Source organism: Musca domestica, unplaced genomic scaffold (assembly GCF_030504385.1).
Source record: "Musca domestica strain aabys unplaced genomic scaffold, Musca_domestica.polishedcontigs.V.1.1 28, whole genome shotgun sequence".
Classification (NCBI taxonomy): Eukaryota; Metazoa; Arthropoda; class Insecta; order Diptera; family Muscidae; genus Musca; species Musca domestica.
In genome coordinates, this window is record NW_026712293.1 from 216,877 (window position 1) to 288,965 (window position 72,089).

Genomic DNA, 72,089 nt, shown 5'->3' on the forward strand with positions numbered 1-72,089 from the left:
GCAAAGTCACTATCTGTATTACATTTTAACTTTACATTACCACGCTTTGCGACACTTTACAACACTATCATATAATGTCAACTTTAGTTCTTGACATCTACCATTTTCTCTTTAATCGCCTTACTTTGTCATATTCTCCTTCCTTTCTCTCTAAAACCTGCGAAAGCAAAATCACGTTTTTTATAAGATCGCCGGTAATATTGTATCCCGTACTGAATTAAAGATTTATATTGTTAAGCAATCGGATAAAATAATCTAAAGCACAAGTGTACGTATAAAAATATAATTTCTGTAATGTAAAAACTGAATTAATGAAATAAAATTACAGATTTTAGCTGTATTTAATAAGCTGCAAAATACGCTTTTATTTGCAACTATCCGACGCCTTAACACTAAATAAAACCATTTAATAAAAGTATCCGTATTCAAACATGTTACACTTCAAAGGATAATGCCGTTAAACTTGTTTAAAAACCATAAAGTGAGTAAGCCCGTTGTATAGGGGCCATATCAAAACGAGTTCCTATATAAACAACTTTATATTACAACGTTGTTATTTATTGGCGGTCTTAAATGCCAAATTTGAAAAAGAAATCGTGGATAAATGCGCCCAGGATTATCAAAATACCGAATATCGGTGGGAATGTGACTTTTGACAAACGAAAACGATAATTGGATCCGAATGATCTGTAGGAATATCATATATCGACATCGCCAAATGACATCCATTAATGCAGCGTAGAAGTATTTTTAAATTAAAGCTACTTTCTTTTTCGATAACATGAAGCGCGAAAAGAGATTTCTAAAGACTGTGGACGAGTAACCGAGGGTTATCATATTCGTCCTTTAAGGCATTCCACCCTAGGCCGAAACTGCGGTTGGTCAGGAGGAATCTCGAGACGATTTCTGGAGCATATCGCTTAAACGGGAATTATTTACATAGACCGCGCTAAATAAATACCTAAACGTTGGCCAATTTTGAAAATTATCATCGAAAACGCCTATATCACAAGGAGGCAAAGTTAGGTTATGAATACTGTCTACTAGAGGAGGATCAGCAAAACTCTTAACGAGATTAGTATTCGTAATAGCCGATACTGGGGAAATAGCTTGAACACCGACTTCAAGAGCAGTATGAGTGGAAGAGTTTAAGTGTATTAAATCAACACTGTAGGAATATCACGTGGATGTTGTGATAAAGATGCTAACGAGTTCAACGAGGACTTTTTCGACCGACTAACCTCAGACAGCCTGTTTTTTAAACTACTTAAGCAAACCATATATTTTCCCTAGCTTCCTCATAATTTTTAATAAACGGAATAAAAATCCGCCTTGGTAACTGCACCCGACGTTGTGCAAATAATTATGTATGATAACAATGCAGAATAAAAGAAATGAATGTTTAAATTTATTGGTAAATTTTATTTATCTCACACGAACATGAGATCACAACACAAATGTGACAAAACGAATAAAAAAGAGTGCGTCAAATTCACTTTACGTTTCATTTTTTATTCTTGCAAATTATTTTTCTTTTGCACTTGCACTGTTAGTTGTTGTTGTCCACGACAACTTGACCACAAAACCACCACAGTTGTGTTATTGTAATATTTCTTTTATTTGTTTTCGCGGGCTCACAACAAGAAAAATAAATAGAAATAAAACAAGATATTTTTAGTTTCTTGCAAGTTAAACAAATGTATTCTTTATTGATATTCAAATTAATAGGTAACACATTCCAAGTAAATGAAGACAGTTTTTACTTAAACATACAAATTTTGTTGAGTTGCCGAAGTTTTTTTGAACTTTTGCCCACAACGTGTACAATTCTGCACTTCGAAACTCTAGTTCGTATTCATCTAATTCATGCTCGTGCAGTAAATTGAATTGTGCATTGAATTGTATCAAAACGTTCGAAAACCGTATAAATCAATAAATTTTACCGCTAAATTTCGAAACAAACACGAGATAAAACTCTTAAGCTTGAGGCATATTTAATCGAACTTATTCCAACAAATAGTAATAATTATTATAGGATGAAAGTTTCTCAAAAACTTCTCTCTTATTTACATGGAGTGTTAACTATTGGAATTTCCATGGACAAGAAAATAGTAAGTAACTTCCTCGTCGTTTGCGCGTCAACTGCCTAAATACGAACATTAAGTCGATAATTTGTAAACAGTTGACGTACCCCACGTGTTTACTTCAGTCTAGTCTGTGCATACGTTTATAATTACCACGACTGTATCCATTTTATTATTTTTCAGTTTTTAGTACATTTATCTTAAACATTGCAATGTAAGTTTAACATAAAACCGTTTAACTAAAAACGTTTTTTCCCTTTTTTTATTTTCTAAGTTTTAGTTTTTATTTGTTAACCTGGCCTCATATTGATCTGGTGTTCTTGATGCTTATCGTTCCCGTCGTTTCTGTAATCCACTATTTCTATCACCTTCACTTTCTTTAGCTCATTTTGCTTTATTCTTTTCTTTCGCTTTTTGAAACCTTCGCTTACGCTGTGTTGAGGTTTCTGTTTTATTTATTTTTTTTATATTTTTTACCATTTTGTAATGGGCATTTAGACGGTCGATCCACCAGAGGTCCAATAAATGGGCTAAGCTATGCACAACAAGATGCGGCTGAGACTTGAGGGGAAAACGATAACTACATAAAATTTTTATCCACACTAATGTCATACAGTTCTCGACGCGTTTTAACCATTCACCTGTATTTGGGTGGTGTACCTTTAACGACGTATCATTTCATCATTTTTAGCCACCCTAACGCCACACAGTCCTCAAAACGATACAAAATTTTGACTTGGGTGGTGGATTAATCAGATACCTAAATTACACATACAATTTCTAAATTTAAATCTTATTATTACACTGCATTTACCGGCTGCTGCAATCTTAAATATTGAGGTTTTATTGTGCACTGTATCCTTCTTGTCAAGCCCTTTAATTTGATACCCATATTAGTGGGATTGATAAAAAAAAATTATCAGCCATTTGGTAGCGGCGGCTCTCTTAGATTCCAATGTTTCATAGTATTTTGTATTCTATTTATTGAGACCTTCCATTTGATACCCATGTTGATGGCATTGATAAAAACTAAGTTATCCACCATATTGTAGAGGATTTTAATTTAAAATCATATAGTACATTGTATTCTACTAGTTTAGCACTTTCATTTGACACCAGTAAGACTTACGTTATCTTCCGTCTTGGATTTCAATTTTTTATAGTATATTGTGTGCTTTTGTTTAACCCTTTCATTTAATACCCATATAAATGGGATTAATAAAACATAAATTATCCGCCATTTTGTAGCGGCGGCCAATTTGAAATTATAATGACAATGAATAAACACAATTGTATAGTCACGAAAATCCAAAATGTATAAAAAATTTTAGAGTAATCAGTTGACAGGAAGAGGGTGAAATTTGAGTTCCTAAATTTGAAACAAGACAAAATAATAAAATAACGAACGGGGTCAGCAAAATAAAACCGTTTAATAAAAGTATAATTTCTTTAATCCTTCTTACTAGCATTACGAAAATGATATACCTCGATCAACTTCGTTGATTCGTAAGGTAATTAGAAAATGCAAACTATTTAGGGGAAAAATATATATTCCACAAATTATGGCTTCTCTATCTACAGAGAGAACTGTCAAGACCATTCGCCACTACAGGCATAGATTCTGTTAGTCCTTTCGATTTAAAATCCTTCGCAGGGCGTTGTTGTAAAATTACAAAGGGCTACGTATGTGTATCCGTTTGCTTTTCTGCGAAAGCAATACATCTTGAAGCTACCACAGATTTATATCCAATGAATGATTATTCGGAAATTCATTCAGGTCATTTTTTTGTTTTTGATAGGGTCTCCGATTCTAGCTCCTCCTTATAATATTTGTATCCCTGGTTCACTTGCAATTTGGTGCAAAAATTTTTATTTTTTCGCATTGTTATTTAGTTCTTTTCCTATTTTATTAACTATTCTGGGAATTTTGATTTCCTTGAACTTTGAAAACTGTTGCTCATTTGTTTCATCTTTGATCTTTTGAGCTTTTTATATAAATTATACCATCAATATTTCTTTAACAGTTTCTGATTTCTTCATCAGAGCCACTGATGCTCTTCGAAGCCAACTTCATTTCCATTCTGGATGAAGATTTAGGAGTTTCTCCTTTAGAAATTCAAGGAGTTGAAGCAAAGGAGCTTTGGGGTAAAGTTAAAGATTTTTTCGAAAAGTGTTCAAACGACATTTGGTCCTCTAAGCAGATGAATTAACATCGGTTGAGATTAAGTACGATGTCGCATTTAAAGCGTATGTAAACGTGTTATCGGTTATAAATACGAAAGTTGATCAGCAGATTTATATCCAATGAATGATTATTCCGAAATTCATTCAGGTATTTTTTTTTTTTTTTTTTTTTTTTTTTTTTTTTTTTTTTTGATAGGGTCTCCGATTTTATCTCCTCCTCATAATAATATTTGTATCCCTGTTTCACTTGCAATTTGGTGCAAAAATTTTTATTTTTTTCGCATTCTTATTTAGTTTTTTTCCTATTTTATTAACTTTTCTGGGAATTTTGATTTTCTTGAACTTTGAAAACCATTGCTCATTTGTTTCATTTGAGTTTTTATCTCCGATAATTAACTTGTTTTTCCATTTTTTGAGCATTTTATATAAATTATACCATCAATATGTCTTTAACTGTTCCTGATTTCTTCATCAGAGCCACTGATGCTCTTGTAAAATTTGAAGCCAACTTCACTTCCATTCTGGATGAAGATTTAGATATTTATTCTTTAGAAATTCAAGGAGCTGAAGCAAAGGAGCTTTGGGGTAAATTTAAGGATTTTTTCGAAAAGTGTTCAAACGTCATTTGGTCCTCTGATACTTCCTAAGCAGATGAGTTAACATCGGTTGAGAGTAACTACGATGTCGCATTTAAAGTGTATGTAAACGTGTTATCGGTTAATAGGAAAGTTGATCAGCTTCGGACTTCGCCGAAAGCTCAAACTTCTCCTAAGGCTGCTACTCCATCAATCACTCCACGTGCAAATTTGTCGCAATTTGAGGAAACTCTATATGTTTCAGGTGTATCGCATCAATCAGTAAATCTCCCAGAAGTTTCCACTGGTTCGAAGAATGATAGTTTCCTACATATAATCAACTTTCCTCCATGTGCCATTGATGTTTTCGATGGTGATATTCTTACTTGGCCAACATTCAGAGATTTCTTTTCTATGGTCTACATTAATAATTCTCGCCTTAGGGATATAGAGAAATGGTGTCATATTCCGAAGAAAACTAGTGCTGATGCCCGAGAAATTCTAAAGATATTATCGTTAGAAGACACCTATGATAATGTTCGTATTCTGGTTAAAAAGCAACATAAGGCTCTTTTTTATCTTCCAGTGTTCGATATCGAAATTAGCGCAGGTTTTTAAGGTTTGCAAGAGGTATTAATGTTTGTGTCCCTTCTATGTCAATTTATGATGTTGCTACTGACAATTGGGGGCCAATATTGCTATTTCTTTGTTTACAAAGGTTTCCCAAAACTACAGTTACGCTATGGCAACAAGGTATTAAAGATAATTCAGCCCTGTCTTCCTGGCACTCGCCTGCCAAAAATATATAAAGGGAATAGATTCGCCTAAAAATCAGAGCAAAAGAAAGTTAGGACCAATTTTACGAATGCTGCTCCGCCTAAGGCTTCACAGTCTTCCACTCTTAGATTCTGCGTATTCTGTCCTAGGCAAATCCATCATTTACGTGTATGCTCAGAATTTAGAAAGCGCACTTCAGCTGACCGCTATTAACTTGCAAAGCGGCACAAACTTTGTATTAATTGCCTATCTCTATGTCATGATGTTAGGAACTGCACCAGTTCCCACAGTTGCCCAAAATGCCATAAACTACATGATACCCTACCTCACCATGATACGGCACTAAAAAAATAGTTCTACGACTCCGTCACAGGCTTGTCCTCAAACAAATTGTATTACCCCCAACAATATACTTCTAATCCAAATATGCCTTCGACTTCTTCGGGTCAAACATCGGATGCATTAAATAGGCAGGTATTCCATACATCACAAAATAAATCGGTCCTACTCTACACATCTATGGTAAATATTATTCATCGTGGTGTCACGTTTGCAGCACATGCTCTTATAGATCCTGCTTCCGAAGCATCATTTGTGCGGAGTGAACAAGCATTTCCGATCATGTCGCAAAAGTCATGTTCTGTAGGATCTCCCGCACACAGTACATTCCGCGTGGAAACAGCACTAGTTGTAACAACTATATTGATTTCCATCTGCAGGGAACTTGCTTCTGAATTGCCAAATCTACGTTTGGCAGATAAAAATTTGTTTGACTATCGTTCAGTAGAAATATGAATAGGGGCAGATTATATATAAAATATATATATTTAAATAAAGGCTTCATTTTAACGGATCACTTCGAGAATAGCATAAAAAAGAGAGTATGTAGTTAGTTGATTTTTCAGTGAGATCAGTGCAAAAGTGTAGTGAAAATAGATCTGTATTACAAAATAAAATACATTTCAAAATGGCAAATCTTGACATAATTATTGAAAAGCAAGGTATTGACTTATTTTTAGTGAAGTAATTTGTGGATTTAGTAGTTGTGTATAATATAGAAGATGTAAGTGTTTCGAGTTGCCTTCAAGATTAATTTTGACAATGAAGTTGGATTTTAGTTAAAGTTTTAATTGTTTTCCCCCCTGAATCCTCCAATGTGACTTTTTTCACGCTATTAGTAATGGTCCTAAAATTCTAAAAGTACTAATTTAAATCTCAGATTTTGTCACAACAACTGAAATGCCTTCGCATTTTTTTCAGTTATATGGTACTAGAGAAATGGAACATGTTTTTGTCGTTATATGTTGTTTGTCAATGCCTTGACTCAGACGTCATCACTTAAATGATATATGTGTATTACAGACAAATAAAAAAGACATAACAGGTCAAACTTAGAAGTAAAAGATCCAATTGAAATTTCGAGATGAAATGGTCTTAATTGTATATAATCCAAAAATAGGAGGCAGTGGATCCTCAAAAGACTGGAATACAAAATGCGAGCTTATATAAAGTGATAAGAGGTGTTTAATATTAATATTAATGTCGAAAAATTTAAGGCCTCTGCGCTGAAAACTGCTAAAGAGTTAACAAATAGATAACCATAGTACTATCTTCCACCCACAGCTCATACGATCTTAATACATGCACCCGACATTATAAAATATGCATGGTGTCGATTGGAGAATTAGAAACAAAGATATAAAAAATCTCGACTAAATCATATCCGAAAAATTATCATGTTTCAATAAATACAGATCTTATTAAACGTTCTCTTCTGAGCTCTGACAATTTTATAATGGGACAGTGAATGCTAACAAGTAATAAGAAATCTATATAATTAAAACCTGCACTTGATTTACTTGAATTATGAATATCCATTAATAACTTTCATTTTTATACCATAAAGGTACCATAGGCAAAGACTCATATTGATATCTGCACTGAAAGTATTTTTGGCCGCTGTCCCGTAGACTAGTTGGTCAATTTGGCCAATTTACACTTTTAGTTCTTCTCACTTCGCGGCGTCTCTACCTTTTCGCAGAGTGGAAAATATTTGTATGATGGCCGCCACTCTTCCCTATAATCTCGTCCCCATGTCCGACGAGGAGAGAGAAAAAATTTTGGTGTTATACATAAAACTATATTACGTATACACTGAGAAATATTTTCAATACACTTAGAAAAATTAAATTTTTGCTTTTTGTTGTTGCAAAATGGTCTAGCTTTATCCCTTTATTGTTGTTTTTATAAAAACAACGTTGGCTTTTTTCTCACTTTTTAGTCAAATTTTGAGTAGTTTTCGCTACATTTTGGCAAACAATCTGTGCTGTATTTACGATACATCACACAAGTAGACAGCTTTGTTTATTTATGGAAAGAATTTTGTTCTTTTATAATATTTGTTTCCCTGTTTCACTTGCAATTTGGTGCAAACATTTTTATTTTTTCGCATTCTTATTTAGTTTTTTTTCCAATTTTATTAACTTTTTGGGAGTTTTGATTTCCTTGAACTTTGAAAACCATTGCTCATTTGTTTCATTTGAGTTTTTATCTCCGATAATTAACTTGTTTTTCGATTTTTTGAGCTTTTTATATAAATTATACCATCAATATGTCTTAAACTGTTCCTGATATCTTCATCAGAGCCACTGATGCTCTTGTAAAATTCGAAGCCAACATCACTTCCATTCTGGATGAAGATTTAGAAGTTTATTAAATTCAAGAAGCTGAAGCAAATTAGCTTTGGGGTTAAATTAAATTTTTTTTCGAAAAGTGTTCAAACGACATTTGGTCCTCTGATACTTCCTAAGCAGATGAAATAACATCGGTTGAGTGTAAGTACGATGTCGCATTTAAAGTATATGTAAACGTGTTAGGGTTATAAATTGGAAAGTTGATCAGCTTCGGACTTCGCCGAAAGCGCAAACTTCTCCTAAGGCTGCTACTCCATCAATCACTCCACGTGCAAATTTGTCGCAATTTGAGGAAACTCTATATGTTTCAGGTGTATCTCATCAATCAGTAAATCTCCCAGAAGTTTCCACTGGTTCGATGAATGATAGTTTCTTACATAGCAACAACGTTCCTCCATGTGATATTGATGTTTTCGTTGGTGATATTCTTACTTGGCCAACATTCAGAGATTTCTTTTCCGCGGTCTACATTAATAATTCTCGCCTTAGTGATATAGAGAAATGGTGTCATATTCCGAAGAAAATTAGTGGTGATGCCCGAGAAATTCTGAAGATATTCCCACTTACTCATAAAAAAATTTATCTTAGCCCGGAAATCGTTAAAAGATACCTTTGATAATGTTCGTATTCTGGTTAAAAACAACATAAGGCTCTTTTTTATCTTCCAGTGCTCGATATAGAAACTAGCACAGGTGTATAAGGTTTGCAAGAGCTATTAATGGTTGTGTCCCTTCTATGTCAATTTATGATGTTGCTTCTGACAATTGGGGCCCAATATTGTTATTTCTTTGTCTACAAAGGTTTCCCAAAACTACAGTTACGCTATGGCAACAAGGTATTAAAGATGATTCAGCCCTGCCTAAAGTATATAAAGGGAATAGATTCCACTAAAAAATCAGAGCAAAAGAAAGTTAGGACCAATTTTACGAATGCTGCTCCGCCTAAGCCTTCACAGTCTACCACTTTTAAATTCTGTGTATTCTGTCCTAGACAAATCCATCATTTACGTGTATGCTCAGAACTTAGAAAGCGCACTTCAGCTGACCGCTATTAAATTGCAAAGCGGCACACACTTTGTATTAATTGTCTATCTCTATGTCATGATGTTAGGAACTGCACCAGTTCCCACAGTTGCTCAAAATGCCATAAACGACATGATACCCTACTTCACCATGATACAGCACTAAATAATAGTTCTACGACTCCGTCACAGACTTCTCCTCAAACAAATTGTATTACCCCCCCCAACACTATACTTCTAATCCAAATATGCCTTCGACTTCTTCGGGTCAAACATCGGATGCATTAAGTAGGCAGCTATTCCATACATCACAAAATAAATCGGTCCTACTCTACACATCTATGGTAAATATTATTCATCATGGTGTCACGTTTGCAGCACATGCTCTTATAGATCCTGCTTCCGAAGCATCATTTGTGCGGAGTAAACCAAGGATTTCCGATCATGTCGCAAAAGTCATGTTCTTTTTGTGTAGGATCTCCCGCTCACAGTACATTCTGAGTGGAAACAGCACTAGTTGTAACAACCATCTGCAGGGAACTTGCTTCTGATATGCCAAATCTACGTTTGGCACATAAAAATTTGTTTGACTATCGTTCAGTAGAAATATGAATAGGGGCAGATTATATATAAAATATAAAAATATATATACTTAAATAATGGCTTCATTTTAACGGATCACTTCGAGAATAGCATAAAAAAGAGAAAATGTAGTTAGTTGATTTTTCAGTGAGATCAGTGCAAAAGTGGAGTGAAAATAGATCTGTATTACAAAATTAAATACATTTCAAAATGGCAAATCTTGACATAATTATTGAAAAGCAAGGTATTGACTTATTTTTAGTGAAGTAATTTGTGGATTTAGTAGTTGTGTATAATATAGAAGATGCGAGTGTTTCGAGTTGCCTTTAAGATTAATTTTGGACAATGAAATTGGATTTCAGTTAAAGTTTTAATTGTTTTCCCCCCTGAATCCTCCAATGTGATTTTTTTCACGCTATTAGTAATGGTCCTAAAATTCTAAAAATGCTAATTTAAATCTCATCTAGAGATTTAATTGTATATAATCCAAAAGTAGGAGGCAGTGGATCCTCAAAAGACGGGAATACAAAATGCGAGTTTATCTACGGTGATAAGAGGTGTTCAATATTAATATTAATGTCGAAAAATTTAAAGCCTTTGCACTGGTTAAAGTGTTAACAAATAGATAACCATAGTACTATCTTCCACCCACAGCTCATACAATTTTAATACATGCACCCGACATTATAAAATATGCATGGTATCGATTGGAGAATTAGAAACAAAGATATAAAAAATCTCGACTAAATCATATCCGAAAAAATTATCATGTTTCAACAAATACAGATCTTATTAAACGTCCTCTTCTTAGCTCTGACACTTTTATAATGGGACAGTGAACGTTAACAAAAAATAAGAAATCTGTATTATTAAAACCTTCACTTGATTTACTTGAATTATAAATATCCATTAATAACTTTCATTTTTATACCATAAAGGTACCATAGGCAAAGACTCATATTGATATCTGCACTGAAAGTATTTTTGGCCGCTGTCTAATAGACTAGTTGGTCAATTTAGCCAATTTACATTTTTAGTTCTTCTCACTTCGCGGCGTCTCTATCTTTTCACAGAGTGGAAAATATTTGTATGATGGCCGCCACTCTTCCCTATCATCTCGTCCCATGTCCGACGAGGAGAGAGAAGAAATTTCGGCAAAAACTATCACAGGAGTTTTACAATCCCCACCTGGAAGTAACCTCACATAGACAAGTTCCTATTGATGAAAAATCGACAGCTAACACTCCCATGCAGTAGATTCCATCTGCGCTCTCGTCCTAAAATATAAAGGAGACAAACTAGGCCGGGAGTACTGGACCTGTCCCTCTTTCTGAGAATATCAAAGATTCAGGACCCAGAGGTCCAATAAAGGGGCTAAGCTATGCAAAACAAGATGCGCCTGAGTATTCAGGGGAAAACGCTAACGACATATCATTTTTATCCACCCTAATGTCATACTGTTCTCGACGCTTTTTAACCATTCACCTTTACTTGGGATGTGTACCGCTAACGATGAATCATTTTTAGCCACCCTAACACCCCATAGTCCTCAACACGAAACAAAATCTTGACTTGGGTGGTGGATTAGTCAGATACCTAAATTACATTCCAATTTTGCATAGTAAATTGTATTTTACTTATGGAGACCTTTCATTTTATACCCATGTTGATGGGATTGATAAAAATATGTTATCAACCATTTTGTAGAGGCAGCCATCTAGGATTTTACTTTTTATGTGGTACATTGTATTCTACTGGTTGAGCACTTTCAATTGATGCCCATCATAAATTAAAATAACCTACGGTCTTCTTACAATACGCGTCTCGTTGTTGTTGTTTTTCGTCTTAATCGTGTCAAACCCAATCGGCTGTGCAAAAGGTGGTTGTGGTGGTTTTTATTCAAAGAGAATTACAAATCAAACTAGTGAGAACAGTGAAACAGTGCCTAATAATTAATTAAGTGATTGTTAATATATATTTTTTCATTACAAAAAGCCTAGAGAGTGATCTTAAACCAAATCAAATAAAAAGCCGTAGCATAAAAAAATTAAAAACAACAACAAACACACACTCCATCGTCGAACCACACAGCGGCATTAACAACAGTGTCAATTGTTGTTGTTGGATGGTCTTCTCACTGTTCCCACTCACCACCAGTTAAATACACGAATAGGTTTACCATCGCGTTGGATAAAAATCAAATCAAATTTTTGGTCGGAAATTTTTTTGTCACGATTTTCGATAAAATATTATAATAATATAAACGCGAATAACAAATTGTTGGAAAATCGTCGGGCAACCTACAGACGATCCTCGTTAGTAGTGAATATAAAATTTTATATATTTTTTTGAATATCTTTTAATTTAAATCTACAATTTGGATTTTATTCCAATTTTTATATAATTTTTTAAATACTTTGAAAAAATCTTGGTCGTGTGTACCCTACAGTCCGTGCACTCTACATCCGGTAATTTAAAAAATTACTTATTTTTATTATTTTTTTCTTATACTTTTGATGTTTTTGGGGAAATATTTCTTCTCTCCGGAAAAGTTTCAATATTTTTGAACACATTGGTGTTATACATAAAACTTTGTATATTACGTATACACTAAGAAATATTTTCAATACACTTAGAAGAATTGCATTTTTGGGTTTTTCTCACTTCTTAATCAAATTTCGAGTAGTTTTCGCTACATTTTGATATTAATATTTTTGGACATATTGGTGTTATGCATAAAACTTTGTATATTACATACACACTGAGAAATGTTTTCAATAGACATAGAAAAATTGCATTTTTGCTTTTTTCTCACTTTTTAATCAAATTTTGAGTAGTTTTCGCTACATTTTGACAAAAAATCTGTGCTGTATTTACGATACATCACACAGGTATGTTTATTTATGGAAAGTATTTTGTTCTTTTATAATATTTGTATCCCTGTTTCACTTGCAATTTGGGCAAAATTTTTTATTTTTTTCGCATTCTTATTTAGTTTTTTTCCTATTTTATTATCTTTTTGGAAGTTTTGATTTCCTTGAACTTTGAAAACAGTTGCTCATTTGTTTCATTTGAGTTTTTATCTCCGATAAATAACTTGTTTTTTGATTTTTTGAGCTTTTTATATAAATTATACCATCAATATGTCTTAAACTGTTCCTGATTTCTTCATCAGATCCACTAATGCTCTTGTAAAATTCGAAGCCAACTTCACTTCCATTCTGGATGAAGATTTAGAAGTTTATTAAATTCAAGAAGCTGAAGCAAATTAGCTTTGGGGTTAAATTAAAAATTTTTTCGAAAAGTGTTCAAACGACATTTGGTCCTCTGATAGTTCCTAAGCAGATGAAATAACATCGGTTGAGAGTAAGTACGATGTCGCATTTAAAGTATATGTAAACGTGTTATGGGTTATAAATAGGAAAGTTGATCAGCTTCGGACTTCGCCGAAAGCGCAAACTTCTCCTAAGGCTGCTACTCCAACAAACACTCCACGTGCAAATTTGTCGCAATTTGAGGAAACTCTATATGTTTCAGCTGTATCTCATCAATCAGTAAATCTCCCAGAAGTTTCCACTGGTTCGATGAATGATAGTTTCCTACATAGCATTTTTTGAGCATTTTATATAAATTATACCATCAATATGTCTTTAACTGTTCCTGATTTCTTCATCAGAGTCACTGATGCTCTTGTAAAATTCGAAGCCAACTTCACTTCCATTCTGGATGAAGATTTAGAAGTTTATTAAATTCAAGAAGCTGAAGCAAATTAGCCTTGGGGTTAAATTAAAAATTTTTTCGAAAAGTGTTCAAACGACATTTGGTCCTCTGATACTTCCTAAGCAGATGAATTAACATCGGTGGAGAGTAAGTACGATGTCGCATTTAAAGCGTATGTAAACGAGTTATCGGTTATAAATAGGAATGTTGATCAGCTTCGGACTTCGCCGAAGGCTCAAACTTCTCCTAGGGCAGCTACTCCATCAATCACTCCACGTGCAAATGTGTCGCAATCTGAGGAAACTCTTTAAGTTTCAGGTGTATCGCATCAATCAGTAAATCTCCCAGAAGTTTCCACTGGTTTGATGAATGATAGTTTCCTACATAGCATAAACGTTCCTGCATGAGATATTGATGTTTTCGATGGTGATATTCTTACTTGACCAACATTCAGAGATTTCTTTTCCGCGGTCTACATTAATAATTCTCGCCTTAGTGATATAGAGAAATGGTGTCATATTCCGAAGAAAACTAGTGGTGATGCCCGAGAAATTCTGAAGATATTCCCACTTACTCATAAAAAAATGTATCTTAGCCCGGAAATCGTTAAAAGATACCTTTGATAATGTTCGTATTCTGGTTAAAAACAACATAAGGCTCTTTTTTATCTTCCAGTGCTCGATATAGAAACTAGCACAGGTGTATAAGGTTTGCAAGAGGTATTAATGGTTGTGTCCCTTCTATGTCAATTTATGATGTTGCTTCTGACAATTGGGGCCCAATATTGTTATTTCTTTGTCTACAAAGGTTTCCCAAAACTACAGTTACGCTATGGCAACAAGGTATTAAAGATGATTCAGCCCTGCCTAAAGTATATAAAGGGAATAGATTCGCCTAAAAATCAGAGCAAAAGAAAGTTAGGACCAATTTTACGAATGCTGCTCCGCCTAAGGCTTCACAGTCTACCACTGTTAGATTCTGTGTATTCTGTCCTAGGCAAATCCATCATTTACGTGTATGCTCAGAATTTAGAAAGCGCACTTCAGCTGACCGCTATTAACTTACAAAGCGGCACAAACTTTGTATTAATTGTCTATCTCTATGTCATGATGTTAGGAACTGCACCAGTTCCCACAGTTGCCCAAAATGCCATAAACGACATGATACCCTACTTCACCATGATACGTCACTAAAAAATAGTTCTACGACTCCGTCACAGACTTCTCGTCAAACAAATTGTATTACCCCCAAAACACTATACTTCTAATCCAAATATTCCTTCGACTTCTTCGGGTCGAACATCGGATGCATTAAGTAGGCAGGTATTCCATACATCACAAAATAAATCGGTCCAACTGTACACATCTATGGTCAATATTATTCATCATGATGTCACGTTTGCAGCACATGCTCTTTAGATCCTGCTTCCGAAGCATTATTTGTGCGGAGTAAACCAAGGATTTCCGATCATGTCACAAAAGTCATGTTCTTTTTGTGTAGGATCTCCCGCACACAGTACATTCCGCGTGGAAACAGCACTAGTTTTAACAACTATATTGATTTCCATCTGCAGGGAACTTGCTTCTGATATGCCAAATCTACGTTTGGCACATAAAAATTTGTTTGACTATCGTTCAGTAGAAATATGAATAGGGGCAGATTATATATAAAATATAAAAATATATATACTTAAATAATGGTTTCATTTTAACTGATCACTTCGAGAATAGCATAAAAAAAGAGAATATGTAGTTAGTTGATTTTTCAGTGAGATCAGTGCAAAAGTGGAGTGAAAATAGATCTGTATTAAAAAAATAAATACATTTCAAAATGGCAAATCTTGACATAATTATTGAAAAGCAAGGTATTGACTTATTTTTAGTGAAGTAATTTGTGGATTTAGTAGTTGTGTATAATATAGAAGATGCGAGTGTTTCGAGTTGCCTTTAAGATTAATTTTGGACAATGAAATTGGATTTCAGTTAAAGTTTTAATTGTTTTCCCCCCTGAATCCTCCAATGTGATTTTTTTCACGCTATTAGTAATGGTCCTAAAATTCTAAAAATGCTAATTTAAATCTCATCTAGAGAAATGGAATATGTTTTTGTCGTTATATGTTGTTTGTCAATGCCTTGACTCAGACGTCATCACTTAAATGATATATGTGTATTACAGACAAAAAAAGCAAATTAGGTCAAACTTAGAAGAAAAAAATCCAATTGAAATTTCGTGATAGATGGTCTTAATTGTATATAATCCAAAAGTAGGAGGCAGTGGATCCTCAAAAGACGGGAATTCAAAATGCGAGAGGTGTTCAATATTAATATTTATGTCGAAAAATTTAAAGCCTTTGCGCTGGTTAAAGAGTTAACAAATAGATAACCATAGTACTATCTTCCACCCACAGCTCATACAATTTTAATACATGCACCCGACATTATAAAATATGCATGGTATCGATTGGAGAATTAGAAACAAAGATATAAAAAATCTCGACTAAATCATATCCGAAAAAATTATCATGTTTCAACAAATACAGATCTTATTAAACGTCCTCTTCTGAGCTAGTGGGACAGTGAACGTTAACAAAAAATAAGAAATCTGTATTATTAAAACCTTCACTTGATTTACTTGAATTATAAATATCCATTAATAACTTTCATTTTTATACCATAAAGGTACCATAGGCAAAGACTCATATTGATATCTGCAATGAAAGTATTTTTGGCCGCTGTCTAGTAGACTAGTTGGTCATTTAGCCAATTTACATTTTTAGTTCTTCTCACTTCGCGGCGTCTCTATCTTTTCACAGAGAGGAAAATATTTGTATGATGGCCGCCACTCTTCCCTATCATCTCGTCCCATGTCCGATGAGGAGAGAGAGATGAAATTTCGGCAAAAACTATCACAGGAGTTATACAATCCCCACCTGGAAATAACCTCACACAGACAAGTTTTTATTGATGAAAAATCGATAGCTAACACTCCCATGCAGTAGATTCCGTCAGCGCTCTCTTCCTAAAATTTAAAGGAGACAAACTAGGCCGGGAGTACTGGACCTGTCCCTCTTTCTGAGAATATCAAAGATTCAGGACCCAGAGGCCCAATAAAGGGGCTAAGCTATGCAAAACAAGATGCGCCTGAGTATTCAGGGGAAAACGCTAACGACATATCATTTTTATCCACCCTAATGTCATACTGTTCTCGACGCTTTTTAACCATTCACCTTTACTTGGGATGTGTACCGCTAACGACGAATCATTTTTAGCCACCCTAACACCCCACAGTCCTCAACACGAAACAAAATCTTGACTTGGGTGGTGGATTAGTCAGATACCTAAATTACATTCCAATTTTGCATAGTAAATTGTATTTTACTTATGGAGACCTTTCATTTGATACCCATGTTGATGGGATTGATAAAAATATGTTATCAACCATTTTGTAGAGGCCGCCATTTAGGATTTTACTTTTTATGTGGTACATTGTATTCTACTGGTTGAGCACTTTCAATTGATGCCCATTATAAATTAAAATAACCTATGGTCTTCTTACAATACGCGTCTCGTTGTTGTTGTTTTTCGTCTTAATCGTGTCAAACCCAATCGGCTGTGCAAAAGGTGGTGGTGGTGGTTTTTATTCAAAGAGAATTACAAATCAAACTAGTGAGAACAGTGAAACAGTGCCTAATAATTAATTAAGTGATTGTTAATATATATTTTTTCATTACAAAAAGCCTAGAGAGTGATCTTAAACCAAATCAAATAAAAAGCCGAAGCATAAAAAAATTAAAAACAACAACAAACACACACTCCATCGACGAACCACACAGCGGCATTAACAACAGTGTCAATTGTTGTTGTTGGATGGTCTTCTCACTGTTCCCACTCACCACCAGTTAAATACACGAATAGGGTTACCATCGCGTTGGATAGAAATTGGTACAAATCAAATTTTTGGTCGGAAATTTTTTTGTCACGATTTTCGATAAACGCGAATAACAAATTGTTGGAAATTCGGCGGGCAACCTACAGACGATCCTCGTTAGTAGTGAATATAAAATTTTATATATTTTTTTGAATATCTTTTAATTTAAATCTACAATTTGGATTTTATTCCAATTTTTATATAATTTTTTAAATACTTTGAAAAAATCTTGGTCGTGTGTACCCTACAGTCCGTGCACTCTACATCCGGTAATTTAAAAAATTACTTATTTTTATTATTTTTTTCTTATACTTTTGATGTTTTTGGGGAAATATTTCTTCTCTCCGGAAAAGTTTCAATATTTTTGAACACATTGGTGTTATACATAAAACTTTGTATACTACGTATACACTAAGAAATATTTTCAATACACTTAGAAGAATTGCATTTTTGGGTTTTTCTCACTTCTTAATCAAATTTCGAGTAGTTTTCGCTACATTTTGATATTAATATTTTTGGACATATTGGTGTTATACATAAAACTTTGTATATTACATACACACTGAGAAATGTTTTCAATAGACATAGAAAAATTGCATTTTTTGCTTTTTTCTCACTTTTTAATCAAATTTTGAGTAATTTTCGCTACATTTTGACAAAAAATCTGTGCTGTATTTACGATACATCACACAGATAAATACCTTTGTTTATTTATGGAAAGTATTTTGTTCTTTTATAATATTTGTTTCCCTGTTTCACTTGCAATTTGGTGCAAACATTTTTATTTTTTCGCATTCTTATTTAGTTTTTTTTCCAATTTTATTAACTTTTTGGGAGTTTTGATTTCCTTGAACTTTGAAAACCATTGCTCATTTGTTTCATTTGAGTTTTTATCTCCGATAATTAACGTGTTTCGATTTTTTGAGCTTTTTATATAAATTATACCATCAATATGTCTTAAACTGTTCCTGATATCTTCATCAGAGCCACTGATGCTCTTGTAAAATTCGAAGCCAACATCACTTCCATTCTGAATGAAGATTTAGAAGTTTATTAAATTCAAGAAGCTGAAGCAAATTAGCTTTGGGGTTAAATTAAATTTTTTTTCGAAAAGTGTTCAAACGACATTTGGTCCTCTGATACTTCCTAAGCAGATGAAATAACATCGGTTGAGAGTAAGTACGATGTCGCATTTAAAGTATATGTAAACGTGTTAGGGTTATAAATTGGAAAGTTGATCAGCTTCGGACTTCGCCGAAAGCGCAAACTTCTCCTAAGGCTGCTACTCCATCAATCACTCCACGTGCAAATTTGTCGCAATTTGAGGAAACTCTATATGTTTCAGGTGTATCTCATCAATCAGTAAATCTCCCAGAAGTTTCCACTGGTTCGATGAATGATAGTTTCTTACATAGCAACAACGTTCCTCCATGTGATATTGATGTTTTCGTTGGTGATATTCTTACTTGGCCAACATTCAGAGATTTCTTTTCCGCGGTCTACATTAATAATTCTCGCCTTAGTGATATAGAGAAATGGTGTCATATTCCGAAGAAAATTAGTGGTGATGCCCGAGAAATTCTGAAGATATTCCCACTTACTCATAAAAAAATTTATCTTAGCCCGGAAATCGTTAAAAGATACCTTTGATAATGTTCGTATTCTGGTTAAAAACAACATAAGGCTCTTTTTTATCTTCCAGTGCTCGATATAGAAACTAGCACAGGTGTATAAGGTTTGCAAGAGCTATTAATGGTTGTGTCCCTTCTATGTCAATTTATGATGTTGCTTCTGACAATTGGGGCCCAATATTGTTATTTCTTTGTCTACAAAGGTTTCCCAAAACTACAGTTACGCTATGGCAACAAGGTATTAAAGATGATTCAGCCCTGCCTAAAGTATATAAAGGGAATAGATTCCACTAAAAAATCAGAGCAAAAGAAAGTTAGGACCAATTTTACGAATGCTGCTCCGCCTAAGCCTTCACAGTCTACCACTTTTAAATTCTGTGTATTCTGTCCTAGACAAATCCATCATTTACGTGTATGCTCAGAACTTAGAAAGCGCACTTCAGCTGACCGCTATTAAATTGCAAAGCGGCACACACTTTGTATTAATTGTCTATCTCTATGTCATGATGTTAGGAACTGCACCAGTTCCCACAGTTGCTCAAAATGCCATAAACGACATGATACCCTACTTCACCATGATACAGCACTAAATAATAGTTCTACGACTCCGTCACAGACTTCTCCTCAAACAAATTGTATTACCCCCCCCAACACTATACTTCTAATCCAAATATGCCTTCGACTTCTTCGGGTCAAACATCGGATGCATTAAGTAGGCAGCTATTCCATACATCACAAAATAAATCGGTCCTACTCTACACATCTATGGTAAATATTATTCATCATGGTGTCACGTTTGCAGCACATGCTCTTATAGATCCTGCTTCCGAAGCATCATTTGTGCGGAGTAAACCAAGGATTTCCGATCATGTCGCAAAAGTCATGTTCTTTTTGTGTAGGATCTCCCGCTCACAGTACATTCTGAGTGGAAACAGCACTAGTTGCAACAACCATCTGCAGGGAACTTGCTTCTGATATGCCAAATCTACGTTTGGCACATAAAAATTTGTTTGACTATCGTTCAGTAGAAATATGAATAGGGGCAGATTATATATAAAATATAAAAATATATATACTTAAATAATGGCTTCATTTTAACGGATCACTTCGAGAATAGCATAAAAAAGAGAAAATGTAGTTAGTTGATTTTTCAGTGAGATCAGTGCAAAAGTGGAGTGAAAATAGATCTGTATTACAAAATTAAATACATTTCAAAATGGCAAATCTTGACATAATTATTGAAAAGCAAGGTATTGACTTATTTTTAGTGAAGTAATTTGTGGATTTAGTAGTTGTGTATAATATAGAAGATGCGAGTGTTTCGAGTTGCCTTTAAGATTAATTTTGGACAATGAAATTGGATTTCAGTTAAAGTTTTAATTGTTTTCCCCCCTGAATCCTCCAATGTGATTTTTTTCACGCTATTAGTAATGGTCCTAAAATTCTAAAAATGCTAATTTAAATCTCATCTAGAGATTTAATTGTATATAATCCAAAAGTAGGAGGCAGTGGATCCTCAAAAGACGGGAATACAAAATGCGAGTTTATCTACGGTGATAAGAGGTGTTCAATATTAATATTAATGTCGAAAAATTTAAAGCCTTTGCGCTGGTTAAAGTGTTAACAAATAGATAACCATAGTACTATCTTCCACCCACAGCTCAAAACGCTAACGACGTATCATTTTTATCCACCCTAATGTCATACTGTTCTCGACGCTGTTTAACCATTCACCTTTACTTGGGTGGTGTACCGCTAACAACGAATCATTTTTAGCCACCCCAACGCCCCACAGTCCTCAACACGATAGAAAATCTTGACTTGGGTGGTGGATTAATCAGATACCTAAATTACATTCCAATTTTGCATAGTAAATTGTATTCTACTTAAACTACTTCATTTCATACCCATGTTGATGGGATTGTTAAAACCTAAGTTATCAACCATTTTGTAGAGGCCGCCTTCTAGGATTTTAATTTTTTATGAGGTACATTGTATTCTACTGGTTGAGCACTTTCAATTGATGCCCATTATAAATTAAAATAACCTACGGTCTTCTTACAATACGCGTCTCGTTGTTGTTGTTTTTCGTCTTAATCGTGTCAAACCCAATCGGCTGTGCAAAAGGTGGTTGTGGTGGTTTTTATTCAAAGAGAATTACAAATCAAACTAGTGAGAACAGTGAAACAGTGCCTAATAATTAATTAAGTGATTGTTAATATATATTTTTTCATTACAAAAAGCCTAGAGAGTGATCTTAAACCAAATCAAATAAAAAGCCGTAGCATAAAAAAATTAAAAACAACAACAAACACACACTCCATCGTCGAACCACACAGCGGCATTAACAACAGTGTCAATTGTTGTTGTTGGATGGTCTTCTCACTGTTCCCACTCACCACCAGTTAAATACACGAATAGGTTTACCATCGCGTTGGATAAAAATTGGTACAAATCAAATTTTTGGTCGGAAATTTTTTTGTCACGATTTTCGATAAAATATTATAATAATATAAACGCGAATAACAAATTGTTGGAAAATCGTCGGGCAACCTACAGACGATCCTCGTTAGTAGTGAATATAAAATTTTATATATTTTTTTGAATATCTTTTAATTTAAATCTACAATTTGGATTTTATTCCAATTTTTATATAATTTTTTAAATACTTTGAAAAAATCTTGGTCGTGTGTACCCTGCAGTCCGTGCACTCTACATCCGGTAATTTAAAAAATTACTTATTATTATTATTTTTTTCTTATACTTTTGATGTTTTTGGGGAAATATTTCTTCTCTCCGGAAAAGTTTCAATATTTTTGAACACATTGGTGTTATACATAAAACTTTGTATATTACGTATACACTAAGAAATATTTTCAATACACTTAGAAGAATTGCATTTTTGGGTTTTTCTCACTTCTTAATCAAATTTCGAGTAGTTTTCGCTACATTTTGATATTAATATTTTTGGACATATTGGTGTTATGCATAAAACTTTGTATATTACATACACACTGAGAAATGTTTTCAATAGACATAGAAAAATTGCATTTTTGCTTTTTTCTCACTTTTTAATCAAATTTTGAGTAGTTTTCGCTACATTTTGACAAAAAATCTGTGCTGTATTTACGATACATCACACAGGTATGTTTATTTATGGAAAGTATTTTGTTCTTTTATAATATTTGTATCCCTGTTTCACTTGCAATTTGGGCAAAATTTTTTATTTTTTTCGCATTCTTATTTAGTTTTTTTCCTATTTTATTATCTTTTTGGAAGTTTTGATTTCCTTGAACTTTGAAAACAGTTGCTCATTTGTTTCATTTGAGTTTTTATCTCCGATAAATAACTTGTTTTTTGATTTTTTGAGCTTTTTATATAAATTATACCATCAATATGTCTTAAACTGTTCCTGATTTCTTCATCAGAGCCACTAATGCTCTTGTAAAATTCGAAGCCAACTTCACTTCCATTCTGGATGAAGATTTAGAAGTTTATTAAATTCAAGAAGCTGAAGCAAATTAGCTTTGGGGTTAAATTAAAAATTTTTTCGAAAAGTGTTCAAACGACATTTGGTCCTCTGATAGTTCCTAAGCAGATGAAATAACATCGGTTGAGAGTAAGTACGATGTCGCATTTAAAGTATATGTAAACGTGTTATGGGTTATAAATAGGAAAGTTGATCAGCTTCGGACTTCGCCGAAAGCGCAAACTTCTCCTAAGGCTGCTACTCCAACAAACACTTCACGTGCAAATTTGTCGCAATTTGAGGAAACTCTATATGTTTCAGCTGTATCTCATCAATCAGTAAATCTCCCAGAAGTTTCCACTGGTTCGATGAATGATAGTTTCCTACATAGCATTTTTTGAGCATTTTATATAAATTATACCATCAATATGTCTTTAACTGTTCCTGATTTCTTCATCAGAGTCACTGATGCTCTTGTAAAATTCGAAGCCAACTTCACTTCCATTCTGGATGAAGATTTAGAAGTTTATTAAATTCAAGAAGCTGAAGCAAATTAGCCTTGGGGTTAAATTAAAAATTTTTTCGAAAAGTGTTCAAAGGACATTTGGTCCTCTGATACTTCCTAAGCAGATGAATTAACATCGGTGGAGAGTAAGTACGATGTCGCATTTAAAGCGTATGTAAACGAGTTATCGGTTATAAATAGGAATGTTGATCAGCTTCGGACTTCGCCGAAGGCTCAAACTTCTCCTAGGGCAGCTACTCCATCAATCACTCCACGTGCAAATGTGTCGCAATCTGAGGAAACTCTTTAAGTTTCAGGTGTATCGCATCAATCAGTAAATCTCCCAGAAGTTTCCACTGGTTTGATGAATGATAGTTTCCTACATAGCATAAACGTTCCTGCATGTGATATTGATGTTTTCGATGGTGATATTCTTACTTGACCAACATTCAGAGATTTCTTTTCCGCGGTCTACATTAATAATTCTCGCCTTAGTGATATAGAGAAATGGTGTCATATTCCGAAGAAAACTAGTGGTGATGCCCGAGAAATTCTGAAGATATTCCCACTTACTCATAAAAAAATGTATCTTAGCCCGGAAATCGTTAAAAGATACCTTTGATAATGTTCGTATTCTGGTTAAAAACAACATAAGGCTCTTTTTTATCTTCCAGTGCTCGATATAGAAACTAGCACAGGTGTATAAGGTTTGCAAGAGGTATTAATGGTTGTGTCCCTTCTATGTCAATTTATGATGTTGCTTCTGACAATTGGGGCCCAATATTGTTATTTCTTTGTCTACAAAGGTTTCCCAAAACTACAGTTACGCTATGGCAACAAGGTATTAAAGATGATTCAGCCCTGCCTAAAGTATATAAAGGGAATAGATTCCACTAAAAAATCAGAGCAAAAGAAAGTTAGGACCAATTTTACGAATGCTGCTCCGCCTAAGCCTTCACAGTCTACCACTTTTAAATTCTGTGTATTCTGTCCTAGACAAATCCATCATTTACGTGTATGCTCAGAACTTAGAAAGCGCACTTCAGCTGACCGCTATTAAATTGCAAAGCGGCACACACTTTGTATTAATTGTCTATCTCTATGTCATGATGTTAGGAACTGCACCAGTTCCCACACTTGCTCAAAATGCCATAAACGACATGATACCCTACTTCACCATGATACAGCACTAAATAATAGTTCTACGACTCCGTCACAGACTTCTCCTCAAACAAATTGTATTACCCCCCCAACACTATACTTCTAATCCAAATATGCCTTCGACTTCTTCGGGTCAAACATCGGATGCATTAAGTAGGCAGCTATTCCATACATCACAAAATAAATCGGTCCAACTGTACACAACTATGGTCAATATTATTCATCATGATGTCACTTTGCAGCACATGCTCTTATAGATCCTGCTTCCGAAGCATCATTTGTGCGGAGTAAACCAAGCATTTCGGATCATATCACAAAAGTCATGTTCTTTTTGTGTAGGATCTCCCGCACACAGTACAATCCGCGTGGAAACAGCACTAGTTGTAACAACTATATTGATTTCCATCTGCAAGGAACTTGCTTCTGAATTGCCAAATCTACGTTTGGCAGATAAAAATTTGTTTGACTATCGTTCAGTAGAAATATGAATAGGGCAGATTAATATCCAAAATTACTTCTCCTAGGAATACATTCCAATATTTTAAGTTCTCTAGTTGCCCAAAAAAATGTTTTCGGCTGGATTATTACAGCTCCGGTCCCTACTAGCATAACTCCATCAAGATGCGTAACGACATTTGCTACCAACGTTACATACTTCCCTGAAAATAGGTAAAAAACCAGTAAAAAAACTTCTTCGTTTCTGGGAACTAGAAAAAGTGCGTAAGTGTAATTTCCTTTATCCTTCTTACTAGTATTGCGAAAATTATATACCTCGATTAACTTCGTTGATTCGTAAGGTAATTAGAATATGCAAACTATTTAAGGGAAAAATATATATATTTAAATAATGGTTTCATTTTAACGGATCACTTCGAGAATAGCATAAAAAAGAGAAAATGTGGTTAGTTGATTTTTCAGTGAGATCAGTGCAAAAGTGGAGTGAAAATAGATCTGTATAACAAAATTAAATACATTTCAAAATGGCAAATATTGACATAATTATCGAAAAGCAAGGTATTGACTTATTTTTAGTGAAGTTATTTGGGTATTTATTAATTGTGTATAATATAGAAGATGTTAGTGTTTCGAGTTTCAAGGTATTGACTTATTTTTAGTGAAGTTATTTGGGTATTTATTAATTGTGTATAATATAGAAGATGTAAGTGTTTCGAGTTGCCTTTAAGATTAATTTTGACAATGAAATTGGATTTCAGTTAAAGTTTTAATTGTTTTCCCCCCGAATCCTCTAATGTAATTTTTTTCACGCTATTAGTAATGGTCCTAAAATTCTAAAAGTGCTAATTTAAATCTCAGATTTTGTCACATGTATGCTATGTCCAAAATACTGAAATGCCTTCGCTGCAATTTTATCAGTTATATGGTACTAGAGAAATGGAATATGTTTTTGTCGTTACATGTTGTTTGTCAATATAATCCAAAAGTAGGAGGCAGTAGATCCTCAAAAGACGGGAATTCAAAATGCGAGTTTATAAGCTTATAAGAGGTGTTCAATATTAATATTAATGTCGAAAAATTTAAAGCCTTTGCGCTGGTTAAAGAGTTAACAAATAGATAACCATAATACTATCTTCCACCCACAGCTCATACAATTTTAATGCATGCACCCGACATTATAAATATGCGTGGTATCGATTGGAGAATTAGAAACAAAGATATAAAAAAACTCGACTAAATCATATCCGAAAAAATTATCATATTTCAACAAACACAGATCGTATTAAACGTCCTCTTCTGAGCTCTGATACTTTTATAATGGGACAGTGAACGTTAACAAACAATAAGAAATCTATATTATTAAAACCTTTACTTGATTTACTTGAATTATGAATATCCATTAATAACTTTGATTTTTATACCATAAAGGTACCATAGGCAAAGACTCATATTGATATCTGCACTGAAAGTATTTTTGGCCGCTGACCAGTAGACTAGTTGGTCAATTTGGCCAATTTACATTTTTAGTTCTTCTCACTTCGCGGCGTCTCTATCTTTTCACAGTGTGGAAAATATTTGTATGATGGCCGCCACTCTTCCCTATCCCTATCCCTCGTCCCCATGTCCGATGAGGAGAGAGAGATGAAATTTCGGCAAAAACTATCACAGGAGTTATACAAACCCCACCTGGAAATAACCTCACACAGACAAGTTTCTATTGATGAAAAATCGATAGCTAACACTCCCATGCAGTAGATTCCATCAGCGCTCTCTTCCTAAAATATAAAGCAGACAAACCAGGCCGGAGCACTGGACCTGCCCTCTTTCAGAGAATATCAAAGATTCAGGACCCAGAGGCCCAATAAAGGGGCTAAGCTATGCAAAACAAGATGCGCCTGAGTATTCAGGGGAAAACGCTAACGACGTATCATTTTTATCCACCCTAATGTCATACTGTTCTCGACGCTTTTTAACCATTCACCTTTACTTGGATGGTGTACCGTTAACGACGAATCATTTTTAGCCACCCTAACGCCCCACAGCCCTCAACACGATACAAAATCTTGACTTGGGTGGTGGATTAATCAGATACCTAAATTACATTCCAATTTTGCATAGTAAATTGTATTCTACTTATGGAGACCTTTCATTTGATACCCATGTTGATGGGATTGTTAAAACATAAGTTATCAACCATTTTGTAGAGGCCGCCTTCTAGGATTTTAATTTTTTATGAGGTACATTGTATTCTACTGGTTGAGCACTTTCAATTGATGTCCATTATAAATTAAAATAACCTACGGTCTTCTTACAATACGCGTCTCGTTGTTGTTGTTTTTCGTCTTAATCGTGTCAAACCCAATCGGCTGTGCAAAAGGTGGTTGTGGTGGTTTTTATTCAAAGAGAATTTCAAAACAAACTAGTGAGAACAGTGAAACAGTGCCTAATAATTAATTAAGTGATTGTTAATATATATTTTTTCATTACAAAAAGCCTAGAGAGTGATCTTAAACCAAAACAAATAAAAGGCCAAAGCATAAAAAAAAAAATAAAAACAACAACAAACACACACTCCATCGTCGAACCACACAGCAGCATTAACAACAGTGTCAATTGTTATTGTTGGATGGTTTTCTCACTGTTCCCACTCACCACCAGTTAAATACACGAATAGGGTTGCCATCGCGTTTGATAAAAATTGGTACAAATCACATTTTTGGTCGGAAATTTTTCGTTGGAAAATTGTTGGAAAATCGTCGGGCAACCTACAGACGATCCTCGTTAGTAGTGAAAATAAATTTTTATATATTTTTTGAATATCTTTTAATTTAAATCTACAATTTTGATTTTATTTCAATTTTTATATACTTTGATAATTTTTTAAATACTTTAAACAAATTTTGGTCGTGTGTACCCTACAGTCCGTGCACACTACATCCGGTAATTTAAAAAATTACTTATTATTATTATTTTTTTCTTATACTTTTGATGTTTTTGGGGAAATATTTCTTCTCTCCGGAAAAGTTTCAATATTTTTGGACATATTGGTGTTATACATAAAACTTTGTATATTACGTATACACTGAGAAATATTTTCAATACACTTAGAAAAATTGCATTTTTGCTCTTTTCTCACTTTTTAATCAAATTTTGAGTAGTTTTCGCTACATTTTGATTTCAATATTTTTGGACATACTGGTGTTATACATAAAACTTTGTATATTGCGTATACACTGAGAAATATTTTCAATACACATAGAAAAATTGCTTTTTGCCTTTTCACCCCGTTTTATCAAATTTTGAGTAGTTTTCGCTACATTTTGACAAAAAATCTGTGCTGTATTTACGATACATCACACAAGTAGATACCTTTGTTTATTTATGGAAAGAATTTTGTTCTTTTATTATATTTGTATCCCTGTTTCACTTGCAATTTGGTGCAAAAATTTTTATTTTTTTCGCATTCTTATTTAGTTTTTTTCCTATTTTATTAACTTTTTGGGAGTTTTGATTTCCTTGAACTTTGAAAACAGTTGCTCATTTGTTTCATTTGAGTTTTTATATCCGATAAATAACTTGTTTTTCGATTTTTTGAGCTTTTTATATAAATTATACCATCAATATGTCTTAAACTGTTCCTGATTTCTTCATCAGAGCCACTGATGCTCTTGTAAAATTCGAAGCCAACTTCACTTCCATTCTGGATGAAGATTTATAAGTTTATTAAATGCAAGAAGCTGAAGCAAATTAGCTTTGGGGTTAAATTAAAATTTTTTTCGCAAAGTGTTCAAACGACATTTGGTCCTCTGATACTTCCTAAGCAGATGAAATAACATCGGTTGAGAGTAAGTACGATGTCGCATTTAAAGTATATGTAAACGTGTTATGGGTTATAAATAGGAAAATTGATCAGCTTCGGATGAATCATTTTTGCCACCCTAACACCCCACAGTCCTCAACACGAAACAAAATCTTGACTTGGGTGGTGGATTAGTCAGATACCTAAATTACATTCCAATTTTGCATAGTAAATTGTATTTTACTTATGGAGACCTTTCATTTTATACCCATGTTGATGGGATTGATAAAAATATGTTATCAACCATTTTGTAGAGGCAGCCATCTAGGATTTTACTTTTTATGTGGTACATTGTATTCTACTGGTTGAGCACTTTCAATTGATGCCCATCATAAATTAAAATAACCTACGGTCTTCTTACAATACGCGTCTCGTTGTTGTTGTTTTTCGTCTTAATCGTGTCAAACCCAATCGGCTGTGCAAAAGGTGGTTGTGGTGGTTTTTATTCAAAGAGAATTACAAATCAAACTAGTGAGAACAGTGAAACAGTGCCTAATAATTAATTAAGTGATTGTTAATATATATTTTTTCATTACAAAAAGCCTAGAGAGTGATCTTAAACCAAATCAAATAAAAAGCCGTAGCATAAAAAATTAAAAACAACAACAAACACACACTCCATCGTCGAACCACACAGCGGCATTAACAACAGTGTCAATTGTTGTTGTTGGATGGTCTTCTCACTGTTCCCACTCACCACCAGTTAAATACACGAATAGGTTTACCATCGCGTTGGATAAAAATTGGTACAAATCAAATTTTTGGTCGGAAATTTTTTTTGTCACGATTTTCGATAAAATATTATAATAATATAAACGCGAATAACAAATTGTTGGAAAATCGTCGGGCAACCTACAGACGATCCTCGTTAGTAGTGAATATAAAATTTTATATATGTTTTTGAATATCTTTTAATTTAAATCTACAATTTGGATTTTATTCCAATTTTTATATAATTTTTTAAATACTTTGAAAAAATCTTGGTCGTGTGTACCCTGCAGTCCGTGCACTCTACATCCGGTAATTTAAAAAATTACTTATTATTATTATTTTTTTCTTATACTTTTGATGTTTTTGGGGAAATATTTCTTCTCTCCGGAAAAGTTTCAATATTTTTGAACACATTGGTGTTATACATAAAACTTTGTATATTACGTATACACTAAGAAATATTTTCAATACACTTAGAAGAATTGCATTTTTGCTTTTTTCTCACTTTTTAATCAAATTTCGAGTAGTTTTCGCTACATTTTGATATTAATATTTTTGGACATATTGGTGTTATGCATAAAACTTTGTATATTACATACACACTGAGAAATGTTTTCAATAGACATAGAAAAATTGCATTTTTGCTTTTTTCTCACTTTTTAATCAAATTTTGAGTAGTTTTCGCTACATTTTGACATAAAAACCGGTGCTGTATTTACGATACATCACACAGGTAGATAACTTTGTTTATTTATGGAAAGTATTTTGTTCTTTTATAATATTTGTTTCCCTGTTTCACATGCAATTTGGGCAATTTTTTTTATTTTTTTCGCATTCTTATTTAGTTTTTTTCCTATTTTATTATCTTTTTGGAAGTTTTGATTTCCTTGAACTTTGAAAACAGTTGCTCATTTGTTTCATTTGAGTTTTTATCTCCGATAAATAACTTGTTTTTTGATTTTTTGAGCTTTTTATATAAATTATACCATCAATATGTCTTTAACTGTTCCTGATTTCTTCGTCAGAGCCACTGATGCTCTTGTAAAATTCGAAGCCAACTTCACTTCCATTCTGGATGAAGATTTAGAAGTTTATTAAATTCAAGAAGCTGAAGCAAATTAGCTTTGGGGTTAAATTAAAAATTTTTTCGAAAAGTGTTCAAACGACATTCGGTCCTCTGATACTTCCTAAGCAGATGAAATAACATCGGTTGAGAGTAAGTACGATGTCGCATTTAAAGTATATGTAAACGTGTTATGGGTTATAAATAGGAAAGTTGATCAGCTTCGGACTTCGCCGAAAGCGCAAACTTCTCCTAAGGCTGCTACTCCAACAAACACTCCACGTGCAAATTTGTCGCAATTTGAGGAAACTCTATATGTTTCAGGTGTATCTCCTCAATCAGTAAATCTCCCAGAAGTTTCCACTGGTTCGATGAATGATAGTTTCCTACATAGCATTTTTTGAGCATTTTATATAAATTATACCATCAATATGTCTTTAACTGTTCCTGATTTCTTCATCAGAGTCACTGATGATCTTGTAAAATTCGAAGCCAACTTCACTTCCATTCTGGATGAAGATTTAGAAGTTTATTAAATTCAAGAAGCTGAAGCAAATTAGCTTTGGGGTTAAATTAAAAACTTTTTCGAAAAGTGTTCAAACGACATTTGGTCCTCTGATACTTCCTAAGCAGATGAATTAACATCGGTGGAGAGTAAGTACGATGTCGCATTTAAAGCGTATGTAAACGAGTTATCGGTTATAAATAGGAAAGTTGATCAGCTTCGGACTTCGCCGAAGGCTCAAACTTCTCCTAGGGCAGCTACTCCATCAATCACTCCACGTGCAAATGTGTCGCAATTTGAGGAAACTCTTTAAGTTTCAGGTGTATTGCATCAATCAGTAAATCTCCCAGAAGTTTCCATTGGTTTGATGAATGATAGTTTCCTACATAGCATCAACGTTCCTCCATGTGATATTGATGTTTTCGATGGTGATATTCTTACTTGACCAACATTCAGAGATTTCTTTTCCGCGGTCTACATTAATAATTCTCGCCTTAGTGATATAGAGAAATGGTGTCATATTCCGAAGAAAACTAGTGGTGATGCCCGAGAAATTCTGAAGATATTCCCACTTACTCATAAAAAAATGTATCTTAGCAACAACATAAGGCTCTTTTTTATCTTCCAGTGCTCGATATAGAAACTAGCACAGATGTATAAGGTTTGCAAGAGGTATTAATGGTTGTGTCCCTTCTATGTCAATTTATGATGTTGCTTCTGACAATTGGGGCCCAATATTGTTATTTCTTTGTCTACAAAGGTTTCCCAAAACTACAGTTACGCTATGGCAACAAGGTATTAAAGATGATTCAGCCCTGCCTAAAGTATATAAAGGGAATAGATTCCACTAAAAAATCAGAGCAAAAGAAAGTTAGGACCAATTTTACGAATGCTGCTCCGCCTAAGCCTTCACAGTCTACCACTGTTAAATTCTGTGTATTCTGTCCTAGACAAATCCATCATTTACGTGTATGCTCAGAACTTAGAAAGCGCACTTCAGCTGACCGCTATTAAATTGCAAAGCGGCACACACTTTGTATTAATTGTCTATCTCTATGTCATGATGTTAGGAAATGCACCAGTTTCCACAGTTGCTCAAAATGCCATAAACGACATGATACCCTACTTCACCATGATACAGCACTAAATAATAGTTCTACGACTCCGTCACAGACTTCTCCTCAAACAAATTGTATTACCCCCCCAACACTATACTTCTAATCCAAATATGCCTTCGACTTCTTCGGGTCAAACATCGGATGCATTAAGTAGGCAGCTATTCCATACATCACAAAATAAATCGGTCCAACTGTACACAACTATGGTCAATATTATTCATCATGATGTCACTTTGCAGCACATGCTCTTATAGATCCTGCTTCCGAAGCATCATTTGTGCGGAGTAAACCAAGCATTTCGGATCATATCACAAAAGTCATGTTCTTTTTGTGTAGGATCTCCCGCACACAGTACATTCCGCGTGGAAACAGCACTAGTTGTAACAACTATATTGATTTCCATCTGCAGGGAACTTGCTTGTGAATTGCCAAATCTACGTTTGGCAGTTAAAAATTTGTTTGACTATCGTTCAGTAGAAATGTGAATAGGGCAGATTAATATCCAAAAATACTTCTCCTAGGAATACATTCCAATATTTTAAGTTCCATAGTTGCCCAAAAAAATGTTTTCGGCTGGGTTATTACAGCTCCGGTCCCTACTAGCATAACTGCATCAAGATGCGTAACGACATTTGCTACCAACGTTACATACTTCCCTGAAAATATGTAAAAAAACCAGTAAAAAACTTCTTCGTTTCTGGGAACTAGAAAAAGTGTGTTAGTGTAATTTCCTTTATCCTTCTTACTAGTATTGCGAAAATTATATACCTCGATTAACTTCGTTGATTCGTAAGGTAATTAGAATATGCAAACTATTTAGGGGAAAAATATATATACTTAAATAATGGTTTCATTTTAACGGATCACTTCGAGAATAGCATAAAAAAGAGAAAATGTAGTTAGTTGATTTTTCAGTGAGATCAGTACAAAAGTGGAGTGAAAATGGAGTATTGAAAAATTAAATACATTTCAAAATGGCAAATCTTGACATAATTATCGAAAAGCTAGGTATTGACTTATTTTTAGTGAAGTTATTTGGGTATTTATTAATTGTGTATAATATAGAAGATGTTAGTGTTTCGAGTTGCAAGGTATTGACTTATTTTTAGTGAAGTTATTTGGCTATTTATTAATTGTGTATAATATAGAAGATGTAAGTGTTTCGAGTTGCCTTTAAGATTAATTTTGACAATGAAATTGGATTTCAGTTAAAGTTTTAATTCACAGAGTGGAAAATATATGAATGATGCCGCCACTCTTCCCTATCATCTCGTCCCCATGTCCGATGAGGAGAGAGAGATGAAATTTCGGCAAAAACTATCACAGGAGTTATACAATCCCCACCTGGAAATAACCTCACACAGACAAGTTTCTATTGATGAAAAATCGATAGCTAACACTCCCATGCAGTAGATTCCATCAGCGCTCTCTTCCTAAAATATAAAGCAGACAAACCAGGCCGGAGCACTGGACCTGCCCCTCTTTCAGAGAATATCAAAGATTCAGGACCCAGAGGCCCAATAAAGGGGCTAAGCTATGCAAAACAAGATGCGCCTGAGTATTCAGGGGAAAACGCTAACGACGTATCATTTTTATCCACCCTAATGTCATACTGTTCTCGACGCTGTTGAACCATTCACCTTTACTTGGGTGGTGTACCGCTAACAACGAATCATTTTAGCCACTCTAACGCCCCACAGCCCTCAACACGATACAAAATCTTGACTTGAGTGGTGGATTAATCAGATACCTAAATTACATTCCAATTTTGCATAGTAAATTGTATTCTACTTATGGAGACCTTTCATTTGATACCCATGTTGATGGGATTGTTAAAACATAAGTTATCAACCATTTTGTAGAGGCCGCCTTCTAGGATTTTAATTTTTTATGAGGTACATTGCATTCTACTGGTTGAGCACTTTCAATTGATGCCCATCATAAATTAAAATAACCTACGGTCTTCTTACAATACGCGTCTCGTTGTTGTTGTTTTTCGTCTTAATCGCGTCAAACCCAATCGGCTGTGCAAAAGGTGGTTGTGGTGGTTTTTATTCAAAGAGAATTTCAAAACAAACTAGTGCGAACAGTGAAACAGTGCCTTATAATTAATTAATAATATATATTTTTTCATTACAAAAAGCCTAGAGAGTGATCTTAAACCAAAACAAATAAAAGGCCAAAGCATAAAAAAAATAAAAACAACAACAAACACACACTCCATCGTCGAACCACACAGCAGCATTAACAACAGTGTCAATTGTTATTGTTGGATGGTTTTCTCACTGTTCCCACTCACCACCAGTTAAATACACGAATAGGGTTGCCATCGCGTTTGATAAAAATTGGTACAAATCACATTTTTGGTCCGGTAATTTAAAAAATTACTTATTATTATTATTTTTTCTTATACTTTTGATGTTTTTGGGGAAATATTTCTTCTCTCCGGAAAAGTTTCAATATTTTTGGACATATTGGTGTTATACATAAAACTTTGTATATTACGTATACACTGAGAAATATTTTCAATACTCTTAGAAAAATTGTATTTTTGCTCTTTTCTCACTTTTTAATCAAATTTTGAGTAGTTTTCCCTACATTTTGATTTCAATATTTTTGGACATACTGGTGTTATACATAAAACTTTGTATATTGCGTATACACTGAGAAATATTTTCAATACACATAGAAAAATTGCTTTTTGCCTTTTCTTCCCGTTTTATCAAATTTTGAGTAGTTTTCGCTACATTTTGACAAAAAATCTGTGCTGTATTTACGATACATCACACAAGTAGATACCTTTGTTTATTTATGGAAAGAATTTTGTTCTTTTATTATATTTGTATCCCTGTTTCACTTGCAATTTGGTGCAAAAATTTTTATTTTTTTCGCATTCTTATTTAGTTTTTTTCCTATTTTATTAACTTTTTGGGAGTTTTGATTTCCTTGAACTTTAAAACAGTTGCTCATTTGTTTCATTTGAGTTTTTATCTCCGATAAATAACTTGTTTTTCGATTTTTTGAGCTTTTTATATAAATTATACCATCAATAAGTCTTAAACTGTTCCTGATTTCTTCATCAGAGCCACTGATGCTCTTGTAAAATTCGAAGCCAACTTCACTTACATTCTGGATGAAGATTTAGAAGTTTATTAAATTCAAGAAGCTGAAGCAAATTAGCTTTGGGGTTAAATTAAAAATTTTTTCGAAAAGTGTTCAAACGACATTTGGTCCTCTGATACTTCCTAAGCAGATGAAATAACATCGGTTGAGAGTAAGTACGATGTCGCATTTAAAGTATATGTAAACGTGTTATGGGTTATAAATAGGAAAGTTGATCAGCTTCGGACTTCGCCGAAAGCGCAAACTTCTCCTAAGGCTGCTACTCCAACAAACACTCCACGTGCAAATTTGTCGCAATTTGAGGAAACTCTATATGTTTCAGGTGTATCTCATCAATCAGTAAATCTCCCAGAAGTTTCCACTGGTTCGATGAATGATAGTTTCCTACATAGCATTTTTTGAGCATTTTATATAAATTATACCATCAATATGTCTTTAACTGTTCCTGATTTCTTCATCAGAGCCACTGATGATCTTGTAACATTCGAAGCCAACTTCACTTCCATTCTGGATGAAGATTTAGAAGTTTATTAAATTCAAGAAGCTGAAGCAAATTAGCTTTGGGGTTAAATTAAAAATTTTTTCGAAAAGTGTTCAAACGACATTTGGTCCTCTGATACTTCCTAAGCAGATGAATTAACATCGGTGGAGAGTAAGTACGATGTCGCATTTGAAGCGTATGTAAACGAGTTATGGGTTATAAATAGGAAAGTTGAAAAGCTTCGGACTTCGCCGAAAGCGCAAACTTCTCCTAAGGCTGCTAATCCAACAAACACTCCACGTGCAAATTTGTCGCAATTTGAGGAAACTCTATATGTTTCAGGTGTATCTCATCAATCAGTAAATCTCCCAGAAGTTTCCACTGGTTCGATGAATGATAGTTCCCTACATAGCATTTTTTGAGCATTTTATATAAATTATACCATCAATATGTCTTTAACTGTTCCTGATTTCTTCATCAGAGCCACTGATGCTCTTGTAAAATTCGAAGCCAACTTCACTTCCATTCTGGATGAAGATTTAGAAGTTTATTAAATTCAAGAAGCTGAAGCAAATTAGCTTTGGGGTTAAATTAAAAATTTTTTCGAAAAGTGTTCAAACGACATTTGGTCCTCTGATACTTCCTAAGCAGATGAATTGTATTACCCCCCCCAACACTATACTTCTAATCCAAATATGCCTTCGACTTCTTCGGGTCAAACATCGGATGCATTAAGTAGGTAGCTATTCCATACATCACAAAATAAATCGGTCCAACTGTACACATCTATGGTCAATATTATTCATCATGATGTCACGTTTGCAGCACATGCTCTTATAGATCCTGCTTCCGAAGCATCATTTGTGCGGAGTAAACCAAGCATTTCGGATCATATCACAAAAGTCATGTTCTTTTTGTGTAGGATCTCCCGCACACAGTACATTCCGCGTGGAAACAGCACTAGTTGTAACAACTATATTGATTTCCATCTGCAGGGAACTTGCTTCTGAATTGCCAAATCTACGTTTGGCAGTTAAAAATTTGTTTGACTATCGTTCAGTAGAAATGTGAATAGGGCAGATTAATATCCAAAAATACTTCTCCTAGGAATACATTCCAATATTTTAAGTTCCCTAGTTGCCCAAAAAAATGTTTTCGGCTGGGTTATTACAGCTCCGGTCCCTACTAGCATAACTCCATCAAGGTGCGTAACGACATTTGCTACCAACGTTACATACTTCCCTGAAAATAGGTAAAAAACCAGTAAAAAACTTCTTCGTTTCTGGGAACTAGAAAAAGTGCGTAAGTGTAATTTCCTTTATCCTTCTTACTAGTATTGCGAAAATTATATACCTCGATTAACTTCGTTGATTCCTAAGGTAATTAAAATGTGCAAACTATTTAGGGGAAAAATATATATATATTTAAATAATGGTTTCATTTTAACGGATCACTTCGAGAATAGCATAAAAAAGAGAAAATGTAGTTAGTTGATTTTTCAGTGAGATCAGTGCAAAAGTGGAGTGAAAATAGAGTATTACAAAATTAAATACATTTCAAAATGCAAATCTTGACATAATTATCGAAAAGCAAGGTATTGTCTTATTTTTAGTGAAGTTATTTGGGTATTTATTAATTGTGTATAATATAGAAGATGTTAGTGTTTCGAGTTGCAAGGTATTGACTTATTTTTAGTGAAGTTATTTGGCTATTTATTAATTGTGTATAATATAGAAGATGTAAGTGTTTCGAGTTGCCTTTAAGATTAATTTTGACAATGAAATTGGATTTCAGTTAAAGTTTTAATTCACAGAGTGGAAAATATATGTATGATGGCCGCCACTCTTCCCTATCATCTCGTCCCCATGTCCGATGAGGAGAGAGAGATGAAATTTCGGCAAAAACTATCACAGGAGTTATACAATCCCCACCTGGAAATAACCTCACACAGACAAGTTTCTATTGATGAAAAATCGATAGCTAACACTCCCATGCAGTAGATTCCATCAGCGCTCTCTTCCTAAAATATAAAACAGACAAACCAGGCCGGAGCACTGGACCTGCCCCTCTTTCAGAGAATATCAAAGATTCAGGACCCAGAGGCCCAATAAAGGGGCTAAGCTATGCAAAACAAGATGCGCCTGAGTATTCAGGGGAAAACGCTAACGACGTATCATTTTTATCCACCCTAATGTCATACTGTTCTCGACGCTGTTGAACCATTCACCTTTACTTGGGTGGTGTACCGCTAACAACGAATCATTTTTAGCCACTCTAACGCCCCACAGCCCTCAACACGATAGAAAATCTTGACTTGAGTGGTGGATTAATCAGATACCTAAATTACATTCCAATTTTGCATAGTAAATTGTATTCTACTTATGGAGACCTTTCATTTGATACCCATGTTGATGGGATTGTTAAAACATAAGTTATCAACCATTTTGTAGAGGCCGCCTTCTAGGATATTAATTTTTTTATGAGGTACATTGTATTCTACTGGTTGAGCACTTTCAATTGATGCCCATTATAAATTAAAATAACCTACGGTCTTCTTACAATACGCGTCTCGTTGTTGTTGTTTTTCGTCTTAATCGTGTCAAACCCAATCGGCTGTGCAAAAGGTGGTTGTGGTGGTTTTTATTCAAAGAGAATTTCAAAACAAACTAGTGAGAACAGTGAAACAGTGCCTAATAATTAATTAATAATATATATTTTTTCATTACAAAAAGCCTAGAGAGTGATCTTAAACCAAAACAAATAAAAGACCAAAGCATAAAAAAAATAAAAACAACAACAAACACACACTCCATCGTCGAACCAGACAGCAGCATTAACAACAGTGTCAATTGTTATTGTTGGATGGTTTTCTCACTGTTCCCACTCACCACCAGTTAAATACACGAATAGGGTTGCCATCGCGTTTGATAAAAATTGGTACAAATCACATTTTTGGTCGGAAATTTTTCGTCACGATTTTCGATAAAATATTATAATAATAAAAACGCGAATAACAAATTGTTGGAAAATCGTCGGGCAACCTACAGACGATCCTCGTTAGTAGTGAAAAATAAATTTTTATATATTTTTTGAATATCTTTTAATTTAAATCTACAATTTTGATTTTATTCCAATTTTTATATACTTTGATAATTTTTTAAATACTTTAAAAAAATTTTGGTCGTGTGTACCCTACAGTCCGTGCACACTACATCCGGTAATTTAAAAAATTACTTATTATTATTATTTTTTTCTTATACTTTTGATGTTTTTGGGGAAATATTTCTTCTCTCCGGAAAAGTTTCAATATTTTTGGACATATTGGTGTTATACATAAAACTTTGTATATTACGTATACACTGAGAAATATTTTCAATACACATAGAAAAATTGCTTTTTGCCTTTTTCTCACTTTTTAATCAAATTTTGAGTAGTTTTCGCTACGTTTTGAAAAAAAAATCTGTGCTGTATTTACGATATATCACACAAGTAGATAGCTTTGTTTATTTATGGAAAGAATCTTGTTCTTTTATAATATTTGTGTCCCAGTTTCACTTGCAATTTGGTGCAAAAATTTTTAGTTTTTTCGCATTCTTATTTAGTTTTTCTCCTATTTTATTAATTTTTTGGAAATTTAGATTTCCTTGAAATTTGAAAACTGTTGCTCATTTGTTTCTTATGAGTTTTTATCTCCGATAATTAGCTTGTTTTTCGATTTTTTGAGCTTTTTATATATATTATACCATCAATGTGTCTTAACCTGTTCCTGATTCTTCATCAGAGCCACTGATGCGTTTGTAAAATTCGAAGCCAACTTCACTTCCATTCTGGATGAAGATTTAGAAGTTTATTAAATTCAAGAAGCTGAAGCAAATTAGCTTTGGGGTTAAATTAAAAATTTTTTCGAAAAGTGTTCAAACGACATTTGGTCCTCTGATACTTCCTAAGCAGATGAATTAACATCGGTGGAGAGTAAGTACGATGTCGCATTTGAAGCGTATGTAAACGAGTTATGGGTTATAAATAGGAAAGTTGATAAGCTTCGGACTTCGCCGAAAGCGCAAACTTCTCCTAAGGCTGCTAATCCAACAAACACTCCACGTGCAAATTTGTCGCAATTTGAGGAAACTCTATATGTTTCAGGTGTATCTCATCAATCAGTAAATCTCCCAGAAGTTTCCACTGGTTCGATGAATGATAGTTCCCTACATAGCATTTTTTGAGCATTTTATATAAATTATACCATCAATATGTCCTTAACTGTTCCTGATTTCTTCATCAGAGCCACTGATGCTCTTGTAAAATTCGAAGCCAACTTCACTTCCATTCTGGATGAAGATTTAGAAGTTTATTAAATTCAAGAAGCTGAAGCAAATTAGCTTTGGGGTTAAATTAAAATTTTTTTCGAAAAGTGTTCAAACGACATTTGGTCCTCTGATACTTCCTAAGCAGATGAATTGTATTACCCCCCCCCCAACACTATACTTCTAATCCAAATATGCCTTCGACTTCTTCGGGTCAAACATCGGATGCATTAAGTAGGTAGCTATTCCATACATCACAAAATAAATCGGTCCAACTGTACACATCTATGGTCAATATTATTCATCATGATGTCACGTTTGCAGCACATGCTCTTATAGATCCTGCTTCCGAAGCATCATTTGTGCGGAGTAAACCAAGCATTTCGGATCATATCACAAAAGTCATGTTCTTTTTGTGTAGGAACAGCACTAGTTGTAACAACTATATTGATTTCCATCTGCAGGGAACTTGCTTCTGAATTGCCAAATCTACGTTTGGCAGTTAAAAATTTGTTTGACTATCGTTCAGTAGAAATGTGAATAAGGCAGATTAATATCCAAAAATACTTCTCCCAGGAATACATTCCAATATTTTAAGTTCCCTAGTTGCCCAAAAAAATGTTTTCGGCTGGGTTATTACAGCTCCGGTCCCTATTAGCATAACTCCATCAAGGTGCGTAACGACATTTGCTACCAACGTTACATACTTCCCTGAAAATAGGTAAAAAACCAGTAAAAAACTTCTTCGTTTCTGGGAACTAGAAAAAGTGCGTAAGTGTAATTTCCTTTATCCTTCTTACTAGTATTGCGAAAATTATATACCTCGATTAACTTCGTTGATTCGTAAGGTAATTAAAATGTGCAAACTATTTAGGGGGAAAATATATATATATATTTAAATAATGGTTTCATTTTAACGGATCACTTCGAGAATAGCATAAAAAAGAGAAAATGTAGTTAGTTGATTTTTCAGTGAGATCAGTGCAAAAGTGGAGTGAAAATAGAGTATTACAAAATTAAATACATTTCAAAATGCAAATCTTGACATAATTATCGAAAAGCAAGGTATTGTCTTATTTTTAGTGAAGTTATTTGGGTATTTATTAATTGTGTATAATATAGAAGATGTTAGTGTTTCGAGTTGCAAGGTATTGACTTATTTTTAGTGAAGTTATTTGGCTATTTATTAATTGTGTATAATATAGAAGATGTAAGTGTTTCGAGTTGCCTTTAAGATTAATTTTGACAATGAAATTGGATTTCAGTTAAAGTTTTAATTCACAGAGTGGAAAATATATGTATGATGGCCGCCACTCTTCCCTATCATCTCGTCCCCATGTCCGATGAGGAGAGAGAGATGAAATTTCGGCAAAAACTATCACAGGAGTTATACAATCCCCACCTGGAAATAACCTCACACAGACAAGTTTCTATTGATGAAAAATCGATAGCTAACACTCCCATGCAGTAGATTCCATCAGCGCTCTCTTCCTAAAATATAAAACAGACAAACCAGGCCGGAGCACTGGACCTGCCCCTCTTTCAGAGAATATCAAAGATTCAGGACCCAGAGGCCCAATAAAGGGGCTAAGCTATGCAAAACAAGATGCGCCTGAGTATTCAGGGGAAAACGCTAACGACGTATCATTTTTATCCACCCTAATGTCATACTGTTCTCGACGCTGTTGAACCATTCACCTTTACTTGGGTGGTGTACCGCTAACAACGAATCATTTTTAGCCACTCTAACGCCCCACAGCCCTCAACACGATAGAAAATCTTGACTTGAGTGGTGGATTAATCAGATACCTAAATTACATTCCAATTTTGCATAGTAAATTGTATTCTACTTATGGAGACCTTTCATTTGATACCCATGTTGATGGGATTGTTAAAACATAAGTTATCAACCATTTTGTAGAGGCCGCCTTCTAGGATATTAATTTTTTATGAGGTACATTGTATTCTACTGGTTGAGCACTTTCAATTGATGCCCATTATAAATTAAAATAACCTACGGTCTTCTTACAATACGCGTCTCGTTGTTGTTGTTTTTCGTCTTAATCGTGTCAAACCCAATCGGCTGTGCAAAAGGTGGTTGTGGTGGTTTTTATTCAAAGAGAATTTCAAAACAAACTAGTGAGAACAGTGAAACAGTGCCTAATAATTAATTAATAATATATATTTTTTCATTACAAAAAGCCTAGAGAGTGATCTTAAACCAAAACAAATAAAAGACCAAAGCATAAAAAAAATAAAAACAACAACAAACACACACTCCATCGTCGAACCAGACAGCAGCATTAACAACAGTGTCAATTGTTATTGTTGGATGGTTTTCTCACTGTTCCCACTCACCACCAGTTAAATACACGAATAGGGTTGCCATCGCGTTTGATAAAAATTGGTACAAATCACATTTTTGGTCGGAAATTTTTCGTCACGATTTTCGATAAAATATTATAATAATAAAAACGCGAATAACAAATTGTTGGAAAATCGTCGGGCAACCTACAGACGATCCTCGTTAGTAGTGAAAAATAAATTTTTATATATTTTTTTGAATATCTTTTAATTTAAATCTACAATTTTGATTTTATTCCAATTTTTATATACTTTGATAATTTTTTAAATACTTTAAAAAAATTTTGGTCGTGTGTACCCTACAGTCCGTGCACACTACATCCGGTAATTTAAAAAATTACTTATTATTATTATTTTTTTCTTATACTTTTGATGTTTTTGGGGAAATATTTCTTCTCTCCGGAAAAGTTTCGATATTTTTGGACATATTGGTGTTATACATAAAACTTTGTATATTACGTATACACTGAGAAATATTTTCAATACAAATAGAAAAATTGCTTTTTGCCTTTTTCTCACTTTTTAATCAAATTTTGAGTAGTTTTCGCTACGTTTTGAAAAAAAAATCTGTGCTGTATTTACGATATATCACACAAGTAGATAGCTTTGTTTATTTATGGAAAGAATCTTGTTCTTTTATAATATTTGTGTCCCAGTTTCACTTGCAATTTGGTGCAAAAATTTTTAGTTTTTTCGCATTCTTATTTAGTTTTTCTCCTATTTTATTAATTTTTTGGAAATTTAGATTTCCTTGAAATTTGAAAACTGTTGCTCATTTGTTTCTTATGACTTTTTATCTCCGATAATTAGCTTGTTTTTCGATTTTTTGAGCTTTTTATATATATTATACCATCAATATGTCTTAAACTGTTCCTGATTCTTCATCAGAGCCACTGATGCGTTTGTAAAATTCGAAGCCAACTTCACTTCCATTCTGGATGAAGATTTAGAAGTTTATTAAATTCAAGAAGCTGAAGCAAATTAGCTTTGGGGTTAAATTAAAAATTTTTTCGAAAAGTGTTCAAACGACATTTGGTCCTCTGATACTTCCTAAGCAGATGAATTAACATCGGTGGAGAGTAAGTACGATGTCGCATTTGAAGCGTATGTAAACGAGTTATGGGTTATAAATAGGAAAGTTGATAAGCTTCGGACTTCGCCGAAAGCGCAAACTTCTCCTAAGGCTGCTAATCCAACAAACACTCCACGTGCAAATTTGTCGCAATTTGAGGAAACTCTATATGTTTCAGGTGTATCTCATCAATCAGTAAATCTCCCAGAAGTTTCCACTGGTTCGATGAATGATAGTTCCCTACATAGCATTTTTTGAGCATTTTATATAAATTATACCATCAATATGTCTTTAACTGTTCCTGATTTCTTCATCAGAGCCACTGATGCTCTTGTAAAATTCGAAGCCAACTTCACTTCCATTCTGGATGAAGATTTAGAAGTTTATTAAATTCAAGAAGCTGAAGCAAATTAGCTTTGGGGTTAAATTAAAATTTTTTTCGAAAAGTGTTCAAACGACATTTGGTCCTCTGATACTTCCTAAGCAGATGAATTGTATTACCCCCCCCCCCCCCCCCCCCCAACACTATACTTCTAATCCAAATATGCCTTCGACTTCTTCGGGTCAAACATCGGATGCATTAAGTAGGTAGCTATTCCATACATCACAAAATAAATCGGTCCAACTGTACACATCTATGGTCAATATTATTCATCATGATGTCACGTTTGCAGCACATGCTCTTATAGATCCTGCTTCCGAAGCATCATTTGTGCGGAGTAAACCAAGCATTTCGGATCATATCACAAAAGTCATGTTCTTTTTGTGTAGGAACAGCACTAGTTGTAACAACTATATTGATTTCCATCTGCAGGGAACTTGCTTCTGAATTGCCAAATCTACGTTTGGCAGTTAAAAATTTGTTTGACTATCGTTCAGTAGAAATGTGAATAAGGCAGATTAATATCCAAAAATACTTCTCCCAGGAATACATTCCAATATTTTAAGTTCCCTAGTTGCCCAAAAAAATGTTTTCGGCTGGGTTATTACAGCTCCGGTCCCTACTAGCATAACTCCATCAAGGTGCGTAACGACATTTGCTACCAACGTTACATACTTCCCTGAAAATAGGTAAAAAACCAGTAAAAAACTTCTTCGTTTCTGGGAACTAGAAAAAGTGCGTAAGTGTAATTTCCTTTATCCTTCTTACTAGTATTGCGAAAATTATATACCTCGATTAACTTCGTTGATTCGTAAGGTAATTAAAATGTGCAAACTATTTAGGGGAAAAATATATATATATTTAAATAATGGTTTCATTTTAACGGATCACTTCGAGAATAGCATAAAAAAGAGAAAATGTAGTTAGTTGATTTTTCAGTGAGATCAGTGCAAAAGTGGAGTGAAAATAGAGTATTACAAAATTAAATACATTTCAAAATGCAAATCTTGACATAATTATCGAAAAGCAAGGTATTGTCTTATTTTTAGTGAAGTTATTTGGGTATTTATTAATTGTGTATAATATAGAAGATGTTAGTGTTTCGAGTTGCCTTTAAGATTAATTTTGACAATGAAATTGGATTTCAGTTAAAGTTTTAATTGTTTCCCCCCCCCCGAATCCTCTAATGTGATTTTTTTCACGCTATTAGTAATGGTCCTAAAATTCTAAAAGTGCTAATTTAAATCTCAGATTTTGTCACATGTATGCTATGTCCAAAATACTGAAATGCCTTCGCTGCAATTTTATCAGTTATATGGTACTAGAGAAATGGAATATGTTTTTGTCGTTATATGTTGTTTGTCAATGTCTTGACTCAGACGTCATCACTTAAATGATATAAGTGTATTACAGACAAGAAATAAAAAAAAAAGACAATTTTCATACAATTTTAATACATGCACCCGACATTATAAAATATGCACGGTATCGATTGGAGAATTAGAAACAAAGATATAAAAAATCTCGACTAAATTATATCCGAAAAATCCTCATATTTCAAGAAATACAGATCTTATTAAGCGTCCTCTTCTGAGCTCTGACACTTTTATAATGGGACAGTGAACGTTAACAAAAAATAAGAAGTCTATATTTCTGAAACCTGTACTTGATTTACTTGAATAGCACAGAAATTTATGAATATCCATTAATAACTTATACTATAAAGGTACCATAGCCAAAGACCCATGTTGATATCTGCACTGAAATTATTTTTGACCGCTGTTCCCATACAACCTTGGCCACTGTGCGATGATATTATAGCAATTCATAACGAAAAATTATCTTCCACTACGTGGAAATTAGGGAGTGTAACTCACGGTACCGACGGTCGCGCTAGCCTCGCCTATTGTAAGACGAAATTGAAATTGTAGACTAGTTAGTCAATTTGGACAATTTACATTTTTAGTTCTTCTCACGTCGCTGCGTCTCTATCTGTTCACAGAGTGGAAAATATTTGTATGATGGCCGCCACTCTTCCCTATAACCTCGTCCCCATGTCCGACGAAGAGAGAGAAGAAATTCCGGCAAAAACTATCACAGGAGCTATACAATCCCCACCTGGAAACAACCTCACCTATTGATGAAAAATCGATAGCTAACACTCCCATGCAGTAGATTCCATCAGCGCTCTCTTCCTAAAATATAAAGCAGACAAACCAGGCCGGAGCACTGGACCTGCCCTCTTTCAGAGAATATCAAAGATTCAGGACCCAGAGGCCCAATAAAGGGGCTAAGCTATGCAAAACAAGATGCGCCTGAGTATTCAGGGGAAAACGCTAACGACGTATCATTTTTATCCGCCCTAATGTCATACTGTTCTCGACGCTGTTTAACCATTCACCTTTACTTGGGTGGTGTACCGCTAACAACGAATCATTTTTAGCCACCCCAACGCCCCACAGTCCTCAACACGATAGAAAATCTTGACTTGGGTGGTGGATTAATCAGATACCTAAATTACATTCCAATTTTGCATAGTAAATTGTATTCTACTTATGGAGACCTTTCATTTGATACCCATGTTGATGGGATTGTTAAAACATAAGTTATCAACCATTTTGTAGAGGCCGCCTTCTAGGATATTAATTTTTTATGAGGTACATTGTATTCTACTGGTTGAGCACTTTCAATTGATGCCCATTATAAATTAAAATAACCTACGGTCTTCTTACAATACGCGTCTCGTTGTTGTTGTTTTTCGTCTTAATCGTGTCAAACCCAATCGGCTGTGCAAAAGGTGGTTGTGGTGGTTTTTATTCAAAGAGAATTTCAAAACAAACTAGTGAGAACAGTGAAACAGTGCCTAAAAATTAATTATTAATATATATTTTTTCATTACAAAAAGCCTAGAGAGTGATCTTAAACCAAAACAAATAAAAGGCCAAAGCATAAAAAAATAAAAACAACAACAAACACACACTCCGTCGTCGAACCACACAGCAGCATTAACAACAGTGTCAATTGTTATTGTGTGATGGTTTTCTCACTGTTCCCACTCACCACCAGTTAAATACACGAATAGGGTTGCCATCGCGTTTGATAAAAATTGGTACAAATCACATTTTTGGTCGGAAAATTTTCGTCACGATTTTCGATGAAATATTATAATAATAAAAACGCGAATAACAAATTGTTGGAAAATCGTCGGGCAACCTACAGACGATCCTCGTTAGTAGTGAAAATAAATTTTTATATATTTTTTGAATATCTTTTAATTTAAATCTACAATTTTGATTTTATTCCAATTTTTATATACTTTGATAATTTTTTAAATACTTTAAAAAAATTTTGGTCGTGTGTACCCTACAGTCCGTGCACACTACATCCGGTAATTTAAAAAATTACTTATTATTATTATCTTTTTCTTATACTTTTGATGTTTTTGGGGAAATATTTCTTCTCTCCGGAAAAGTTTAAATATTTTTGGACATATTGGTGTTATACATAAAACTTTGTATATAACGTATACACTGAGAAATATTTTCAATACACTTAGAAAAATTGCATTTTTGCTCTTTTCTCACTTTTTAATCAAATTTTGAGTAGTTATTATTATATTTTAGGACGTATTGGTGTTATACATAAAACTTTGTATATTACGTATACACTGAGAAATATTTTCAATACACATAGAAAAATTGCTTTTTGCCTTTTTCTCACTTTTTAATCAAATTTTGAGTAGTTTTCGCTACATTTTGAAAAAAATCTGTGGTGTATTTACGATACATCACACAAGTAGATAGCTTTGTTTATTTATGGAAAGAATCTTGTTCTTGTTCTTTTATAATATTTTTGTCCCAGTTTCACTTGCAATTTGGTGCAAAAATTTTTTTATATATATTATACCATCAATATGTCTTAAACTGTTCCTGATTCTTCATCAGAGCCACTGATGCTCTTGTAAAATTCGAAGCCAACTTCACTTCCATTCTGGATGAAGATTTAGTAGTTTATTAAATTCAAGAAGCTGAAGCAAATTAGCTTTGGGGTTAAATTAAAAAATTTTTCGAAAAGTGTTCAAACGACATTTGGTCCTCTGATACTTCCTAAGCAGATGAATTAACATCGGTGGAGAGTAAGTACGATGTCGCATTTAAAGCGTATGTAAACGAGTTATGGGTTATAAATAGGAAAGTTGATCAGCTTCGGACTTCGCCGAAAGCGCAAACTTCTCCTAAGGCTGCTAATCCAACAAACACTCCACGTGCAAATTTGTCGCAATTTGAGGAAACTCTATATGTTTCAGGTGTATCTCATCAATCAGTAAATCTCCCAGAAGTTTCCACTGGTTCGATGAATGATAGTTTCCTACATAGCATTTTTTGAGCATTTTGTATAAATTATACCATCAATTTGTCTTTAACTGTTCCTGATTTCTTCATCAGAGCCACTGATGCTCTTGTAAAATTCGAAGCCAACTTCACTTCCATTCTGGATGAAGATTTAGAAGTTTATTAAATTCAAGAAGCTGAAGCAAATTAGCTTTGGGGTTAAATTAAAATTTTTTTCGAAAAGTGTTCAAACGACATTTGGTCCTCTGATACTTCCTAAGCAGATGAATTGTATTACCCCCCCAACACTATACTTCTAATCCAAATATGCCTTCGACTTCTTCGGGTCAAACATCGGATGCATTAAGTAGGTAGCTATTCCATACATCACAAAATAAATCGGTCAACTGTACACAACTATGGTCAATATTATTCATCATGATGTCACTTTGCTGCACATGCTCTTATAGATCCTGCTTCCGAAGCATCACAAAAGTCATGTTCTTTTTTTGTAGGATCTCCCGCACACAGTACATTCCGCGTGGAAACAGCACTAGTTGTAACAACTATATTGATTTCCATCTGCAGGGAACTTGCTTCTGAATTGCCAAATCTACGTTTGGCAGTTAAAAATTTGTTTGACTATCGTTCAGTAGAAATGTGAATAGGGCAGATTAATATCCAAAAATACTTCTCCTAGGAATACATTCCAATATTTTAAGTTCCTTAGTTGCCCAAAAAAATGTTTTCGGCTGGGTTATTACAGCTCCGGTCCCTACTAGCATAACTCCATCAAGGTGCGTAACGACATTTGCTACCAATGTTACATACTTCCCTGAAAATAGGTAAAAAACCAGTAAAAAACTTCTTCGTTTCTGGGAACTAGAAAAAGTGCGTAAGTGTAATTTCCTTTATCCTTCTTACTAGTATTGCGAAAATTATATACCTCGATTAACTTCGTTGATTCGTAAGGTAATTAGAATGTGCAAACTATTTAGGGGAAAAATATATATATTTAAATAATGGTTTCATTTTAACGGATCACTTCGAGAATAGCATAAAAAAGAGAAAATGTAGTTAGTTGATTTTTCAGTGAGATCAGTGCAAAAGTGGAGTGAAAATAGAGTATTACAAAATTAAATACATTTCAAAATGCAAATCTTGACATAATTATCGAAAAGCAAGGTATTGTCTTATTTTTAGTGAAGTTATTTGGGTATTTATTAATTGTGTATAATATAGAAGATGTTAGTGTTTCGAGTTGCAAGGTATTGATTTTTTTTAGTGAAGTTATTTGGGTATTTATTAATTGTGTATAATATAGAAGATGTAAGTGTTTCGAGTTGCCTTTAAGATTAATTTTGACAATGAAATTGGATTTCAGTTAAAGTTTTAATTGTTTCCCCCCCCGAATCCTCTAATGTGATTTTTTTCGCTCTATTAGTAATGGTCCTTAAATTCTAAAAGTGCTAATATAATTTCTCTGATTTTGTCACATGTATGCTATGTCCAAAATACTGAAATGCCTTCGCTGCAATTTTATCTGTTATATGGTACTAGAGAAATGGAATATGTGTTTGTCGTTATATGTTGTTTGTCAATGTCTTGACTCAGACGTCATCACTTAAATGATATAAGTGTATTACAGACAAGAAAAAAAGACAAATTAGGTCAAACTTAATTGTATATAATCCAAAAGTAGGAGGCAGTGGATCCTCAAAAGACGGGAATTTAAAATGCGAGTTTATAAGGTGGTAAGGTGTTCAATATTAATATTAATGTCGAAAAATTTAAAGCCTTTGCGCTGGTTAAAGAGTTAACAAATAGATAACCATAGTACTATCTTCCACCCACAGCTCAAAACGCTAACGACGTATCATTTTTATCCACCCTAATGTCATACTGTTCTCGACGCTGTTTAACCATTCACCTTTACTTGGGTGGTGTACCGCTAACAACGAATCATTTTTAGCCACCCCAACGCCCCACAGTCCTCAACACGATAGAAAATCTTGACTTGGGTGGTGGATTAATCAGATACCTAAATTACATTCCAATTTTGCATAGTAAATTGTATTCTACTTATGGAAACCTTTCATTTGATACCCATGTTGATGGGATTGTTAAAACCTAAGTTATCAACCATTTTGTAGAGGCCGCATTCTAGGATTTTAATTTTTTATGAGGTACATTGTATTCTACTGGTTGAGCACTTTCAATTGATGCCCATTATAAATTAAAATAACCTACGGTCTTCTTACAATACGCGTCTCGTTGTTGTTGTTTTTCGTCTTAATCGTGTCAAACCCAATCGGCTGTGCAAAAGGTGGTTGTGGTGGTTTTTATTCAAAGAGAATTTCAAAACAAACTAGTGAGAACAGTGAAACAGTGCCTAATAATTAATTAATAATATATATTTTTTCATTACAAAAAGCCTAGAGAGTGATCTTAAGCCAAAACAAATAAAAGGCCAAAGCATAAAAAAATAAAAACAACAACAAACACACACTCCGTCGTCGAACCACACAGCAGCATTAACAACAGTGTCAATTGTTATTGTTGGATGGTTTTCTCACTGTTCCCACTCACCACCAGTTAAATACACGAATAGGGTTGCCATCGCGTTTGATAAAAATTGGTACAAATCACATTTTTGGTCGGAAATTTTTCGTCACGATTTTCGATAAAATATTATAATAATAAAAACGCGAATAACAAATTGTTGGAAAATCGTCGGGCAACCTACAGACGATCCTCGTTAGTAGTGAAAATAAATTTTTATATATTTTTGAATATCTTTTAATTTAAATCTACAATTTTGATTTTATTCCAATTTTTATATACTTTGATAATTTTTTAAATACTTTAAAAAAATTTTGGTCGTGTGTACCCTACAGTCCGTGCACACTACATCCGGTAATTTAAAAAATTACTTATTATTATTATCTTTTTCTTATACTTTTGATGTTTTTGGGGAAATATTTCTTCTCTCCGGAAAAGTTTAAATATTTTTGGACATATTGGTGTTATACATAAAACTTTGTATATAACGTATACACTGAGAAATATTTTCAATACACTTAGAAAAATTGCATTTTTGCTCTTTTCTCACTTTTTAATCACATTTTGAGTAGTTATTATTATATTTTTGGACGTATTGGTGTTATACATAAAACTTTGTATATTACGTATACACTGAGAAATATTTTCAATACACATAGAAAAATTGCTTTTTGCCTTTTTCTCACTTTTTAATCAAATTTTGAGTAGTTTTCGCTACATTTTGAAAAAAATCTGTGGTGTATTTACGATACATCACACAAGTAGATAGCTTTGTTTATTTATGGAAAGAATCTTGTTCTTGTTCTTTTATAATATTTTTGTCCCAGTTTCACTTGCAATTTGGTGCAAAAATTTTTTTATATATATTATACCATCAATATGTCTTAAACTGTTCCTGATTCTTCATCAGAGCCACTGATGCTCTTGTAAAATTCGAAGCCAACTTCACTTCCATTCTGGATGAAGATTTAGTAGTTTATTAAATTCAAGAAGCTGAAGCAAATTAGCTTTGGGGTTAAATTAAAAAATTTTTCGAAAAGTGTTCAAACGACATTTGGTCCTCTGATACTTCCTAAGCAGATGAATTAACATCGGTGGAGAGTAAGTACGATGTCGCATTTAAAGCGTATGTAAACGAGTTATGGGTTATAAATAGGAAAGTTGATCAGCTTCGGACTTCGCCGAAAGCGCAAACTTCTCCTAAGGCTGCTAATCCAACAAATACTCCACGTGCAAATTTGTCGCAATTTGAGGAAACTCTATATGTTTCAGGTGTATCTCATCAATCAGTAAATCTCCCAGAAGTTTCCACTGGTTCGATGAATGATAGTTTCCTACATAGCATTTTTTGAGCATTTTATATAAATTATACCATCAATTTGTCTTTAACTGTTCCTGATTTCTTCATCAGAGCCACTGATGCTCTTGTAAAATTCGAAGCCAACTTCACTTCCATTCTGGATGAAGATTTAGAAGTTTATTAAATTCAAGAAGCTGAAGCAAATTAGCTTTGGGGTTAAATTAAAATTTTTTTCGAAAAGTGTTCAAACGACATTTGGTCCTCTGATACTTCCTAAGCAGATGAATTGTATTACCCCCCCAACACTATACTTCTAATCCAAATATGCCTTCGACTTCTTCGGGTCAAACATCGGATGCATTAAGTAGGTAGCTATTCCATACATCACAAAATAAATCGGTCAACTGTACACAACTATGGTCAATATTATTCATCATGATGTCACTTTGCAGCACATGCTCTTATAGATCCTGCTTCCGAAGCATCACAAAAGTCATGTTCTTTTTTTGTAGGATCTCCCACACACAGTACATTCCGCGTGGAAACAGCACTAGTTGTAACAACTATATTGATTTCCATCTGCAGGGAACTTGCTTCTGAATTGCCAAATCTACGTTTGGCAGTTAAAAATTTGTTTGACTATCGTTCAGTAGAAATGTGAATAGGGCAGATTAATATCCAAAAATACTTCTCCTAGGAATACATTCCAATATTTTAAGTTCCCTAGTTGCCCAAAAAAATGTTTTCGGCTGGGTTATTACAGCTCCGGTCCCTACTAGCATAACTCCATCAAGGTGCGTAACGACATTTGCTACCAACGTTACATACTTCCCTGAAAATGGGTAAAAAACCAGTAAAAAACTTCTTCGTTTCTGGGAACTAGAAAAAGTGCGTAAGTGTAATTTCCTTTATCCTTCTTACTAGTATTGCGAAAATTATATACCTCGATTAACTTCGTTGATTCGTAAGGTAATTAGAATGTGCAAACTATTTAGGGGAAAAATATATATATTTAAATAATGGTTTCATTTTAACGGATCACTTCGAGAATAGCATAAAAAAGAGAAAATGTAGTTAGTTGATTTTTCAGTGAGATCAGTGCAAAAGTGGAGTGAAAATAGAGTATTACAAAATTAAATACATTTCAAAATGCAAATCTTGACATAATTATCGAAAAGCAAGGTATTGTCTTATTTTTAGTGAAGTTATTTGGGTATTTATTAATTGTGTATAATATAGAAGATGTTAGTGTTTCGAGTTGCAAGGTATTGATTTTTTTTTAGTGAAGTTATTTGGGTATTTATTAATTGTGTATAATATAGAAGATGTAAGTGTTTCGAGTTGCCTTTAAGATTAATTTTGACAATGAAATTGGATTTCAGTTAAAGTTTTAATTGTTTCCCCCCCCCCCCCCCCCCCCGAATCCTCTAATGTGATTTTTTTCGCTCTATTAGTAATGGTCCTTAAATTCTAAAAGTGCTAATATAATTTCTCAGATTTTGTCACATGTATGCTATGTCCAAAATACTGAAATGCCTTCGCTGCAATTTTATCTGTTATATGGTACTAGAGAAATGGAATATGTGTTTGTCGTTATATGTTGTTTGTCAATGTCTTGACTCAGACGTCATCACTTAAATGATATAAGTGTATTACAGACAAGAAAAAAAGACAAATTAGGTCAAACTTAATTGTATATAATCCAAAAGTAGGAGGCAGTGGATCCTCAAAAGACGGGAATTTAAAATGCGAGTTTATAAGGTGGTAAGGTGTTCAATATTAATATTAATGTCGAAAAATTTAAAGCCTTTGCGCTGGTTAAAGAGTTAACAAATAGATAACCATAGTACTATCTTCCACCCACAGCTCAAAACGCTAACGACGTATCATTTTTATCCACCCTAATGTCATACTGTTCTCGACGCTGTTTAACCATTCACCTTTACTTGGGTGGTGTACCGCTAACAACGAATCATTTTTAGCCACCCCAACGCCCCACAGTCCTCAACACGATAGAAAATCTTGACTTGGGTGGTGGATTAATCAGATACCTAAATTACATTCCAATTTTGCATAGTAAATTGTATTCTACTTATGGAAACCTTTCATTTGATACCCATGTTGATGGGATTGTTAAAACCTAAGTTATCAACCATTTTGAAGAGGCCGCCTTCTAGGATTTTAATTTTTTATGAGGTACATTGTATTCTACTGGTTGAGCACTTTCAATTGATGCCCATTATAAATTAAAATAACCTACGGTCTTCTTACAATACGCGTCTCGTTGTTGTTGTTTTTCGTCTTAATCGTGTCAAACCCAATCGGCTGTGCAAAAGGTGGTTGTGGTGGTTTTTATTCAAAGAGAATTTCAAAACAAACTAGTGAGAACAGTGAAACAGTGCCTAATAATTAATTAATAATATATATTTTTCATTACAAAAAGCCTAGAGAGTGATCTTAAACCAAAACAAATAAAAGGCCAAAGCATAAAAAAATAAAAACAACAACAAACACACACTCCGTCGTCGAACCACACAGCAGCATTAACAACAGTGTCAATTGTTATTGTTGGATGGTTTTCTCACTGTTCCCACTCACCACCAGTTAAATACACGAATAGGGTTGCCATCGCGTTTGATAAAAATTGGTACAAATCACATTTTTGGTCGGAAATTTTTCGTCACGATTTTCGATAAAATATTATAATAATAAAAACGCGAATAACAAATTGTTGGAAAATCGTCGGGCAACCTACAGACGATCCTCGTTAGTAGTGAAAATAAATTTTTATATATTTTTTGAATATCTTTAATTTAAATCTACAATTTTGATTTTATTGCCTTTTTCTCACTTTTTAATCAAATTTTGAGTAGTTTTCGCTACATTTTTTATACTTTGATAATTTTTTATATACTTTGATAATTTTTTAAATACTTTAAAAAAATTTTGGTCGTGTGTACCCTACAGTCCGTGCACACTACATCCGGTAATTTAAAAAATTACTTATTATTATTATCTTTTTCTTATACTTTTGATGTTTTTGGGGAAATATTTCTTCTCTCCGGAAAAGTTTAAATATTTTTGGACATATTGGTGTTATACATAAAACTTTGTATATAACGTATACACTGAGAAATATTTTCAATACACTTAGAAAAATTGCATTTTTGCTCTTTTCTCACTTTTTAATCAAATTTTGAGTAGTTATTATTATATTTTTGGACGTATTGGTGTTATACATAAAACTTTGTATATTACGTATACACTGAGAAATATTTTCAATACACATAGAAAAATTGCTTTTTGCCTTTTTCTCACTTTTTAATCAAATTTTGAGTAGTTTTCGCTACATTTTGAAAAAAATCTGTGCTGTATTTACGATACATCACACAAGTAGATAGCTTTGTTTATTTATGGAAAGAATCTTGTTCTTGTTCTTTTATAATATTTTTGTCCCAGTTTCACTTGCAATTTGGTGCAAAAATTTTTTTATATATATTATACCATCAATATGTCTTAAACTGTTCCTGATTCTTCATCAGAGCCACTGATGCTCTTGTAAAATTCGAAGCCAACTTCACTTCCATTCTGGATGAAGATTTAGTAGTTTATTAAATTCAAGAAGCTGAAGCAAATTAGCTTTGGGGTTAAATTAAAAAATTTTTCGAAAAGTGTTCAAACGACATTTGGTCCTCTGATACTTCCTAAGCAGATGAATTAATATCGGTGGAGAGTAAGTACGATGTCGCATTTAAAGCGTATGTAAACGAGTTATGGGTTATAAATAGGAAAGTTGATCAGCTTCGGACTTCGCCGAAAGCGCAAACTTCTCCTAAGGCTGCTAATCCAACAAACACTCCACGTGCAAATTTGTCGCAATTTGAGGAAACTCTATATGTTTCAGGTGTATCTCATCAATCAGTAAATCTCCCAGAAGTTTCCACTGGTTCGATGAATGATAGTTTCCTACATAGCATTTTTTGAGCATTTTATATAAATTATACCATCAATTTGTCTTTAACTGTTCCTGATTTCTTCATCAGAGCCACTGATGCTCTTGTAAAATTCGAAGCCAACTTCACTTCCATTCTGGATGAAGATTTAGAAGTTTATTAAATTCAAGAAGCTGAAGCAAATTAGCTTTGGGGTTAAATTAAAATTTTTTTCGAAAAGTGTTCAAACGACATTTGGTCCTCTGATACTTCCTAAGCAGATGAATTGTATTACCCCCCCAACACTATACTTCTAATCCAAATATGCCTTCGACTTCTTCGGGTCAAACATCGGATGCATTAAGTAGGTAGCTATTCCATACATCACAAAATAAATCGGTCAACTGTACACAACTATGGTCAATATTATTCATCATGATGTCACTTTGCAGCACATGCTCTTATAGATCCTGCTTCCGAAGCATCACAAAAGTCATGTTCTTTCTTTGTAGGATCTCCCGCACACAGTACATTCCGCGTGGAAACAGCACTAGTTGTAACAACTATATTGATTTCCATCTGCAGGGAACTTGCTTCTGAATTGCCAAATCTACGTTTGGCAGTTAAAAATTTGTTTGACTATCGTTCAGTAGAAATGTGAATAGGGCAGATTAATATCCAAAAATACTTCTCCTAGGAATACATTCCAATATTTTAAGTTCCCTAGTTGCCCAAAAAAATGTTTTCGGCTGGGTTATTACAGCTCCGGTCCCTACTAGCATAACTCCATCAAGGTGCGTAACGACATTTGCTACCAATGTTACATACTTCCCTGAAAATAGGTAAAAAACCAGTAAAAAACTTCTTCGTTTCTGGGAACTAGAAAAAGTGCGTAAGTGTAATTTCCTTTATCCTTCTTACTAGTATTGCGAAAATTATATACCTCGATTAACTTCGTTGATTCGTAAGGTAATTAGAATGTGCAAACTATTTAGGGGAAAAATATATATATTTAAATAATGGTTTCATTTTAACGGATCACTTCGAGAATAGCATAAAAAAGAGAAAATGTAGTTAGTTGATTTTTCAGTGAGATCAGTGCAAAAGTGGAGTGAAAATAGAGTATTACAAAATTAAATACATTTCAAAATGCAAATCTTGACATAATTATCGAAAAGCAAGGTATTGTCTTATTTTTAGTGAAGTTATTTGGGTATTTATTAATTGTGTATAATATAGAAGATGTTAGTGTTTCGAGTTGCAAGGTATTGATTTTTTTTAGTGAAGTTATTTGGGTATTTATTAATTGTGTATAATATAGAAGATGTAAGTGTTTCGAGTTGCCTTTAAGATTAATTTTGACAATGAAATTGGATTTCAGTTAAAGTTTTAATTGATTTCCCCCCCCCCCCGAATCCTCTAATGTGATTTTTTTCGCTCTATTAGTAATGGTCCTTAAATTCTAAAAGTGCTAATATAATTTCTCAGATTTTGTCACATGTATGCTATGTCCAAAATACTGAAATGCCTTCGCTGCAATTTTATCTGTTATATGGTACTAGAGAAATGGAATATGTGTTTGTCGTTATATGTTGTTTGTCAATGTCTTGACTCAGACGTCATCACTTAAATGATATAAGTGTATTACAGACAAGAAAAAAAGACAAATTAGGTCAAACTTAATTGTATATAATCCAAAAGTAGGAGGCAGTGGATCCTCAAAAGACGGGAATTTAAAATGCGAGTTTATAAGGTGGTAAGGTGTTCAATATTAATATTAATGTCGAAAAATTTAAAGCCTTTGCGCTGGTTAAAGAGTTGACAAATAGATAACCATAGTACTATCTTCCACCCACAGCTCAAAACGCTAACGACGTATCATTTTTATCCACCCTAATGTCATACTGTTCTCGACGCTGTTTAACCATTCACCTTTACTTGGGTGGTGTACCGCTAACAACGAATCATTTTTAGCCACCCCAACGCCCCACAGTCCTCAACACGATAGAAAATCTTGACTTGGGTGGTGGATTAATCAGATACCTAAATTACATTCCAATTTTGCATAGTAAATTGTATTCTACTTATGGAAACCTTTCATTTCATACCCATGTTGATGGGATTGTTAAAACCTAAGTTATCAACCATTTTGTAGAGGCCGCCTTCTAGGATTTTAATTTTTTATGAGGTACATTGTATTCTACTGGTTGAGCACTTTCAATTGATGCCCATTATAAATTAAAATAACCTACGGTCTTCTTACAATACGCGTCTCGTTGTTGTTGTTTTTCGTCTTAATCGTGTCAAACCCAATCGGCTGTGCAAAAGGTGGTTGTGGTGGTTTTTATTCAAAGAGAATTTCAAAACAAACTAGTGAGAACAGTGAAACAGTGCCTAATAATTAATTAATAATATATATTTTTTCATTACAAAAAGCCTAGAGAGTTATCTTAAACCAAAACAAATAAAAGGCCAAAGCATAAAAAAATAAAAACAACAACAAACACACACTCCGTCGTCGAACCACACAGCAGCATTAACAACAGTGTCAATTGTTATTGTTGGATGGTTTTCTCACTGTTCCCACTCACCACCAGTTAAATACACGAATAGGGTTGCCATCGCGTTTGATAAAAATTGGTACAAATCACATTTTTGGTCGGAAATTTTTCGTCACGATTTTCGATAATATATTATAATAATAAAAACGCGAATAACAAATTGTTGGAAAATCGTCGGGCAACCTACAGACGATCCTCGTTAGTAGTGAAAATAAATTTTTATATATTTTTTTGAATATCTTTTAATTTAAATCTACAATTTTGATTTTATTCCAATTTTTATATACTTTGATAATTTTTTAAATACTTTAAAAAAATTTTGGTCGTGTGTACCCTACAGTCCGTGCACACTACATCCGGTAATTTAAAAAATTACTTATTATTATTATTTTTTTTCTTATACTTTTGATGTTTTTGGGGAAATATTTCTTCTCTCCGGAAAAGTTTCAATATTTTTGGACATATTGGTGTTATACATAAAACTTTGTATATTACGTATACACTGAGAAATATTTTCCATACACTTAGAAAAATTGCATTTTTGCTCTTTTCTCACTTTTTAATCAAATTTTGAGTAGTTTTCGCTACATTTTGATTTCAATATTTTTGGACATATTGGTGTTATACATAAAACTTTGTATATTACGTATACACTGAGAAATATTTTCAATACACATAGAAAAATTGCTTTTTGCCTTTTCCTCCCGTTTTATCAAATTTTGAGTAGTTTTCGCTACATTTTGACAAAAAATCTGTGCTGTATTTACGATACATCACACAAGTAGATACCTTTGTTTATTTATGGAAAAAATTTTGTTCTTTTATTATATTTGTATCCCTGTTTCACTTGCAATTTGGTGCAAATTTTTTTTATTTTTTTTCGCATTCTTATTTAGTTTTTTTCCTATTTTATTAACTTTTTGGGAGTTTCGATTTCCTTGAACTTTGAAAACAGTTGCTCATTGGTTTCATTTGAGCTTTTATCTCCGATAAATAACTTGTTTTTCGATTTTTTGAGCTTTTTATATAAATTATACCATCAATATGTCTTAAACTGTTCCTGATTTCTTCATCAGAGCCACTGATGATCTTGTAAAATTCGAAGCCAACTTCACTTCCATTCTGGATGAAGATTTATAAGTTTATTAAATGCAAGAAGCTGAAGAAAACTAGCTTTGGGGTTAAATTAAAAATTTTTTCGAAAAGTGTTCAAACGACATTTGGTCCTCTGATACTTCCTAAGCTGATGAATTAACATCGGTGGAGAGTAAGTACGATGTCGCATTTAAAGCGTATGTAAACGAGTTATCGGTTATAAATAGGAAAGTTGATCAGCTTCGGACTTCGCCGAAGGCTCAAACTTCTCCTAGGGCAGCTACTCCATCAATCACTCCACGTGCAAATGTGTCGCAATTTGAGGAAACTCTTTAAGTTTCAGGTGTATCGCATCAATCAGTAAATCTCCCAGAAGTTTCCACTGGTTCGATGAATGATAGTTTCCTACATAGCATCAACGTTCCTCCATGTGATATTGATGTTTTCGATGGTGGTATTCTTACTTGGCCAACATTCAGAGATTTCTTTTCCGCGGTCTACATTAATAATTCTCGCCTTAGTGATATAGAGAAATGGTGTCATATTTCGAAGAAAACTAGTGGTGATGCCCGAGAAATTCTGAAGATATTCCCACTTACTCATAAAAAAATTTATCTTAGCCCGGAAATCGTTAAAATATACCTATGATAATGTTCGTATTCTGGTTAAAAACAACATAAGGCTCTTTTTTATCTTCCAGTGCTCGATATAGAAACTAGCATAGGTTTATAAGGTTTGCAAGAGGTATTAATGGTTGTGTCCCTTCTATGTCAATTTATGATGTTGCTTCTGACAATTGGGGCCCAATATTGTTATTTCTTTGTCTACAAAGGTTTCCCAAAACTACAGTTACGCTATGGCAACAAGGTATTAAAGATGATTCAGCCCTGCCTAAAGTATATAAAGGGAATAGATTCCACTAAAAAATCAGAGCAAAAGAAAGTTAGGACCAATTTTACGAATGCTGCTCCGCCTAAGCCTTCACAGTCTACCACTGTTAGATTCTGTGTATTCTGTCCTAGGCAAATCCATCATTTACGTGTATGCTCAGAACTTAGAAAGCGCACTTCAGCTGACCGCTATTAAATTGCAAAGCGGCACACACTTTGTATTAATTGTCTATCCCTATGTCATGATGTTAGGAACTGCACCAGTTCCCACAGTTGCTCAAAATGCCGTAAACGACATGATACCCTACTTCACCATGATACAGCACTAAATAATAGTTCTACGACTCCGTCACAGACTTCTCCTCAAACAAATTGTATACCCCCCAACACTATACTTCTAATCCAAATATGCCTTCGACTTCTTCGGGTCAAATATCGGATGCATTAAGTAGGCAGGTATTTCATACCTCACAAAATAAATCGGTCCTACTTGGCACAGCTATGTTCAATATTATTCATCATGTTGTCACGTATGCAGCACATGCTCTTATAGATCCTGCTTCCGAAGCATCATTTGTGCGGAGTAAACCAGGCATTTCGGATCATATCACAAAAGTCATGTTCTTTTTGTGTAGGATCTCCCACACACAGTACATTCCGCGTGGAAACAGCACTAGTTGTAACAACTATATTGATTTCCATCTGCAGGGAACTTGCTTCTTAATTGCCAAATTTACGTTTGGCAGTTAAAAATTTGTTTGACTATCGTTCAGTAGAAATCTGAATGGGGCAGATTAATATCCAAAAATACTTCTCCTAGGAATACATTCCAATATTTTAAGTTCCCTAGTTGCCCAAAAAAATGTTTTCAGCTGGGTTATTACAGCTCCGGTCCCTACTAGCATAACTCCATCAAGGTGCGTAACGACATTTGCTACCAACGTTACATACTTCCCTGAAAATAGGTAAAAAACCAGTAAAAAACTTCTTCGTTTCTGGGAACTAGAAAAAGTGCGTAAGTGTAATTTCCTTTATCCTTCTTACTAGTATTGCGAAAATTATATACCTCGATTAACTTCGTTGATTCGTAAGGTAATTAGAATGTGCAAACTATTTAGGGGAAAAATATATATATTTAAATAATGGTTTCATTTTAACGGATCACTTCGAGAATAGCATAAAAAAGAGAAAATGTAGTTAGTTGATTTTTCAGTGAGATCAGTGCAAAAGTGGAGTGAAAATAGAGTATTACAAAATTAAATACATTTCAAAATGCAAATCTTGACATAATTATCGAAAAGCAAGGTATTGTCTTATTTTTAGTGAAGTTATTTGGGTATTTATTAATTGTGTATAATATAGAAGATGTTAGTGTTTCGAGTTGCAAGGTATTGATTTTTTTTAGTGAAGTTATTTGGGTATTTATTAATTGTGTATAATATAGAAGATGTAAGTGTTTCGAGTTGCCTTTAAGATTAATTTTGACAATGAAATTGGATTTCAGTTAAAGTTTTAATTGTTTCCCCCCCCCCCCCCCCCCCCGAATCCTCTAATGTGATTTTTTTCGCTCTATTAGTAATGGTCCTAAGATTCTAAAAGTGCTAATTTAAATCTCAGATTTTGTCACATGTATGCTATGTCCAAAATACTGAAATGCCTTCGCTGCAATTTTATCAGTTATATGGTACTAGAGAAATGGAATATGTTTTTGTCGTTATATGTTGTTTGTCAATGTCTTGACTCAGACGTCATCACTTAAATGATATAAGTGTATTACAGACAAGAAATAAAAAAAAAAGACAAATTAGGTCAAACTTAGAAGAAAAAAATCCAATTGAAATTTCGTGATAGATGGTCTTAATTGTATATAATCCAAAAGTAGGAGGCAGTGGATCCTCAAAAGACGGGAATTCAAAATACGAGTTTATAAGGTGATAGGAGGTCTTCAATATTAATATTAATGTCGAAAAATTTAAAGCCTTTGCGCTGGTTAAAGAGTTAACAGATAGATAACCATAGTACTATCTTCCACCCACAGCTCATACAATTTTAATGCATGCACCCGACATTATAAATATTCATGGTATCGATTGGAGAATTAGAAACAAAGATATAAAAAAACTCGACTAAATTATATCCGAAAAAATTATCATATTTCAACAAACACAGATCTTATTAAACGTCCTCTTCTGAGCTCTGATACTTTTATAATGGGACAGTGAACGTTAACAAACAATAAGAAATCTATATTATTAAAACCTTTACTTGATTTACTTGAATTATGAATATCCATTAATAACTTTGATTTTTGTACCATAAAGGTACCATAGGCAAAGACTCATATTGATATCTGCACTGAAAGTATTTTTGGCCGCTGACCAGTAGACTAGTTGGTCAATTTGGCCAATTTACATTTTTAGTTCTTCTCACTTCGCGGCGTCTCTATCTTTTCACAGAGTGGAAAATATTTGTATGATGGCCGCCACTCTTCCCTATCATCTCGTCCCCATGTCCGATGAGGAGAGAGAGATGAAATTTCGGCAAAAACTATCACAGGAGTTATACAATCCCCACCTGGAAATAACCTCACACAGACAAGTTTCTATTGATGAAAAATCGATAGCTAACACTCCCATGCAGTAGATTCCATCAGCGCTCTCTTTCTAAATTATAAAGCAGACAAACCAGGCCGGAGCACTGGACCTGCCCCTCTTTCAGAGAATATCAAAGATTCAGGACCCAGAGGCCCAATAAAAGGGCTAAGCTATGCAAAACAAGATGCGCCTGAGTATTCAGGGGAAAACGCTAACGACGTATCATTTTTATCCACCCTAATGTCATACTGTTCTCGACGCTGTTTAACCATTCACCTTTACTTGGGTGGTGTACCGCTAACAACGAATCATTTTTAGCCACCCCAACGCCCCACAGTCCTCAACACGATAGAAAATCTTGACTTGGGTGGTGGATTAATCAGATACCTAAATTACATTCCAATTTTGCATAGTAAATTGTATTCTACTTATGGAAACCTTTCATTTCATACCCATGTTGATGGGATTGTTAAAACCTAAGTTATCAACCATTTTGTAGAGGCCGCCTTCTAGGATTTTAATTTTTTATGAGGTACATTGTATTCTACTGGTTGAGCACTTTCAATTGATGCCCATTATAAATTAAAATAACTTACGGTCTTCTTACAATAAGCGTCTCGTTGTTGTTGTTTTTCGTCAAACCCAATCGGCTGTGCAAAAGGTGGTTGTGGTGGTTTTTACTCAAAGAGAATTTCAAAACAAACTAGTGAGAACAGTGAAACAGTGCCTAATAATTAATTAATAATATATTTTTTTTCATTACAAAAAGCCTAGAGAGTGATCTTAAACCAAAACAAATAAAAGGCCAAAGCATAAAAAAATAAAAACAACAACAAACACACACTCCGTCGTCGAACCACACAGCAGCATTAACAACAGTGTCAATTGTTATTGTTGGATGGTTTTCTCACTGTTCCCACTCACCACCAGTTAAATACACGAATAGGGTTGCCATCGCGTTTGATAAAAATTGGTACAAATCACATTTTTGATCGGAAATTTTTCGTCACGATTTTCGATAAAATATTATAATAATAAAAACGCGAATAACAAATTGTTGGAAAATCGTCGGGCAACCTACAGACGATCCTCGTTAGTAGTGAAAATAAATTTTTATATATTTTTTGAATATCTTTTAATTTAAATCTACAATTTTGATTTTATTCCAATTTTTATATACTTTGATAATTTTTTAAATACTTTAAAAAAATTTTGGTCGTGTGTACCCTACAGTCCGTGCACACTACATCCGGTAATTTAAAAAATTACTTATTATTATTATTTTTTTTCTTATACTTTTGATGTTTTTGGGGAAATATTTCTTCTCTCCGGAAAAGTTTCAATATTTTTGGACATATTGGTGTTATACATAAAACTTTGTATATTACGTATACACTGAGAAATATTTTCCATACACTTAGAAAAATTGCATTTTTGCTCTTTTCTCACTTTTTAATCAAATTTTGAGTAGTTTTCGCTACATTTTGATTTCAATATTTTTGGACATATTGGTGTTATACATAAAACTTTGTATATTACGTATACACTGAGAAATATTTTCAATACACATAGAAAAATTGCTTTTTGCCTTTTCCTCCCGTTTTATCAAATTTTGAGTAGTTTTCGCTACATTTTGACAAAAAATCTGTGCTGTATTTACGATACATCACACAAGTAGATACCTTTGTTTATTTATGGAAAGAATTTTGTTCTTTTATTATATTTGTATCCCTGTTTCACTTGCAATTTGGTGCAATTTTTTTTTATTTTTTTTCGCATTCTTATTTAGTTTTTTTCCTATTTTATTAACTTTTTGGGAGTTTCGATTTCCTTGAACTTTGAAAACAGTTGCTCATTGGTTTCATTTGAGCTTTTATCTCCGATAAATAACTTGTTTTTCGATTTTTTGAGCTTTTTATATAAATTATACCATCAATATGTCTTAAACTGTTCCTGATTTCTTCATCAGAGCCACTGATGATCTTGTAAAATTCGAAGCCAACTTCACTTCCATTCTGGATGAAGATTTATAAGTTTATTAAATTCAAGAAGCTGAAGCAAATTAGCTTTGGGGTTAAATTAAAAATTTTTTCGAAAAGTGTTCAAACGACATTTGGTCCTCTGATACTTCCTAAGCAGATGAAATAACATCGGTTGAGAGTAAGTACGATGTCGCATTTAAAGTATATGTAAACGTGTTATGGGTTATAAATAGGAAAGTTGATCAGCTTCGGACTTCGCCGAAAGCGCAAACTTCTCCTAAGGCTGCTACTCCAACAAACACTCCACGTGCAAATTTGTCGCAATTTGAGGAAACTCGATATGTTTCAGTGTATCTCATCAATCAGTAAATCTCCCAGAAGTTTCCACTGGTTCTATGAATGATAGTTTCCTACATAGCATTTTTTGAGCATTTTATATAAATTATACCATCAATATGTCTTTAACTGTTCCTGATTTCTTCATCAGAGCCACTGATGCTCTTGTAAAATTCGAAGCCAGCTTTACTTCCATTCTGGATGAAGATTTAGAAGTTTATTAAATTCAAGAAGCTGAAGCAAATTAGCTTTGGGGTTAAATTAAATTTTTTTTCGAAAAGTGTTCAAACGACATTTGGTCCTCTGATACTTCCTAAGCAGATATATTAACATCGGTGGAGAGTAAGTACGATGTCGCATTTAAAGCGTATGTAAACGAGTTATCGGTTATAAATAGGAAAGTTGATCAGCTTCGGACTTCGCCGAAGGCTCAAACTTCTCCTAGGGCAGCTACTCCATCAATCACTCCACGTGCAAATGTGTCGCAATTTGAGGAAACTCTTTAAGTTTCAGGTGTATCGCATCAATCAGTAAATCTCCCAGAAGTTTCCACTGGTTCGATGAATGATAGTTTCCTACATAGCATCAACGTTCCTCCATGTGATATTGATGTTTTCGATGGTGGTATTCTTACTTGGCCAACATTCAGAGATTTCTTTTCCGCGGTCTACATTAATAATTCTCGCCTTAGTGATATAGAGAAATGGTGTCATATTCCGAAGAAAACTAGTGGTGATGCCCGAGAAATTCTGAAGATATTCCCACTTACTCATAAAAAAATTTATCTTAGCCCGGAAATCGTTAAAAGATACCTATGATAATGTTCGTATTCTGGTTAAAAACAACATAAGGCTCTTTTTTATCTTCCAGTGCTCGATATAGAAACTAGCATAGGTTTATAAGGTTTGCAAGATATATTAATGGTTGTGTCCCTTCTATGTCAATTTATGATGTTGCTTCTGACAATTGGGGCCCAATATTGTTATTTCTTTGTCTACAAAGGTTTCCCAAAACTACAGTTACGCTATGGCAACAAGGTATTAAAGATGATTCAGCCCTGCCTCAAGTATATAAAGGGAATAGATTCCACTAAAAAATCAGAGGAAAAGAAAGTTAGGACCAATTTTACGAATGCTGCTCCGCCTAAGCCTTCACAGTCTACCACTGTTAGATTCTGTGTATTCTGTCCTAGGCAAATCCATCATTTACGTGTATGCTCAGAACTTAGAAAGCGCACTTCAGCTGACCGCTATTAAATTGCAAAGCGGCACACACTTTGTATTAATTGTCTATCCCTATGTCATGATGTTAGGAACTGCACCAGTTCCCACAGCTGCTCAAAATGCCATAAACGACATGATACCCTACTTCACCATGATACAGCACTAAATAATAGTTCTACGACTCCGTCACAGACTTCTCCTCAAACAAATTGTATTACCCCCCCAACACTATACTTCTAATCCAAATATGCCTTCGACTTCTTCGGGTCAAACATCGGATGCATTAAGTAGGCAGCTATTCCATACATCACAAAACAAATCGGTCCAACTGTACACATCTATGGTCAATATTATTCATCATGATGTCACGTTTGCAGCACATGCTCTTATAGATCCTGCTTCCGAAGCATCATTTGTGCGGAGTAAACCAAGCATTTCGGATCATATCACAAAAGTCATGTTCTTTTTGTGTAGGATGTAGGAAACAGCACTAGTTGTAACAACTATATTGATTTCCATCTGCAGGGAACTTGCTTCTGAATTGCCAAATCTACGTTTGGCAGTTAAAATTTTGTTTGACTATCGTTCAGTAGAAATGTGAATAGGGCAGATTAATCTCCAAAAATACTTCTCCTAGGAATACATTCCAATATTTTAAGTTCCCTAGTTGCCCAAAAAAATGTTTTCGGCTGGGTTATTACAGCTCCGGTCCCTACTAGCATAACTCCATCAAGATGCGTAACGACATTTGCTATCAACGTTACATACTTCCCTGAAAATAGGTAAAAAACCAGTAAAAAACTTCTTCGTTTCTGGGAACTAGAAAAAGTGTGTTAGTGTAATTTCCTTTATCCTTCTTACTAGTATTGCGAAAATTATATACCTCGATTAACTTCGTTGATTCGTAAGGTAATTAGAATGTGCAAACTATTTAGGGGAAAAATATATATATTTAAATAATGGTTTCATTTTAACGGATCACTTCGAGAATAGCATAAAAAAGAGAAAATGTAGTTAGTTGATTTTTCAGTGAGATCAGTGCAAAAGTGGAGTGAAAATAGAGTTTTACAAAATTAAATACATTTCAAAATGGCAAATCTTGACATAATTATCTAAAAGCAAGGTTTTGTCTTATTTTTAGTGAAGTTATTTGGGTATTTATTAATTGTGTATAATATAGAAGATGTTAGTGTTTCGAGTTGCAAGGTATTGATTTTTTTAGTGAAGTTATTTGGGTATTTATTAATTGTGTATAATATAGAAGATGTAAGTGTTTCGAGTTGCCTTTAAGATTAATTTTGACAATGAAATTGGATTTCAGTTAAAGTTTTAATTGTTTCCCCCCCCCGAATCCTCTAATGTGATTTTTTTCGCTCTATTAGTAATGGTCCTTAAATTCTAAAAGTGCTAATATAATTTCTCAGATTTTGTCACATGTATGCTATGTCCAAAATACTGAAATGCCTTCGCTGCAATTTTATCTGTTATATGGTACTAGAGAAATGGAATATGTGTTTGTCGTTATATGTTTTTTGTCAATGTCTTGACTCAGACGTCATCACTTAAATGATATAAGTGTATTACAGACAAGAAAAAAAGACAAATTAGGTCAAACTTAATTGTATATAATCCAAAAGTAGGAGGCAGTGGATCCTCAAAAGACGGGAATTTAAAATGCGAGTTTATAAGGTGGTAAGGTGTTCAATATTAATATTAATGTCGAAAAATTTAAAGCCTTTGCGCTGGTTAAAGAGTTAACAAATAGATAACCATAGTACTATCTTCCACCCACAGCTCAAAACGCTAACGACGTATCATTTTTATCCACCCTAATGTCATACTGTTCTCGACGCTGTTTAACCATTCACCTTTACTTGGGTGGTGTACCGCTAACAACGAATCATTTTTAGCCACCCCAACGCCCCACAGTCCTCAACACGATAGAAAATCTTGACTTGGGTGGTGGATTAATCAGATACCTAAATTACATTCCAATTTTGCATAGTAAATTGTATTCTACTTATGGAGACCTTTCATTTGATACCCATGTTGATGGGATTGTTAAAACCTAAGTTATCAACCATTTTGTAGAGGCCGCCTTCTAGGATTTTAATTTTTTATGAGGTACATTGTATTCTACTGGTTGAGCACTTTCAATTGATGCCCATTATAAATTAAAATAACTTACGGTCTTCTTACAATTAGCGTCTCGTTGTTGTTGTTTTTCGTCAAACCCAATCGGCTGTGCAAAAGGTGGTTGTGGTGGTTTTTACTCAAAGAGAATTTCAAAACAAACTAGTGAGAACAGTGAAACAGTGCCTAATAATTAATTAATAATATATATTTTTTCATTACAAAAAGCCTAGAGAGTGATCTTAAACCAAAACAAATAAAAGGCCAAAGCATAAAAAAATAAAAACAACAACAAACACACACTTCGTCGTCGAACCACACAGCAGCATTAACAACAGTGTCAATTGTTATTGTTGGATGGTTTTCTCACTGTTCCCACTCACCACCAGTTAAATACACGAATAGGGTTGCCATCGCGTTTGATAAAAATTGGTACAAATCACATTTTTGATCGGAAATTTTTCGTCACGATTTTCGATAAAATATTATAATAATAAAAACGCGAATAACAAATTGTTGGAAAATCGTCGGGCAACCTACAGACGATCCTCGTTAGTAGTGAAAATAAATTTTTATATATTTTTTTGAATATCTTTTAATTTAAATCTACAATTTTGATTTTATTCCAATTTTTATATACTTTGATAATTTTTTAAATACTTTAAAAAAATTTTGGTCGTGTGTACCCTACAGTCCGTGCACACTACATCCGGTAATTTAAAAAATTACTTATTATTATTTTTTTTCTTATACTTTTGATGTTTTTGGGGAAATATTTCTTCTCTCCGGAAAAGTTTCAATATTTTTGGACATATTGGTGTTATACATAAAACTTTGTATATTACGTATACACTGAGAAATATTTTCCATACACTTAGAAAAATTGCATTTTTGCTCTTTTCTCACTTTTTAATCAAATTTTGAGTAGTTTTCGCTACATTTTGATTTCAATATTTTTGGACATATTGGTGTTATACATAAAACTTTGTATATTACGTATACACTGAGAAATATTTTCAATACACATAGAAAAATTGCTTTTTGCCTTTTCCTCCCGTTTTATCAAATTTTGAGTAGTTTTCGCTACATTTTGACAAAAAATCTGTGCTGTATTTACGATACATCACACAAGTAGATACCTTTGTTTATTTATGGAAAGAATTTTGTTCTTTTATTATATTTGTATCCCTGTTTCACTTGCAATTTGGTGCAAATTTTTTTTATTTTTTTTCGCATTCTTATTTAGTTTTTTTCCTATTTTATTAACTTTTTGGGAGTTTCGATTTCCTTGAACTTTGAAAACAGTTGCTCATTGGTTTCATTTGAGTTTTTATCTCCGATAAATAACTTGTTTTTCGATTTTTTGAGCTTTTTATATAAATTATACCATCAATATGTCTTAAACTGTTCCTGATTTCTTCATCAGAGCCACTGATGCTCTTGTAAAATTCGAAGCCAACTTCACTTCCATTCTGGATGAAGATTTAGAAGTTTATTAAATTCAAGAAGCTGAAGCAAATTAGCTTTGGGGTTAAATTAAAAATTTTTTCGAAAAGTGTTCAAACGACATTTGGTCCTCTGATACTTCCTAAGCAGATGAAATAACATCGGTTGAGAGTAAGTACGATGTCGCATTTAAAGTATATGTAAACGTGTTATGGGTTATAAATAGGAAAGTTGATCAGCTTCGGACTTCGCCGAAAGCGCAAACTTCTCCTAAGGCTGCTACTCCAACAAACACTCCACGTGCAAATTTGTCGCAATTTGAGGAAACTCGATATGTTTCAGTGTATCTCATCAATCAGTAAATCTCCCAGAAGTTTCCACTGGTTCTATGAATGATAGTTTCCTACATAGCATTTTTTGAGCATTTTATATAAATTATACCATCAATATGTCCTTAACTGTTCCTGATTTCTTCATCAGAGCCACTGATGCTCTTGTAAAATTCGAAGCCAGCTTTACTTCCATTCTGGATGAAGATTTAGAAGTTTATTAAATTCAAGAAGCTGAAGCAAATTAGCTTTGGGGTTAAATTAAATTTTTTTTTCGAAAAGTGTTCAAACGACATTTGGTCCTCTGATACTTCCTAAGCAGATATATTAACATCGGTGGAGAGTAAGTACGATGTCGCATTTAAAGCGTATGTAAACGAGTTATCGGTTATAAATAGGAAAGTTGATCAGCTTCGGACTTCGCCGAAGGCTCAAACTTCTCCTAGGGCAGCTACTCCATCAATCACTCCACGTGCAAATGTGTCGCAATTTGAGGAAACTCTTTAAGTTTCAGGTGTATCGCATCAATCAGTAAATCTCCCAGAAGTTTCCACTGGTTCGATGAATGATAGTTTCCTACATAGCATCAACGTTCCTCCATGTGATATTGATGTTTTCGATGGTGGTATTCTTACTTGGCCAACATTCAGAGATTTCTTTTCCGCGGTCTACATTAATAATTCTCGCCTTAGTGATATAGAGAAATGGTGTCATATTCCGAAGAAAACTAGTGGTGATGCCCGAGAAATTCTGAAGATATTCCCACTTACTCATAAAAAATTTATCTTAGCCCGGAAATCGTTAAAAGATACCTATGATAATGTTCGTATTCTGGTTAAAAACAACATAAGGCTCTTTTTTATCTTCCAGTGCTCGATATAGAAACTAGCATAGGTTTATAAGGTTTGCAAGATATATTAATGGTTGTGTCCCTTCTATGTCAATTTATGATGTTGCTTCTGACAATTGGGGCCCAATATTGTTATTTCTTTGTCTACAAAGGTTTCCCAAAACTACAGTTACGCTATGGCAACAAGGTATTAAAGATTATTCAGCCCTGCCTCAAGTATATAAAGGGAATAGATTCCACTAAAAAATCAGAGGAAAAGAAAGTTAGGACCAATTTTACGAATGCTGCTCCGCCTAAGCCTTCACAGTCTACCACTGTTAGATTCTGTGTATTCTGTCCTAGGCAAATCCATCATTTACGTGTATGCTCAGAACTTAGAAAGCGCACTTCAGCTGACCGCTATTAAATTGCAAAGCGGCACACACTTTGTATTAATTGTCTATCCCTATGTCATGATGTTAGGAACTGCACCAGTTCCCACAGCTGCTCAAAATGCCATAAACGACATGATACCCTACTTCACCATGATACAGCACTAAATAATAGTTCTACGACTCCGTCACAGACTTCTCCTCAAACAAATTGTATTACCCCCCCAACACTATACTTCTAATCCAAATATGCCTTCGACTTCTTCGGGTCAAACATCGGATGCATTAAGTAGGCAGCTATTCCATACATCACAAAACAAATCGGTCCAACTGTACACATCTATGGTCAATATTATTCATCATGATGTCACGTTTGCAGCACATGCT